The sequence below is a fragment of the Lactuca sativa genome, chromosome 1, assembly GCF_002870075.4.
Source record: "Lactuca sativa cultivar Salinas chromosome 1, Lsat_Salinas_v11, whole genome shotgun sequence".
Classification (NCBI taxonomy): Eukaryota; Viridiplantae; Streptophyta; class Magnoliopsida; order Asterales; family Asteraceae; genus Lactuca; species Lactuca sativa.
The window spans coordinates 214,262,164-214,334,252 of NC_056623.2; positions in this window are offsets into that span (position 1 = coordinate 214,262,164).

Below are 72,089 nucleotides of genomic sequence, written 5' to 3' on the forward strand. Positions count from 1 at the left end.
CGCATGAGTTTACGGCCGTAAAATCATGGGGGATATGATCTTGAAACCGTAAACACCCCCTAAGGCCACCACTTGAAGAGTAAACTCCATGATGAGGCCATACACTCCTTAGATACAACCCGTATCACCCCTAACACTTGAAATAAAGTGTTTTCACGCATTAGAGTGTATTTACTTACTTAATTAGTGATTAAATAACTAATTAGATACAATTATGTATCGCTTCATGTTACATAGGATCCTCACGTGTGTTCAAGTCCTCAATTGACACCTAGCATCCTACCCGGCACGTCCATCCATTCCACTCACAACAGGTGAGTTCATACCCCTACACTTTTCCGAGTTTTTCATGTTTTCAGGGGGGAATACAAGCAAAATCATAAAGGATTTCGTAATTTAAAAAATGATGTACTTATAACGATTTTCTATCAAATTTTTAGATACCTTTATCCCTTTTGTAATATGCGGAGCATAAGGGACGCTTTCTAAATATAATTACATAGTTTTCAACATAACGTGGGAACTTATCAAACCATTCAAATTATTATGGGAATAATTTGAGATTTTTCATTACTTGTTTTACGGATTCGAATTTCATGCAAAGTCAATATATAAACTATATCTGATTTAGTTTATCCATTACTAATTTAGAGTATCATGCTAAATAATTACCTTGTGTTTAATTATTTATACTCTACTTTATTCCAAACGATTTCGAAACTCGATAACAGCTAAATATTTTGTGAATTAGTTAATACTAGCTTATGAGACTTATCTTCGTTATGCCCTTCGGGGTACCAATAAATCCTCTCCGGTAGTATAACCAGAGTCTCCTGGAGGGAGAGCGTGAAATTTGTGGATAGATCTTTTCGGGACTGACAATCCCACACCTAAACTTCTAGCTACAGTTCGGCGGGCACGCCTGGGGTGACAAATTTTGGAAATCGTACGACGCCTGAAGAATGTCAAGGAGGTCACGGGTCAAATTAGTATGGTTATACGACTCACAATATGTATAAACTAACTTTATTCACAGATTACTTTCTTTCTTCTATAGTTTTATTTAAGTAATAAAACTACCTACCTACTTACTGGATGGTATTCCAGGGACACAACTTATGGTATTATCTTAAGTAGTAAAACTACTATACTTACTGGTGGTAACCAGGGTTTTCTTATCATATGGAAATCGACAAACATGTAAGAAAATATGGGATTTTATTGGAAAACATGCATATGTATTTCATAACTCAGTAATAATGGTTTTCGATATTTACTACATTCTTTATCAATGGAACTGAAATATTTTCACAAGATTTAGTAACCAGTTTTTCCTTACAAAACATGATTATGAACTCACCAACTTTATGCTGATATTTCTAAAAATGCTTATATTCTCAGGTCAACGTTAGACAGGTACTTCGATCACTTTTGGAGAAGACGGAGCATAGAAGTCTCGTCTTTACTTTTGTTTATACTGATGTACTTAATATATGTATAATCTTCTCTTTCAAAAAAATGTAAATATTCTTATGTAATGTAATGGTTGTGTTTACTTTGCTTACTATGTACAATGGTTGTGATACTATATATGACGTCCTCCGCCCCGGAACGTTTCCTCCGTCAGCTTTGGGGTATGACAGATTGGTATCTGAGCAATTGTTTATTGTGAACTAAGTATACCGAACCTTACATGGTATACAACTATAAAAACTAAGGGGCCGAAGTGCTCTGAACTAAAAGTATACTTTAAAAATATAAGTATTTTTACTCCAAGTATACAAGTATACCTACATATCAAAAATCAATATCACGAGTAGAACAAAACAAAAGAAATTGGGTGTTGGGTATTGCGGTTAAACCTGAACAGTTATGTAGTCGTATCTAGGGTCAATATAGCCTGATCAACTATATTCGTTCGAGACACGACCAACATGTGTTTGGGAGTGACTGTGGTGTACAACAGGCCTAAAACTTACCAAATATCCATACAAAAAGTCATCGTCACAACAAAACATAAAATACTATAGGAGTATTTTCTAGAATCAAATTCGTTATAAAGATTCTCATCTAGGTGTTGCTACTCATTCCCTTTAGCGATAATTCTCTTGCATTGGTAGTTTTCCTATCTAGTATCGCATAGTAGAACACCTCATCTATCATAATGAGATATCTCTTGTTTCATATCTCTTGATTCATCCAGAGGACTTACCATCCTCTCTTTCCTGGTCATTTTAGATCAAGATGCCTCCAAAGAAAAGACCCAGCTCAGAGAACGACAATCCTCCACCACCACCTCCTTCTCAATTCGATCCTGTCATGTTCCAAGTAGCTGTTACTGCTGCTGTGGTTGCCGCGATGTCACAGATGAACCCTGGCGGATCTGGTGGACAGGGTGATGGTATGCATCCCCAGAATCAAGAAGGTGGCCAGGGACACCAGAAGGAGTGTTCCTATAAAGACTTCATGAATGCGATACCCACATCTTTCAATGGCACTGGAGGTGTTATTGCCCTGACTCGATGGTTCGAAAAGATCGAGTCTATCTTCGAAATCTGTTCCTGTTCGGAAGTTAACAAGGTGAAATTCGCCGCCTGTACTTTCACCGACAAAGCATTGACTTGGTGGAATGGCTGAGTCAAATCCTTAACCCTAACAGTAGCAAATGCTATGGGTTGGGAGAGTTTGAAGGAACTCATGCTTGCGAAATACTGCCTGCGGGGCGAAATGCAGAAACTAGAGCACGAACTCTAGAACCTGAAAATGAAGGGTTCTGATATTGCTGCCTACACTTCTAGGTTTGAATACATAGCACTCCTTTGCCCGGGGATGGTCACCCCGGAAAGCAAGAAGATAGAAAGGTACATTTGGGGATTGACACCCCCAACTCAAGGGAATGTCTTGGCTACTAGGCCAAACACTTTTGATAGCGCCAAGTGCCTGGCACAGACCCTCATAGATCACGGGGCCGATCTGGATAAAGTAACAACCATTTCTAAACCAGGAAAGGACAGTGGGGAGAATAAAAAGAAATTCTGGAACAAGCGAAAGGGTCAGAGTTCGCAACGATCCTCCAAGAAGCAGCAAACTGTGGTGGTGCATGCTGCTACTACTCCTGTCGCCGCCCTTACAGCTCAAGCACCTACCAGTGGATATACTGGTACCCTCCCATGGTGCAACAAGTGCAGTTACCACCATCGTATCCCCGGACCATGTCGTGATATGCTCTGCAACAACTATGGCAAGAAGGGTCACCTTGCGCGAAACTGTAGAACGCCAGCCCAACCAACCAATCAAGCATCCGGAGCAGGTGTCAGTCAAGCCTGTTATGGTTGTGGTGAGGTTGGGCATTACAAGAAAAACTGCCACAAGGCAACGACGACTAACAACACCGGGAGAGTTCTAACAATGGGGTAATAGGAGGCAGTCGCCGATCCCATCGTTGTCACGAGTACGTTCCTTCTCGACAATTCTTATGCATGCATCCTTTTCGATTCTGGTGCTGAAAGAAGTTTTGTTAGTCATGCATTCAAGCATCTTCTTAAACATAATCCTCAACCACTAACCGAAACATATACCGTCGAGATGGATAACAGTGCGAAAGAGAGCACTATTGATATATACGTAGGTTGCACCCTTACCCTCAACGATCATTCTTTTCCCATCGACCTTATGCCGATCTCTATAAAAAGCTTCAATGTTATCATTGGCATGGATTGGTTAAGCCCCAATCATGCTGATATTCTTTGTTATGAAAAAGCTATCCGTCTCAATCTTCCCTCTGGCCAGACCCTCATGATCTACGATGATAAACTTAGCTCCAACTTTTGTATTATCTTGTGCATCAAAGCCCAAAAGTTTTTGTGAAAGGAGTGCCATGCATTCCTAGCCCATGTGACAAACGAGAAACAGGAAGTTAAAGACCTCGAGAGCATCCCCGAAGTCTGCAACTTTCCTGATGTCTTTCCCGAAGAGCTCCCGGGAATTCCTCCCGAGCGCCAAGTCGGGTTTCGTATCGACTTAATCCCTGGAGCTAATCTTGTAGCCAAGTCTCCATATCGCTTAGCGCCAGCATAAATGCAAGAGTTATCCAGCCAACTCAATGAGCTACTCAGCAAAGGATTTATCAGGACGAGCTCTTCACCCTGGGGAGCCCCGGTGTTATTCGTGAAAAAGAAGGATGGATCCTTTCGAATGTGTACAGATTACCGGGAATTGAACAAGCTGACCGTCAATAACCGTTATCCTCTTCCTCGAATAGACGACCTTTTTGACCAACTTCAGGGTGCCAGTTACTTCTCAAAAATAGACCTTAGATCAGGGTACCATCAGCTGCGAGTTCATGAGAGTGATGTTTCCAAGACATCATTCAGGAGTCGATATGGACACTACGAGTTTGTAGTGAAGCCCTTTGGTCTAACCAACGCACCGAAAGTGTTCATGGACCTGATGAACCGGGTGTGTCGTCCCTTTCTGGACAAGTTTGTTATCGTGTTCATTGACGACATACTTGTCTATTCCAAAAGCGAGGAAGATCACAAACAACACTTAAGATTAGTGCTGGAAACACTTAGATCGGAGAAACTGTATGCAAAATTCTCCAAGTGTGAATTCTGGATTCAGAAGGTAACTTTCCTAGGTCACGTGGTAAGCGAGGAGGGCATACATGTGGACCCTTCCAAAATCAAGGCGATAGAGAATTGGTCGGCACCGAAGACACCCACAGAAATCCGCCAGTTCTTGGGTCTTGCCGGCTATTATCGTAGATTCATCCAGAATTTTTCTAGAATTGCCAAACCCTAACTACTATGACACAGAAAGGTGTACCCTTTTTGTTGGAGTGAAAAGCAAGACGCTGCATTCCAAACGTTGCAGCGATCCTTGTGTAGCGCACCTATCCTGTCCCTGCTCGAAGGGATGGAGGACTTCGTTGTTTACTGCGATGCGTCCAATCAGGGCTTAGGCTGTGTGCTCATGCAGTGAGGAAAAGTTATTGCTTATGCCTCAAGACAGCTGAAGGCACACGAAGTCAACTATACAACTCACGACCTGGAGTTAGGAGCAGTGGTCTTCGTACTGAAGATTTGGAGACATTATCTCTACGGGACCAAGTGTACGATCTTCACTGACCATAAAAGCCTACAACACATCTTTAATCAGAAGGACTTAAATATGAGACAACGGTGATGGGTTGAACTGCTCAGTGACTATGAGTGCGAAATCCACTACTATCCCGGCAAGGCCAATGTGGTGGCAGATGCCCTTAGCCGAAAGGAAAGCTCAAGAAACAAGGCGAAGACACTGACAATGACCTTCCATTCCCACTTATCCGCACAAATACGAGAGGCTCAGTTGGAATCCCTAAAACCAGAGAACGTGTTGAATGAAGCCTTGAGGGGAATGGATAAGAATCTTAAGATCAGAGGTGATGGAGTCTATTGTTTTATGGATCGAATCTGGACCCCAAAGTTCGGAGGTTTTAGGGAGGTTGTCATGAACAAAGCTTACAAGACTAGATACTCTGTGCACCCAGGTTCGGATAAGATGTACCTGGATCTCAAGAAACTATACTAGTGGACAAATATGAAAGCCGAAATCGCTACCTTCATGGGCAAGTGTCTGACTTGCGCCAAGGTGAAGGTCGAATACCAGAAACCCTCAGGTCTGCTCTAGCAGCCCGAAATACCTGAGTGGAAATGGGAGATGATTACTATGGATTTCATTACCAAATTACCCAAATCTCCGAGTGGTTACGATACCATTTGCGTAATTGTCGATCGATTGAAAAAATCCGCTCACTTCCTACCGATCAAAGAAACGTTCAAAATGGAAAGACTCACGCGAATCTAGATTCAACAAGTGGTTCGACTGCATGGTGTGCCTGTGTCCATTATCTCTGATCAAGATAGCAGGTTTACCTCGAGATTTTGGTAGTCCATACAGAAGGCTCTTGGAACTAAGTTAGACATGAGCACAACTTATCATCCTCAGACAGACGGGCAGAGTGAGATAACTATGCAGACCTTGGAAGACATATTGAGATCATGTGTCATTGATTTTGGAAAGTCGTGGGACACTCATTTACCCTTGGTCGAGTTCTCATATAACAACAGTTACCACACCAGTATCAAGGCTACCCCATTCGAAGCCCTCTATGGTCGAAAGTGCAGATCCCCTCTGTGCTGGGCCGAGGTAGGGGACACGCAGCTAGCCAAGAGTCAAGTCCCCGACAGTGCTCAACTGGTCCTGAAATCATCCTTGAAACCAACGAAAAATCATCCAAATCTGAGACCGATTGAACGCCTCTAGAGACAGACAAAAGAGCTACGTTGATAAACAACGAAAACCTCTGGAATTCCAGGTTGGAGATCGTGTCCTGTTGAAGGTCTCGCCCTGGAAAGGCATGATACGCTTTGGGAAGCGTGGGAAATTAAACCCAAGGTACATCGGAACTTTTAAGATGCTCACTAGGATCGGTCCAGTAGCCTACAAACTCCGATTACCTCAAGAGCTTAGCAACATCCATCTTGTATTCCACGTCTCTAATCTTAAGAAGTGCCTATCCGATGAAACCCTTATGATCCCTCTTGATGAGATCGAAATCACCGAAGATCTGAACTTCGTGGAAGAACCAATCGAAATCATGGATCGAGAGATCAAACGAACAAAGGAAAACCGCATACCGATAGTGAAGGTTCAATGGAACGCCAAATAAGGAACCAAATTCACTTGAGAGCGCGAAGATTCTGTAACATCCAAAAATACGACCCAAAAAAAATTTTGTTTTATAATATTAAAATCATGATACTGAAAACCATACTAATAAACGTATGTCATAAATCTCAAAACATAATGAAATGTATCATATCAAACTGTATCAAACATGTGAAAATGCACAATCAAACTCCCAGGAAAAGAAACTGCCGTAGTTGTGGTGTGTGCGATGCTATCAATCCGAGCTCTTCCCTTTTCTTGCGGAAGTACCTGAAACCAAAACTGAAACTGTAAGCACGAAGCTTAGCGAGCTTCCTCAAACTATCACATACCATACATAAATCACATACTGGGCCTTGCCCACTGCATCACACCGAAGTCCGGAAACTGCATCGGACCAAAGTCCGGAACTAACTGGGACCTCGTCCCCTGGACCGAAGTCCGGAACTGGCTGCATTGGACCGAAGTCCGGAACTGACTGCATCAGACCAAAATTCGGAACTAACTGCATCGGACCGAAGTCCGGAACTGACTGAGCATAGCATAGCATAAACACATATAAACTAGCATATAAACATATCAACTAGCATAAATACATATACTGCATACTGCATCAGGCCGTAGCCCGGAACACATAACACATTAATCCTGTCTGAGCCACGAATGCATCAAACACACTAACTGCTACATCGTACTGAAGCCTGGAAACTACTGCTAACTAGTCAGGCCGACATTGTAGCCGTAGACCCGTTCCTACTGGAAGGAAACTCACCTCGTGCACTGGCTGCTAAATGAACTGCTCTGGAAACTGTCTGCTGCTGCTCCGGTACCTCCCCGGCTACAATTTTCATAAATACACTCAATCAATTACTGATAACTGTACTGAGGGTAAAATGACTATTTTACCCCTGACCAAAGTCAACTTCCTGGTCCAGGTCAACTTCCAGTTGACCGGACTCGCCGAGTTAGGGTGCAGACTCGCCAAGTCCTTCCTTTACTGACACTAACTTTAACTCACCGAGTCCCTTTTCCACTCACTGATTCATTCCGACTCTCGACTCAAGGAAAGACGGGGACTTGCGACTCGAATCATCGAGTCCGAAGAACGACTCGCCGAGTTTGAGGAACTACGCGTCGAGTATGAGGAACTAATCGCCGAGTTCCGCCATGCAGACTCCATACACTGCATTCGAATCTGCTCTATGGTTCCTAACTCGTAGATCTGAAATCTTGGAACCACTTGAACACGTAAAGTTGCTAACTTTAGATGTAACTATGAAGGAATGAAGCCATCCTTCTTTGACACACTTTACTCGGGAAAACTCATCCAACTCGCTGAGTTGCTCATACAACTCGTCGAGTTCTAAGGCAAACTTCATCGGACTCGCCGAGTTGTTCTTCCAACTCGTCGAGTCGACGGATAACTTCATATAACTCGCCAAGTCGCCCAGGGGACTCGCCGAGTTCTTTCAGTCCTTTTTCTACAGGTCCGAACTAAGCCATGCAGCTGTTTCAAATCGTGGATCTGAACTTCTAGGGCATGCTTTTCACGTAAAGTTGCTAACTTTACGTGCATGCATGGCTTTAAAGGCTTCATATGAACAAAATAAGCTCTTAATGAGGTTCTAGGCTCAATAGGGACTTCAATCACAACTACAACCAAAACTTTATACTTCTAGCATGCCATGAGTGTCCAAATCTGAAGTATAACCCGGCCATAAGGCCTAATCATAAAGGATTTGGGATTTTAGGGCTTAGAAACCACAAATTAGGGACAACATAGATCTATATGATCAATAGCCAAGGTAATGAATTTAATACCAGAAAAGATGACCAATAGAGTGTGTATTCTGGATCTACTTCCTCTTCCTTGAACTTTTCAACTTTCCCTTCTCCTTCTTACTCCAAAGATGCCTTCACAAGCAATAAACACACACACACACACACTCACTAAGAAAATGGCTAGGGTTTTGTTAGTAGGTGCTCTGGGGTGAAAGGGACGAGTTTGGGCGCATAAGAGGGTTTAAATAGGTGCAAAACCCTAAAATTAGGGTTTCCTCCAGACAGGCAAACTCGCCGAGTCCAGCGTATGGACTCGCCGAGTAGCCGGCTAAATACACGTGCTCATCCCATCTCTACTCGACGAGTCGGGCAACAGACTCATCGAGTTCTTCTCAAAAAATGGAATAAACTTATTTAAATACATACCGGGAATGGGGCGTTACAATTCAATGAAACAGAAATATCCACATCTCTTTCCAAATCCATGATTTGTATCTTAATTCTAAATTTCGGGACGAAATTTCCTCTAACGGAGGGATGATGTGAAAACCCCAAATTTATTCCGTCACTGTAACCCACTTCCATTAATAAAATTTATATTTATTATTAAAGTTTTCCATTAACTTTTTAAGTTAAGTAAATCAATTAGGGTTATTTTCGTAATTTCATACGTGTTGGAAAACAAAAAATCACGCGAAAAACCCCGTTTGCGGTTGGTGTTGGGTGGACCCCCACCCAAACCGTAAACTCAACCCTATATAAGGGTTGAGTGGTCTTTATTTCAACTTTTTTCACACCCTAGAACTTTCTCTCTCCGCGCCCTCCCTACAAAAGTTGGAATTTGATCAAGGAAACACTCTTTCAAGCCTCTCAAAAGTAAGTAAACCCTCCTAGCTTATTGTTTTGCTTAGTATACATGCAAATCTATGGTTTAAACTCTCAAAACCTCAAGAACTTGAGTTTACGGTTTGGGAGCATCCCAAAACCATAAACACCCTAAAACGGGGTTTTGATGCCCCAAAACCCTTCCAATGCTTGGCTAATGACCTAGAAACTTGCATGAATGATCTTAGAACCCCCAAACACGAAATCAGAGGATTAAGCATGAGTTTACGGTTGGGGAATATCCCAAAACCGTAAACACCTTCTAAGGGTGTTAAAATGCCCTTAACACCTTCTAAGGGTGTTAAAATGCCCTTCGGGAGTGTCAAGACTGGAGCCTCGCACAACCACCGACGGAGAGTCTCAAATGCCCTCTGCTGCTCAGGGCTCCACCGGAAATCCACCCCCTTCCTCGTCAGATAAGTGAGGGGTATTGCAATCTTGGAGAAATCTTGAATGAATCTTCAGTAGTAACCTACCAATCCCAGAAAACTCCTGATATCCGAAGGAGACCTCAGCACCTCCCACTACATGACTGCCTCGATTTTAGCCAGATCGACCAAAATCCCCTCCTGGTTGACGATATGTCCAAGAAATTGGACCTCTTGTAACAAAAACTCACAGTTCGAGAACTTGGCATGCAACCGTTCTCGTCTTAGAACTCCCAACAACTCCCTGAGGTGCTCTTCGTGCTGCTCTTGGGTGTTGGAGTATACCAAGCTATCATCTATGAACATGACGATCGAGCGATCAAGCATCGGCCTGCAGAACCGATTCATCAGGTCCATGAATATTGTTGGTGCTTTGGTAAGCCCAAACGACATCACCACAAACTCGTAATGTCCATCACGAGTCCGGAACACGGTCTTCTCCACGTCCTCCTCTCTGACCCGGACTTGATGATACCCCGACCTCAAATCAATCTTAGAGAACCAATATGCACCCTGCAACTGATCGAAGAGATCATCTATCCTTGGGAGTGGATAAAGATTCTTCACCGTCAACTTGTTCAACTCCCTATAATCAATGCACATCCGGTGCGAACCGTCCTTATTCCTGACGAAAAGGATCGGTGCACCCCATGGAGAACTGCTATGTCGAATGAACTGCTTGCCCAACAGTTCCTGTAGCTATGACGACAACTCCTACATCTCGGGTGCCGCCAACGGGTACGACGCCTTGGCGATAGGGGCCGCACCTGGCACCAGGTCGATCCGGAACTCGACCTGCCTCTTTGGAGGTACCCCTGGAAACTCCTCCGAGAACACATCAGCAAACTCTATAACCACCGGAACCTCTGCAACTGAAGTCTAATCCCTAACCCGCGTATCTACCATGTACGCTAGGTAACCTGTACACCCATGCTGAATATACTGCCGGGCCCTGGTGGCTAAGCAAAACCCTAATCCCATTCAGGTGCCCTCTCCATATACAATCAGTTCTCCCCACTTGGAGTTCGAAACTACCACCCGCTGGCCCCCACAATCTATCTTGGTACCAAATCTACTAAGCCAATCCATCCCTATAATCACGCACACTTCCCTCATGGGAATCAGAATCAAGTCTATCGGGAAGGATACTCGAAGATCTCCAAATCACATCCTCGGTAGACCCAATAAGCAGAAACCCTGTGTTCGTTGGCAATGGAGACTCGCAACAGACACTCTAACTCGCCCACTGGCACCCTCAACTCCCTAGTAAATGTTTGAGATACGAAAGACCGACTCGCCCCTGAGTCAAATAAAACCAATGTAGGCAAGGAGTTCACTAGAAACGTACCTAACCACAGGTACAACAAATAAGTATAAACCATATATAATAATTGAGATAAAGGATAGAAACATACTAGCAACCACATCCGGTGCTGCCCTGGCCTCCTCGGTTGTAAGCTGGAAGGCACGTCCCATAGCCTTAGGAGGCTCTACCCTAACTGGCATCCCATCTATAATACTCAATGTAGCCGGCGCTGGAGCCTACGCCGGCTTCGCCGCAAGCTGTGCATAGTTGGTCTTCACGTGACCAACCTGATAACAATGAGAAGATATCCTTATATCCAAGGCAGAGGCGGACTGATGACAGTCCCTAGCAAAATGCCCCTCATTGCCACACCTGTGGCACCCGGTACTAGCTCGAAAAACCCCAATATGACCCTTGCTGCACTTTCCACAAGGGCGGCTTTGCTGACTCCCGGTCCTAGAATCAGCGGTGTTAGACCGCTTAGGCGCCTGCTGCGACTGTGCTGGGGCCGGCCACTGCTCCCTCAACTGCAGCTCAATCTCCAGCTCACGCCGCCTAACGGCCTCCTGTAACTAGAGTATCACATCATTGTGTGGCAACAAACTGTCGAATGTCAGTCTTGAGCATGCTCAGATGACGTGTCATCTGGGCCTACTCAGAGGCAAACTCCGGGCAGAACATCGCCCTCTCGGTGAACATACGGGTGATCTCCGTCACCGACTCCCTATCCTGTCTCAAACTCAAAAACTCCTGTGCCAAACATTCCTGCTCGACCCGCGGAATGTAACAGGCGCGAAACATGTCCCCAAACCGCTCCAAAGTAACAGCAGCTCTCTGCTCATCAGAGTATGACCCTGTCGTCAGTCTCCACCAGTCCTTGGCCCGGAGCCTTAGCATGTTTAGGGCGCATCTGACCTTCTGGTCAGTATGACATGAACACGTGAAGAAACAGCCCTCCATGTCAGATAACCACCTCATGGCTCGAATAGGATCTTGGGTACCGTCAAATGTCGAGGGCTTCATGTTATCGAAGTCCTGGTAATGGAAGCCCTTACCGCCTCCTCCTCCTGCCGCAGATACCGCCGATGCAGCTGCACAGTCTTCTCCGTAAGGGCTGCATAGCGCTCATCAAAGTACTCGACCATGGCGGTCTTAATCGACCCAAACATCTCTGGCAGCTGTGCCTGGAACATAGCAGCAACCTCATCATGCAGGATCTCTCGAATCCTGGCATCCAACTCGTCTGTAACCGTCTACACCACAGTCCCGGGTGTTGTTGGCCCCTCCTGGCCTCCATCTTCTAATCGTGATCTTGACTCGGATCCAGTCACAAAGTGTCGAGTAACCTCCATTCTGAAAACATACCGAAACATTTCAGATAATCTGCATAAGAATAAGAAACCAATTCCCAACCCAACCCTAGGGGTTGTGACTTACTTGCTATGCGTATGGGTCCTATGCTTTCAGTAGTACGAGCCCATACTACCTTCCACACCTACCCATATTTGTCTCAAGTATCACCACAACACCCTAACAATATACATAAACATAGCGAGCACTTAATCCTCACTCCTAGAGGAATGCTAAACACCTCATAACTGGCCTCCCGACCTCTCGCAACCCACCCATGAAACTTCCACCAACGCTGCAGCACTCGTGTATTCTAGCCATACATAACACTGGACCCTATAGACTTTTGAATATCTGATCCTAGCCTGAGCCCCAGTCAAACAAGAACAGAACAAAAGTCCAAACCAAACATTCTCAGACTATAAGATCTTAATTATGTATAACCCTGATGTATACACTAAGAAACTATAGTAATGATGTAAATCTCATATAGGGAAAACCCTAGGCTAGCAGGCATCATATAATCAGTCAATTCTATCATGCAATTCCTGAAGATCCCTAGCTTATCTCTAGCATGCTGTTTTAACACATCATAATATCAAATAACAGTATGCTATTGTGGGGTCTACTTACTGGCTCCAGCTGATCGTACACTCTGCATCCTCCTTTACTTATGTTGAAAACCATTTAAAAATCATTTTAAAATCCTTTCCTTGATTTGAGACTGGATTCACACGAGTGTTCCTCCAATTCACTCAAACCAAGGCTCTGATACCAACTTGTAACAACCATAAATTCATGCCAATTTTAAAATTTTCCAAAACACTTAAAACCATTCAACATTACATAATTTGTTTTCAAAATAATAAATATAAGAGTATCCCAGTATCAATTCATCAAAATCATAACAGCAGGAGGAGTGGTGTGATCATGCCTTCGCCTTTCCACGATCACCAAAAGTGCCTAAAACATTACACTGAAACTGTAAGTCTGAAAGCTTAGTGAGCTACCCCCAAAATATCATCCTCATACAATCATAATCATATCATATCAACAATCACATAGCATCATGCATAATGAGCCTTTAGCCTGACTGGACCATCTCGCAGGCCTTCAGTCTATCTGGACCGCTCTCCGAGCCTTCGGCATGTCTGGACCGCCTCGTAAGGCCTTCAGCCTATCCGGACTGCTTTCCGGGCCTTCGGTCTGACTAACATCCCTACTGGGCCTGTAGTCTGTCCGGACCACCCTGGGTATGTTGGCCTTCAGCACAAAGCAGGACCGCCTCAACCCAACCCCCAACAAACAGTCATGTGCACATAAATATCATACACTAGCATACATAACAGTCAAACCGATCAACAAATCACATAGCATATCAACAATCCTATAACTAGGATATCGACCTAACAAGTCACTAGCATAGCATCATCCTATATACTAGGACACCGACCCAACCAGGTCACTAAAGCATAGTGTATCACCATCCTAACTACCAGGATGTAAATCAATAAGCATAACATGCAATAATTTGAATACAATCCATAAAGGGTTGGGCTTGGTGCGTTAGACCTTGTTGATATAGTAAGGATAACTCACCTTGCAACTGTCGACTCGAAAGATAAGTTCAAACTCTCTGATTGCTGCCACAAACTCCACCACCTATATTCGCCATACAACCATGTTCATAAATTCCCAAAATGCCCCCAAAAGTCCAAAAGTCAACCCATGGTCAAAGTCAAAGTCAACTACCAAGGTCAACAGTCCATGTTGACCTGAACTCGTCGAGTGCAACTAGTCACTCGCCGAGTTCCTTGCATAATCGTCCACTCGCCGAGTCACTAGAGTGACTCGTCGAGTTCCAAAGGCTTCCGGCCGAAACTCGTTGGTCACTCGTTGAGTTTTCCCCTTGCAAACTGTCAAGATCATATGCATCCAACGGTTGGGAAAAACCTAGCCGACTCGTCGAGTCTCTCTACTGACTCTCCGGGGCTACAACAATCTTCATCAGACTCGCTGAGTTGTTCACCCGACTTGTCGAGTTCAGGACCATCTTCATGTGACTCGCCGAGTTGACCATGCAACTCGCCGAGTCCCTTCAGTCCTTTATCCATACAGGTGCTTTTTAAGCCATGAAAAGTCTCCATATTGCAGATCTAAGCTCCTAGGGCATGTTTATCACGTAAAGTTGCAAACTTTACGTGCATGCAAGATGATAATGACCCAAAACAATCTAAAGGAGTGGATTAAGGTAATGGGAAGGTCATGGATTGACAAAAACTGATACCTTATCACAATGAAGGGCTAAAGGTGTTCAGATATGAGGTTGCAAACCTCACATCTTGACCCAAATTAGAATACCACCATAATTCCCTAAAGAAAAGGGTTCTAATCCCATAAATGAAGAGATCTAGCTAAAGGAGAGCCAAGGTAACAACTTATTACCTCTAAAACGATGCCAAGAAAGGGTAGAATCCGGATCTACAATATCCCCTTGCTCCAAACTTCTTGAACTTCAAGCTCTTTACTCCAAGATCCTTCTTCCAAGCTAAGAAGCACACCAATATGAAGAGTAAGCACAATTTAGGGTTTCTGAAATCAAGGGAGGCAGTAAGAGAGGCTAAGCGGATTAGTGATCCTTAAATAGGGTGCAAAACTATAACACCCCGAATTTAGAAGGCCTTGAAAGGAAAGAAAAACCCCAAGTCAAGAGGTCTACTCGTTGAGTCCAGGGAGGAACTCAACGACCAGGAGTGGATTCATATGTCTTGGGTTAAGTGATCTACTCAACGAGTTGGTGGACTGACTCGGAGAGTTGTTCTGGGTTGGGGTAACCCTAAATTCGGGACTTGGTACCCTATTTAAGCTACTTATGCTCCTCCTCTTGGTTCCATTCCTAGCCTCTACTGTCCAGAGCCTATCCCACAAAACCCTAGTGTTCTCTTTGAGTGTGTGAGCCATTATTGAAGGATTTAGAGTGTTCTTTAAGTCTAGAAGAAGAAGAAGAAGGAGGTTGAAGGTTCAAGGAGAAGGTTGTAGATCCAGGAAGTTTGTTTCATCTTCATCATTTTCTGGTAATCAAGTTCCTTTCTTGCCTTGTGGTTTCATAAATCTCTTTATGGTCAGTGTTATGAGGTTTTGGTCCAAGATTGTTAGCTTTTGGGATTTAGATATTCAAAGCCAAGAGCCTTTCGGATCTGATGTCCATGAGGGTGAAGAAGGCATAAAGTTGCAACCTTTATGCCATTGAAGTCCCATGCAAGCCCTAAGAATGTTATGATGGTCCTTTTTGGCCCAGGAGCCCATGCATGAAAGGAAATGTCACACCCCGGCCGTCGGCGGAAACACCGGGCGGTGTAACGTCATTTCTCGTATCATAGTTATCAACATCCTGAAAACACATGCATTTTAAAATACGTCAACATAAAGTTGGTGAGGGCATAGGATTTAACTCCATATAAAAATAACACTTTTTCTCAAGTTTCAAAAGTATAGTTTTGAAAGTATCATTTTGACTCTCCAACGTTTAGCATATATATCCTAGGTATAAAAGTTTACTTACCAAATAAGTAGTTTACCTATAAGTCTCATATACTATGAATATAAGTGTTTGTAATTCCATAAAAAGAAAGTTGCTACGTATAAATCTTATTTCAATTCTATACGAGTAAAACCGCTACGTATAAATCTATTTCAATTCTATACGAGTATGTGTGTTAGGTATAATTATCTACTTAATATACAAGTAGTATACCTAATAGTTTCTTGTACCTAGAGTATAAGTGTTTGGGAAACTTATACTTAACACTAATACTTGTATAAAGACAAAGTATAATGCTTCTAACAATTTTCTACCATGAGTCTGTAACCGTGGCTATATGACTAGTTTCAAACCTCTGCTTGATGCTAAAAGTTTCGCATCTTGAGATAGGTTCCACATGCTTCATCAACGTCGGAACAATAAACAAACAAAAGGACAGTTCGTCACTCGCACACGGTTTTGTTGTAGCTAGCAACCACGAGTGGGGTTGTCAACCCGTATCTTATTCATACACGACTTCCTCGCTCACACGGGATTAACAGTTACGGGTCAGTGGATTTTCCCTAAGATTTCCAATCTTAGTTGATTAATACAATAGCACATGTAGACTTGTCGAGTTCCGTTAGTCCTAGTAGTAAAATCATATTCGTGTCTAAAACCCTAAGTTATTAGACTATGCTTTTAACATTACTCCGAATATTTATAATACTTAGGTAGTACAGCAACTATAATTAGAATTAAAACCAGGTTTTATCTTGACATAAAACCAATAATAACAACATACTTATCAATTAACATATAGAACTTCCGAGTATAACTCTGGAACTATATCGCACACAACATATATATAGAATCCTAAGTATAACTCAAGATCTACATTAGTATACTACTATAACAATAACATGCTAACAACTTTACGATAGTTGTATGTTTTCAGATACGAAATAACTATATCCCGGTTATTATAACTATCTACATTGATACTAATATACTATCATTTAGACATAATAATAATGTGTATACAATATTTAGCATGTGTTTCCCCCCGAAAATATTAGAAAGTGGGGCCATAAAACTCACCTTAGCAGCCTGATTTTATGTAATCTAAGCAGAAACGGTCAGCGTACGAGGTCGTCAGGGCTGAGGATGCTAGAGGGCTTCAGCAAAGGAAAGAGGAGAAAGGGAAATGGTGTAAGGAAGTGTCATCGTCGGAACTACTATTTATAGGAAGGATTTTGGACCCTCACGACGTGAGAATCTCATTGTTCATGTCGTGAGTTTTGAGCTTATCTCTTCGTAGACTTGCCATCCGTCATCTAGCTTCGGAACGTGGCAAAATGAGCCCTCACGATGTGACAAATGTCTTTTTCACGTCGTGAGTTTGGATCTTATCCCCTCGCAACCTCGTCACACCTTCTAGATCCGAAATATGGCAGTCTGACTCCTCACGTTGTGAGTTTTTATGCTCACGTCGTGAGTTCAGTCAAATTAGGGTTTCTCACAACTACATCTTCGGAAGGCCATAACTTTTGCATACGAACTCCGTTTTTGATGTTCTTTATATGTACGCGTAGGTATTTACGAGTACTACAACTCTCTTTTAGACTCCAATAGCTAATTCTAAGTCTATTTTAAATTCATATTGTTATAGAGATTTATAGTGTTCGATTTATCAAAACTTCTTCATGCGAAGTCAGATTTAGATGTTATCTATATTTTTGGAATCGTATGGACGTATACTTTGATTTATACTATAAAGCATGTATGAAAGTTCATATTTGTATTAGAATTATCATGAAATACGTAGTAAGTTTACTACGTTACTAGTTTAACAAAATCACATTACATGATTGGTATAATCACATGGGATTGTTATTGACCTATTTTGACTAGTGTTAGAGGTAAGGTTGAAGCTTTTCATGTTTGCTGGGTGTTTAGGGTCAGGATTTTGGTTTCCCCATATTGGTTTAGAGTAATAAGGGCTATTGGATCTAAGAGTTATGTCTTAATAAGCTAGGGTTTTTTCTAAACCTATTAAGAAGGACTAGAGGTGGGTAAAGTTGGAAAATTTACTCTCATGAGGTCATTCCAGAGTACCTTTAAAGTTTTGGATTTAAATCTGAAGTATTGGGGGGTAAATCTATTTTGTAGCTCTTGTTTGAGTCCAACCGTTGTAGGGTAGGATCTCTCATTCGAAGAATTAGCTAGTCTGAGTAATATGTGATAGTATTCGCGAGCTAGTTAGTGGAAGAAAGTAGGGACTTCTTATGCAACTGATGGTGGAGAGTGGGTTGGTGATTTCCCTAGGGCGAGCCTAGGATGAGAGTAGCAGAGAGCAGTAGCAGTAGAAGGGACTTGGTGGAGTCAAGGCAGTTCTTGAGGAAAGTACGGATTGATGTGGAAGGTAGTATGGGCCCGTAGTACTAAAAGCAGACGATCCGTACTCGAATCAAGAAAGACTGAGATAAGACCAGAGAACTTGTAGTGTGTAAGATCCCTCGAGTTTTGATGAGTATTGTGATGTTAGTGATGGTGTATTATCGAGTATAGTGACGCTACGTGGTAGACCAGATGGTAGTTCTAGTGTCGACGAGGGATCAGGCTCGGACTCTGTAGCCGGGTAGCTCGATGATCAGATGAGGGAGTTCATTCCATATGAGATTACACGCAATATCATTGACCAGACTCTTGTGATCCTTAGTATGATCAAGGAGGGCATTATAGAGATTTGTGATGAGAGGCCTAGTGTAATCTACACTAAGATAGCAGTTACGATAAGGACCCGTACATTGATGTTCGGGAATTTAGAGTTTGTGAGGCTTCAGACTGTCATGGGGGTTGGGGACCCCATTCTTAGCAGTAGATCATTGGCAGATGTCACCAACACTTTTTGTACCAGACGTTGTCTCAAAGGAAACAAGATCTGACTTACTTCCTGTCTCCTGAGGGACAGAGCACGAGATTGATAGGAAGAGGTTGGTAGAAGGTTGAGTGATGATGCGATTGTTGCTATTTCGTGGAATTACTTTTAGACCAGATTCTGGGTAGAGTGTGCCCATGCGATTGAGGTACAACAGTTGGCGCATGAGTTGTTAGATCTCCACCAGACGACTAAGACTTTGGTAGAGATCACTACCAAGTCTCGGGAAAGAGATTATATGGTACCACATTATGCAGCAGATGGGGAAATGAAGAAGGTAAGCTATCAGAACATATTTTAGAATGATAGTAAGGAGATCGTGAGTATCTCGGGGTGCAAGACCCTAAATGATATGACTTCTAGAGCTTGAGAACGGGATATGGACTTGGAGCACATTGGTTAGAGGGAACCATATCAGTTGTTTATATTGAAGGGTCTCAGGAGGAGACTGTAACGTCCCAAAATTCAAGACTAAAAATCTCTTTTAATAAAACGTTACTTTAAGCAAATTCATCATTTCAAAACATAAACAAAGTATCAGTTTCCAAAATACATGTTCGTTATCAGAGTAAACATTCCCAGGCTGTCTAAACTATGGTGTGTGCCATGCGATCACCCCGCCTGGCTTCGAACCCCGCTCGGATACAGATCTGTTTCACTTAGGCCTCGCCTGTCACACGGCCTCACCCACTAATATATAATAGCACATAAACACATCACATCACATCACATAAGCTAGACACAGTCTAACAGATCTTGTCCTAAGGCCTCGCCTATCTCTGGGCCCCGCCCTTGTCCTGCTACTGATGAGTCATGGAACCCTGTCCATACTCCTGCTGATAGTGAGGTACGGGCCCATCCCACCCTCACTCCTTCCCTAACTTGGGCCTCACCCCTGCTCTGCTGCTACTGAGATGTGGAACACCATCCACACTCTGCTATTGGTGAGATACGGGACCTCGCCCACACTCACCTCCTTACCAGGCACATACAAGTATCACACAGACAACAAGTATAAACTATCACATAAACCATTCATTGGGCTCCTGCCCTCTACCATTGGAGCTCGTCCTGAATATCATACTAGCATACTGTGCCTAGGGCTAACCCCCGGGTCTTTTACTTATAACTACATGGGCCGGCATTGTGGCCTTAGACCCATTCACACAAAGGGAAACTCACCTGCACTGGCTGAACTTGCTGATGATCCCACTAGCCATTGCCCGACAACTCTCTGAACTCCGGCTCCACCCGCTCCCCGAGCTCCAAAATCTCAGAAATGTCTTCCCAATCCCAGATCTACAGCCCCATTTTCGCACTCTCAAGATTCTTCTTCTTTCTCCAATCTTAATGCACTCTTCAAGGCAATAATTGGCTCAATCAATGGATATGACGGCTAGGGTTTCGTATCCAGGGCTAAAGAGGCAGTAAGGAACCCTAGGAAGAAGATTAAGATGTTTATATAGGCTCCAAGTCCCGAATTTAGGGTTTTCCATGCACAGACCAGACTCGCCGAGTCACCTTGGCCGACTCGCCGAGTCGGTTACTTACTCCTCGACCCGGATCCCGCTCGGACTCGCCGAGTCCCTCCTTGGAATCGCCGAGTCGACCCCTAAACTTAGCGTTTTCTTTCCTTTCTTGGACTTCAAAACTTTGGGTATTACAGAGAACCTAGATTTAGGATGAGCTTTCGAGAGACCAGCAAGACCAGATTCGGTGCAACACTTGTGGGAAACTGCACAAGGGAGCCTTTCGTTCCAAGGGTTTGAGTAAGTGTGACTCTAGGTTATCCTCTATTTGTGTTTGAATTATACTTCCAAGAAATGGCATATACCAATTGCATACCGAGAATTATTAGCAGATAACAAATGATCACTTCCCAAGTTGCGGGATTGGGAGAGTACAACGTCATCTTGGTTTATTCCAAGACTGAGGAGCAGCACGAGAAACACCTGAGGGAGGTGCTAGAGACTTTGAGGAGGGAGAGACCTTTTACAAGATAATCCAAATGTGAGTTTGGTTACACGAGGTGCAATTTCTTGGGTACCTTGTCAATCATAAGGGTATTCTAGTCGATCTGACCAAGATAGAGGTCATGATGCAGTGGGAGATTCCGAGGCCTCCAATTGAGATTCAGAGCTTCCTGGGTCTAGCGGGTTATTACCGGAGATTTATTCAGGTTATTGGAAGTGGTGTGATCTTTTGGACTGACTATTATTGAAACACTAGCAATGGTAATCGTGGTTTTCAGCGGATTGGGCATAGAATGGTAAGAAGGATCGAGAATCCTTCCAGTATTGTGTGTCGTAAGACGTTAGTTGAATCAAAGTGAGGGAAAATCATCCAAGGATTCAGAAGCAGGAGTAGTTTTGAAGCTGTGATAAGTTTTGCATCCTTGTCTGGAAGGAAGATAAGCCAAGCGGCTGTATGGTTTGAGGATAGTGTGAGATGGAAGTTCGGAAAAACTTGCCAATAAGGAGATCGCGTTCCCGTAATGTTTGCTAGCAAGCCTTAGGGAATCAGGTAGGGCATTCCAGTTAGGACATGAGTTCAGTTGAGTGCGGGTTAAGCACGTGTTCGATCCAGTATGGAAAGTGTTGTAAGTCTGCGGGTGTAGCCGTAACATTCACTAGCAGCTAGATAGTGTTAGAGTGTTATAAGTCTGCGGGTGTAGCCGTAGCATTCACTAGCAGCCAGATAGTGTTAGAGTGTTGTAAGTATGTGGGTGTAGCTGTAATATTCACTAGCAGCCAGATAGTATTAGAGTGTTGTAAGTCTGCGGGTGTAGCCGTAGCATCCACTAGTAGCCAGATAGTGTTAGAGTGTTATAAGTCTGCGAGTGTAGCCATAGCATTCACTAGCAGCTAGATAGTGTTAGAGTGTTGTGATTCTGCGGGTGTAGCTGTAGAATTCACTAGCAGCCAAATAGTGTTAGAGTGTTGTAATTCTGTGGGTGTAGCCATAGCATTCATTAGCAGCCAGATAGTGTTAGACTGTTGTGAGTCTGCGGGTGTAGCCATAGCATTCACTAGCAGCCAGATAGTGTTAGACTGTTGTAAGTTTATGGGAGTAGTCGTAGCATTCACTAGCAGCTAGGTAGTGATAGAGTGTTGTAAGTCTGCATGTGTATCCGTAAAATTCACTGGGTTGGTTGACAGCGTGCGTGAGTTGATAGGACGCGGAAAGAACAGTAGTACCCACTAGTTCTGTCACATCCCAAAAATCATGACCAACAATTTCTTTTAAAAAAACATTACTAATCATAGTATGAAATCATTTCAAACTCATTAAAAAGGATTATATAAAAAATCAAGTATCTTTTCAAAACACTTATTCATTTTATCAGAGTAAACCTCCCAGGCTAAACTTCTTGGTGTGTGTCATGCGATCATTCCGAGCTCTTCATTCCACTATTGAATTACCTTAAACCAAAACTGAAAAATGTAAGCACGAAGCTTAGTGAGTTCCCCAACCTACCACATACCATACAATAACATATAAAGCAACTATTGGGCCTTGCCTGCTACATCGGACCGGGGTCCAGAATAACTTTGGCTCCACCCACTGCATCAGACCGAAGTCCGGGCTAACTAGGGCCTTGCCCACTGCATCGGACCAAAGTCCGGACTAACTAGGGCCTTGCCCTCTGCATCGGAGCGGAGTACAGACTAACTAGGGCCTTGCCCACTACATCGGACCCGAGTCCGCACTAACTAGGGCCTTGCCCTCTGCATTGGAAAAGAGTCTGGACTAACTAGGGCCTTGCCCTCTGCATCAGAACGAAGTCCAGACTAACTAGGGCCTTGCCCTCTGCATCGGAGCGAAGTCCGGAATAACTGAAAATAACATAACATGATCATAACATATAACATAACACATATACTGTATCGGCCTTGCCCGACATCAGACCGCAATCCGAAACATATAACACACAGACATGTATGAATCACAAAGACATCAGGCATACTGAACTACTACTCGGAACCAGCCCGACATCGGACCATAGTCTGGAACTACTATACTCTAAACGGGCCGACACTATGGCCGTAGACCCGTTCCTAATGGAAGGAAACTCACCTCGCACTGCTGAAGACTTGTTGAACACTTCTGACTGCTAACCGACACTTCTGAATCGCTGATCCTTCGGCTCCCCGAACTATCAATACCCAAACAACATTTAGACCACAATAATCCAAAAGTTAACCTTGGTCAAACTTGGTCGAAGTCAATGGTCAAAATCAACCTCCAGTTTACCTGACTCGCTGAGTTGTTCTACCAACTCGTTGAGTCACTATTCCTCCAATCCATTACAACCTCTGTCTTAACTCGTCGAGTATAGCAAGAACTCGACGAGTTCGCCTTCAAACATACAATCGAGACCATCTTCAACCGACTCGCCAAGTTCATCCTTGAACTCTTCGAGCTCATCATCATCTCATGAATGTCTAGACCATGACTCGTCGAGTTGTATGAACAACACGTCGAGTCCACCTTCATAAACTAAGGAGATTTCATTGGACTCGCTGAGTTCCTCCTTGAACTCGTCGAGTACGATGAACTTCTTGACCATTATGGGCTCAGACTGGCTGAGTCCCTTACTAAACTCAACTCATACCCTTAGCAGAAGGGTTTTGGGGAAATAACTGGCCTGACTCGCCGAGTCCCACAAGTGACTCGCCGAGTCTCTCTAACTCCAACTCTATTCAGACGATTTCAGACAAGCTCAAGGCATCCATGACCCAGATCTAGCCTTCGAGGGTTGGGATATCACACCAAGTAATTACCTTTCCACCCATGCATGACCCTTTTTGCTTAAGAGGACAAAACAACTCCTTAAACATTGCATGGGGAGTTATATGGCATAAATCTTCCATCTTTATGCTTTTACTACTCAAGACACTGCTTGATCTCGAAGGATCTATCTTGGGGCGTCCAAATCCCACAAGAAATCTCCCTTGGTCCATAAACTTCATAAAGAGGGACATGAAGAGATCTAACAAATTAAAAGTCAAGGAAGGAACTTGATTAACAAAATGAGCAGCAAAAGGAATGAATCTTTTGGATCTACAACCTTCTCCTTGAACCTTCAAATTCATTCTTCTTCTTCTATACTTCAAGAACACTCAAAATCCTTCAATAATGGCTCACACACTCAAAGAGAGCACTAGAGTTTCATGGAATAGATTCTGGATAATGGAGGATACAAATGAGGCTGATAGAAGGAGAATGAGATGCTTAAATAGGGTACCAAGTCAGACTTTAGGGTTTTCCCAAAACCTAGCCAACTTGCCGAGTCAGTCTTCTGACTTGTCGAGTAGGTCACTAAACCCGCGACCAAATTGCATCCCAACTCGTCAAGTCACCTATCTACTCGACGAGTCACCTCCTCATTGGGATTCTTTCCCCTTTATAAGCCTTCTGAATTCAGGGTCCTACAAGTTCGGGTGTAGTAGTGAGGATATGGAAATCCACATATTAGATTTCAGAATTACCCAGGGGAATTAGATCTGGTTGAGTCAGTGATAAAACTGTAGGAACGCCACTACAGTTGCGAGATCAGGTAAGCAAAGGACTACTTAAGGTCGTGTGATATAAGGGTACCCTTGGACAGGTAGCCAACACTCCTAGCCTTGGATTTGGTGACGGCAAGACTTGACGTATGAACCCAACCAGTTAGATCAAATGGCCGTTTGGGCCACAGTGGTAAGATAATTAGTGGCAACTACTAGTGAGGTGAGCATTTGGTACAAATGTCGCGTTGGGTAATTGTGAGATTTCCATTAGCTTAGCAATCAGACATGACATCAACATTCTAGATAAGCTGGACCGAGGGAGGTCCCGGTAGCCCTTGGGTAAGCAACCATGTGACAACGTGCTATTTAGGCAGTTCAACGTTTCGGGCAGTTTAGTGTTTCAGGAAGTTTAGTGTTTCAGGCAGTTCAACATTTTAGGCTGTTCAATGTTTTAGAGAGTTCAGTGTTTCAGGCAGTTCAGCGTTTCAGGTAGTTTAGTGTTTTAGGCAGTTCAACGTTTCAGGTAGTTCAATGTTTTAGGCAGTTCAATGTTTCAGGTAGTTCAATGTTTCAGAAAGTTTAATGTTTTAGGCAGTTCAACGTTTCAGGCAGTTCAGTGTTTCAGACAGTTCAATGTCTCGGACAGTGTTAGTGTTTCAGATTTGCAGGCACAGACGGAGTAACTGATAGATTTGGAAGTGACCACTCACTCGCGGTGGAATTAAATAATCCCATAGTAGTTAATTTGAACCTGTTGTGCATCTCTCGTATGAGTCTAACCATTGCAGGAATGAATATTTTACTCGAAGGATTATCTGATTCACACGCTGGGTGGGCTTTTGGCTTTGGAGCATAGTAAGTGGAACTATGCAGTGAATATTGCTGTGATGGCTGACGTTGGGGAGTGGCCAGAATTGCAGTTTCAGCAGAATATATATATTCTTGCCGAAGATAGGAAAACGTTTTTGTTATGAAAAGTTGTGTTGGGAAGGCCAGTGACATCGTAGGGTAAAGGGGTGAACCCCTTGGGATGTCAAGTATAAGTGCTCGGAAGTACCGGAAGGATTGCCAGTTGTGTAAGAGTGTTGTACTCAAAGGTTATAATGAGTGGATTGTTCTCAGAATGATATTTTCGAGGATTGGACCGAGCAGGAAAGGTGTGCGACATTTAGAAATGCCGTGAAAGGTTGCAAGGTTGTGAGTTGAAGCGGACTTCGAGGATGAAGTCTAGTTTAAGTGGGGGAGAGTTGTAACACCCCGAATTCAGAAGACCTTGAAAAGAAAGAAAAACCCAAAGTCAAGAGGTCTACTCGTCGAGTCTAGGGAGGAACTCGACGAGTAGGACCGGATTCATATGTTGCGGGTTAAGTGACCTACTCGACGAGTTGGTGGACTGACTCGGCGAGTTGGTTTGGGTTGGGGAAACCCTAAATTTGGGACTCGGTACCCTATTTAAGCTACTTATTCTCTTCCTCTTGGTTCTATTCCCAGCCACCACTATCTAGAGCCTATGCCACGAAACCCTAGTGTTCTATTTGAGTGTGTGAGCCATTATTGAAGGATTTAGAGTGTTCTTGAAGTCTAGAATAAGAAGAAGGAGGTTGAAGGTTTAAGGAGAAGGTTATAGATCCAGTAAGTTTGTTTCATCTTCATCATTTTCTGGTAATCAAGTTCCTTTCTTGCCTTGTGGTTTCATAAATCTCTTGATTGGTCATTGTTATGAGGCTTTGGTCCAAAATTGTTAGCTTTTAGGATTTAGACATTCAAAGCCAGGATCCTTTCAGATCTGATGTCCTTGAGGGTGAAGAAGGCATAAAGTTGCAACCTTTATGCCATTGAAGTCCCATGCAAGCCCCAAGAATTTTATGATGGTCCTTTTTAGCCCAAGAGCCCATGCATGAAAGGAAAGGTTGAAGCGTTGCATGTTTACTGGGTGTTTAGGGTCTGGATTTTGGTTTCCCTGTATTGGTTTGGAGTAATAAGGGTTGTTGGACCTAAGAGATATGTCTTAATAAGCTAGGGTTTTGTCTAAACCCATTATGAAGGACTACAGGTGGGTAATGTTGAAAAATTTACCCTCATGAGGTCATTCCAGAGTACCTTTAAAGTTTTGGATTTAGATCTGAAGTATAGAGGCTTAATCCATTAAGATAGCCCAGCTGATCAAGGAACTCGGCGAGTCCAGGGAAGGGCTCAACGAGTTGAAGCGGGATGTACTGAGTTGATTCGCGTTATAACTCGACGAGTCAGAGGAATGACTCGGCGAGTTGACTCCGTTTATCATGTGTCAAAACAACTAGGGAACTCGACGATTCAGGGGCTGACTCGACGAGCTGGTTTACAATTGAAATATTCTGAGCTTTAGAACTTGACGAGTTGATGGAGCAACTCGGCGAGTCCAGTCAATTTGGAAGTGTTGTCTTTGACAATGGACCGTTGACTTTGACCTTGTCCAGCATTGACTTAGTTTGACTTTTGAAGCGTATTCTAGTCTAAGTGTTATGATGGTATTGGTAGCTCGGGGAGCTAAGGAAGCAGCATTTCAAGGAATTGTCAGATAGCAACCAAAAGTGTTTCAACAGGAGCTTTAGCAGTGCGAGGTAAGTTTTCCTCCAGTAGGAACGGGTCTAAGGCACTAATGCCAACCCGTTTAAGTAGTAGAGTATGTCGGGGTTTGCCCGATGCATTTTATATTTTTTTGGACTTCAGTCCGATGCCGAGGCGGTCCCGAGAAGTATTTAAGTATGCTTGATGTCTTTGTGATTCATGCATGTATATGTGTTATGTGTTCCAGACTTCGGTCCGATGCAGGGCAAGCCCGATGCAGTATATGTGATTATGTTATATGTTATGTGTTTTAGGGTAAGCCCGATGCCGGGGCAAGCCCAATGTATGTTAGTCATTATGTCATGCATTATGTTTTTGGGGCAAGCTCGATGTATGCTAGTTGATGTGTTATAAGTTACTTGTTCCGATCTTCGGTCCGATGCTGGGGAAAGCCCGATGCAGATTATGTGATTATGTTATGTATGTGTCGGGGTAAGCCCAATGCCAGGGTGAGCCGAATGCTCGGTGTTTCCGGATACCGGGGTGAGCCTGATGCCGGACAGGAGTCTGATGCCGGGTAATCCGATGCCGGGATTCGTCCCAATGTAGTGGGAGTAGTCCCAGAGTTATGTTATTTGTTATATGTGCTTTGTATGGTATGTGACAGTTTGGGGGAGCTCACTAAGCTTTGTGCTTACAATTTCAATTTTGGTTTCAGGTACTTCAGCTAGCAAAGCGAAGGGCTCGGGATGATCGCATGACACACACCACAATTTTACTAGCCTGGGAGCTTACTCTGATATTTTTATACGAGACAATTAAATGTTGATAGATTTTATGAGATGATAAGTTACATGTTTGATGATCTTATCTTATGGTGATGAATATTATGTTTGTTAAATGGTTTTAAAAATGAAATTTTTGGGATGTTACAAAAACCCTGGTAATTTGGGTTTCATCCTCCAGCTCCTACTCGTCGAGTCCCTACTTGGACTCGGCAAGTAGGTCAGTTAAACACGCGGACCAACCCGCTGCTACTCGACGAGTCAGGGCAACCAACTCGTCGATTAGGCCTTAAAATCCAGAAAATTCTTATATAACTCAATACCTACGCATCGGGGCATTACATTTCTTCACATTTTCCTTACCAAGTAAGAATCTTTCCATTCTGAACTTCCAGTGATCATACTCTTCAACAACTAGCAATGGGGCACGAGTAGGGGAGCCCACGCTATTTGCTTTTTGCATTGAATACATTTGTTGTAATTGATTAGGAGCATCCATTGAAGTTAAGATATTCGAGCAGAAGTGGTATATAGAAGAGCTTTTATCCTAAACACATAAATGATTGAGATGCCAAGTTAATCTCAAATCAACTATAATCTATTCTTATGGATTAAAATGACAACCACTCAAGCTCCGCCACCAATTATGAAGGAAAAGTATCTATACGCGAACAAGGTTTGAAAATTAAAACCTGGAATTAACACTTAAGATCATTATTTGCTCTTAATATACAGTTCCAGTCGAATCTGGTAAACCAATTAGGACTTGAAGATAAATGATGAACAAAGTATTCAACTAATGAAGTAAAATTAGAGTATAATCAATGCAAGGAAACTTAAGAACAATAAGAATGTAATAAAAGAACTTTAACTTGAAGGAAAGTGATAGAGAAGTGAAGAGAAGAGTTGCTATTCTTGGATTAATACTTCGATCATTCATATGTATTGAAATGGTGAAACATTCACTCCTTATATAGTAGAGGAGGAACACAGTACAAATCGGAAAACATTCTTAGGACTGAACAATAATCAATTTTTGATAAACTGATATCTAAAAGATACGCGAAAACGAGTCCTATGAACTGTTACATCAAAGATAAGACAAAATGCATTAACTGCATGAACAGACTTTGGATCTTGGAACATCTTGATCTCGGATTTGATCTTCAATCTCGAAACTTCACCATGTCTTGGATTCGGCTTTCATCGGAACTTGATTGCTTGTGATTGCTAGAGGTTCACTTTTCATATTTCAACAATGGGGGTCAGAGATAAGGATTTACAGATGACGACCTTTAGGACTCGTTACTGTCATTACGAGTTCATAGTGATGCCTTTTGGAATCAGCAACGCACCGACAACATTCATGGATCTCATGAACAGGGTGTGTTGATCGAAGTTGGATCTGTTTATGATTGTGTTCATTGATGATATTCCGGTCTACTCTAAGACCAAGGAGCAGTACAAGGAACACTTGCGGGAGGTTTTGGAGACCCTAGGGAGGGAGAGACATCATTCCATGTTCTCCTAATGCGAGTTCGGGTTACGTGAGATGTTAATTCTGGGGCACATCGTTAACCAGGAAGGTTTATGGGTCGATCCGAAAAAGATTGAGGCAGTGATGTCTTGGGAGGCCCCAAAGACGCCCTTTGAGATCCAAAGTTATCTTGGTCTAGCAGGGTACTATCGGAGATCTATTTAGGTATTCTTCAAAATCGTTGTACCATTGAACCGATTGACGAAGAAGAATGTCACTTTTTGATGCGGGCCTGATCAAAAGGCAACTTTCAAGGCTCTCAGGTAGAGGCTTTGTGAGGCTTTGAACCCACTCTTCCTGAGGGCATGGATGATTTTGTGGTTTATTATATTGCCTCGAGTTTGTCTTTGTGTGGAGTGATCATGTAGAAAGGTCTTTCTTATGCTTCAGGGAAATTGAAGCCTCATGATGTGAATTACCCGATGCATGATTTGGAGAGGGGCTATAGTTTTTTTTTCCTCAAAATCTTGAGGCATTACATGTATGGGGTTAGATATACTATTTATACTGATCAAAAGAGCTTAAAATACCTAATAGATTAGCCGAAGAGGGAGATAACATGGTTTGTGAAGTAGTGCTTGACTTGCCAGAAGGTGAATGATTAACATCAGAGACCCCATGGAAAGATACAACCGTTGCCCATCCCCATGTGGAAAAGATCAGTAAATTGCGGAAGACGACACGTGGGGTCGATTCTATCTAGTTCATTGTTGATAGATCTGTTGGATTAGTGTTTAAGTCCATAACTATTTTGGTATGTACTCGACCCAATTATGAGCATGGTCCTTATGGGTTGTCTTCACCATAGCAATATGTAGGATGAATTAAGGAGAGAAAGGTTTAATTATGATTTATTAATATATTATAGGAATAATATATTAAATTAGAAATCATAATGTTTAATTAATATTAGTCAAGAATTAATTAAGAATTAATTTTGTGGCTAAAAGAGATTAATTAAACTTAAGGGACTTATTGTGTAATTATAAGATAATTACATAGATGGGCTTATGGACTCCATAAAAGGTGGAGTGGACAAATTCTATGGGGGAAACCCATTAGAAGTCGTCCAAGGATTCTAAAGAAGGAGTCCATGGGCTGCTTAGGGCTTAAGCAGTCAAATTAGGATTTCCTTGTTAGATAACCCTAATTGCCTAAGTATATAAGGAGCCCTTAGGCACTAAAAATGTGGCTAACACTTGGATTAGGGTTTCCAGCCATTTTTGGTGCCTCCCCTCTCTTCTCTTCTTCATCTTGTTGCTTAGTGGTGTTTGTGACTCCATTAGAGGTGCAAAACTTGAGGCACTAAGCTTTCTGAAGCTAAGGATTGACTGTTATTGCTATATAACAATCAAAGGTCAGATCTAAACCCTATTTTATGTTAATATGATTAATTGTATGCTAGATCTAGGGTTTATAGCTTTGGATATTCAATTGCATGTTCATTAGACAAACTAGATCCAAAAGCTATTAGGGTTTGCATGTACACCATAAGATTAATGTATTGCTCAAAACCTATCAGTGGTATCAGAGCCTAGGGCTGCTTGTTAGTGAATTTGATACTTACTTGATCAAAAATTGGCTGAAAAACGAAAATTTTTACTTTTTGGGGCTAGACTCGCCGAGTCCATGACTGAACTCGTCGCGTCCATGACTGAACTCGCCGAGTCCACTGGGTACTCGACGAGTCCAGTGCCGACTCAACGAGTCAGCGAGTCTGACAACTATATTTCACGATGTTGTTGCTTTTTTTTTTTGCTGTGGGATAATTACCAAAACATTTTTGATTGATAAAAATCGGATTTTTATGATATTGGGTGATTATCCTTGCCAAAATAAAAGATATCTTCATATTAATTGAATAATTACTTATATGATTAAATTTAATTATTTGAATTAGTTGGTGAATTATCTTGCATGAAATTGGACTAGGTCAAAATTAGATAACCACCAATTAGTTGTTAATTGCCTTTTTTTTGATCTAGAATCTTCTTGATAAAGTTTGAAAAACTTTCAAATTACTCCCTTTAGGTTTTATAGTTTAAATTTAAACTTAAAAGTTTTGTTTTTGAAAATTTAAATCAGTTAAACCCTAATGTTTTGAAAAGTTTCAAAACTTGCCCTCAAGTTTTGGATTTTAAAATTAATTAAAAGTCTTAATTTGAAATTTTAAATTCTAAAACCCTAGTAATTTGAAAAGTTCAAATCACACCCTTATGGTTTTATTAATTAATTAAAGTGTATAATTAAAAGAGATTTAATAAACCGGTAAAGTTTTGGTTTACATTTAATTAAATTAAAAGTATAATTTACTAAATTAAACCACCTAGTATTTTAAAAGTGTAAAATACACCCTATACTATATATAACATTAAAAGTCTAATATTATATATATGTATGAGTAAACAGTCAGTCTTACCGTTAGTAGGCCTCATTCACGAAGCTGGTCTATAAGGAGTGTTTAAGGAAATTGCCTATAAAATGGAGATTGAATGGGTATCCACTCTTACCCACCGCACTCTTGACTAGTGGAGGGTTGTTAGCCGAACAGGTAGGATAGGACAGAAACCTTCCATTATAAGTATAATGAAGTACAAAGTAACTAAATGCTTTTACAAATTCCCAAATCATAGTTACTTTAGGCAAAATGTGAAATTGTATGCTAATCCATGGAATTACACTTCGTACCCTTATCAAACGTTAGTGGAGCGTGTGTGGTTAACCGACACACTAATTTGGGGATGACATTGGTAGCGAAGGGTGACTCGATGTTTTTCATAGATCAATGGAGCGTGTGTGGCTAACCGGCACATTGATTAGGTGATAGTAGCATTGAGTGCACCACGTAGATTTGTATGGTTATTCACACCTTGTTGTGATCCTCGGCATCCCGGTCACAAACTTAAAGGGCATAATCGAGATTAAACATGCCATTGAAAAGTTCAATGACATTCAAAAGATCTAGGAGTTTCAATTCATTTAAAACTTAAAGTTCATTTCGTTTTTCATGGTGGAAATTGGTAAATCGTCATTTACCTACCTTCAAATATTCTGTAACTAGATTACGACATCCCTCTTCTAGGTTGTAGAGTATTGTGTTGGATCCTAGCCTCGATATTTCATTTGGGTGTTACATCATGGAGTCTAATCAACTTAACTTGAATTTTCTACCGTTTTATAGATGTCTGAATCTTACAATCGTCTTCCCAAATCCTTTGGAACAAGCTTTCCAAATAAAGATGACGATCCGAGATACGATCAAGGAAATGAGAGTCATGCTTCACTTCCTCCACCTCCTCTAATTGTTCTCCCTGACCCACAAGTTCAAAGGCTTGAAAAGTTTAAGCTCACTCAAGCCCTTTTGGAAAGTAAACACGAAGATGGGAAACCTGTATGTGCACACGTCTTAGAGATGAAGTCACACGTTGATAGGTTAAGGATGTTGGGTGTCGATATATCAAAGATATTGGCTGTTGACTGGGTTCTTTAGTCACTTCCTGAATCATATAGTAGGTTCGTAAGAGAGTACTATACGATGGAACACGATGTGACCCTAATTGTTCTCACTTATTTGCTTATAACTGCTGAATCAGCAATGATTTGGCATGTTGGTCAAGCAAATTTGTCTGGTGAATCAAACTCTCAAACTTCAATGGATGTTGGCAACATTGGAAGTCCAGAAAGGACTAAGCATGATATTGTCCCATGTGTTGTGCCAAAGGAGTCCGTTTTCTTTTATTGCCAAGAGAAAGGGCATTGCAGACGAAGCTGCCCTATTTACCTGAGAGATCTAAGAGATGGGAGAGTCAAGACGTATGGCTCTAATTCAGGTAAAAAATCCATTAAATAACTCTTTTAAGTTCTGATTCTAGATTCTTAATACATGATGTGATAAGATTACATTTTGATGTTTTGTAGGATCAAAGAAAAGAGAGGAAGCTTAAGGGAAGAAGTGAGCTGAATCTAATCGTGAAGAAATGGATTTCGATCGCATTGCTTGAAGATTAGATTCTTGAGCTACTACTTGGAGTTAGAATAGATTGCTAATAAATATGTAATAACATAGTTTTTCAATTGAATTGCATTGTAAGGACAAATTTTTCCGCAATAAAATAAATTTTGATTTTATCTTATTTATTTATCCTTGCAATGGCGTGTATGAAAAATTGATGTTTTAAGATTTCTATTATTAGCAATAATGGATTTGATTCTTAATTATGTTATTTGTGGAAATGTCGAAAATTTACCAAATAAGGAGAGTTTCTCATCGCCCAAGTTTCAATTGGACAGAAACTTGGAATCATACAACTTGGTTGTGTGCTGAATGAGAAACTTTATAATTGGAAATTCAAGACTAATTCATTGACAAAGAGTCAAGCGAAGGACTAGGAGATTGAGTTCGCAATGTTGTGCATCAATCAAGTTCACCACAAGAGTGATAAAGATATTCGTCATGATTTACTAATGTTTAGTAAATATGATTATACTTATAAGATTAAGTGTAACTCTTAGTTGATTGTAAGAGTTTCAATGAATAGCATAATGAATAAAGAAGGATCAAGTAGGCAGAAAAATAAAAATTTCTCTATTCTAAGAAGAACGGAGAGTACCTTTTATTGTGTTTTATGATAAAGTCTTAATGGTTAAGAACCATATCTCAATTGGTCCTCGAAGTGAGTCTTTGTACATTTGTATATCTAAGAATTGTGGAAATGGTTAAATCAAGATGTCAATCATACTTCGTTCCAATATCGAATCTTAGAGTCATGCTCTAAGATTGCGAATTGAGTAACACGTCTCTAGTAGGTTTATAACACTCAATAAATGTGGAATTTGGAAAAGTTTTCTTATTCCTGCACATTTGAAATTGGTATGTTGTGATGTCTTGGATAAGACAAAGACCAACAAGGACCAATTGTGTGAAGTGTTAGTCTTGATAGGATTTCGCACTAACTCTTGAATATTTGTTTTGTCTAGGAAAGTTTCCTGACACGAGAATCATATATGTCAAGAGGTCAGTAGGAGTTTTAATGATCTTGAAAAAGGTTTCAAGAACAAATCAAGAATAAACCTTATCGATTATCACTAGCACAGGACTTGAGGTTTACAACCTATCATGTTGACATTATTCTGTTTCTGTGCCATTCCAATTGAGTTAATTATGTATGCGAGTTCCATGAGTTCTCATTTGAATGCATAAAGACAAAGCACCTTGATCGATGGAATGTACATTGATATGTAAGGATAAGCTGCTAAAACTACTTGGAAGACATGGTGGGCACTCGTGTTACCATAAGGCAAGAAATCAAGATTAAGAAAGTTCAGTCCATATGAGATTTGATTTGTCGCAAACTTTGGTTTTGGCAAATTCACATGGATAGGAACTCATACACCATAAAATCTAAGTGTCATAAGATTCCCTCCTTCATGAAAATGACTGTGAGGAAATGCTTTCACTAAGAGAGATTTTAAGAAGATAGCAATTGTGAAAATTGTATTCTCAAATTCGATTATGGTGACGACATCCCTTTCCATAGTTCGAATTGTGAGATTTGGAAATTAGTCTAACATTTAGGACTTATTGATATAAGTTCTGAATTGTTTAAACACACATATGAGATATCTAAGACAAGGGTGTATAAGTGTAAGAAGCTTAGATAAAGGCTTATCGAAACATCTGCTATTAGAAATATGAATTTCAGAAATTCAATAGGCATTGTTTTCTAGAAGTTCAACTGTTTTCTGAATACATGTCAAAGCTAGTGGGATCCTAAATGTTATGCTTATATGATAATAATCATCATGATAGTGGGAGCATAAGTGTTATGCTTGTATGATTAGTATGGCAAGTATTGCAAGTTAGCAATATTAATTATAGAAAAACAAAGATTCAATTTGCAAGGTTGCATGTGTAACGCCCTAATCCTCAAGTATTAATATTAATATTTTGGTTTGTCTTTTAGAACGTACTCGGCGAGTTGGCCTCCCTACTCGTCGAGTAGTAGCGGGTTTGCCCGTGAACTTTAATGATCTACTTGCCGAGTTCGCTATGGGACTTGACGAGTAGATGCTGGAAAATGAAACCCTAAACTTCGGGGCCTTGCACCCTATTTAAAGGGTCATAAGCCTCCTTTAGCCTTCCCTTTACAGTTCCTTTCCTCCCCAAAACCCTGATTCGAGTGTGAGTGTGTTTCTTGGTGGTTTAAGCTTGAAGAAGAGATTTGGTGAAGGAAGCACTTGAGGAAACAAGTTAGAAGAAGCAAAGGACTCGTGGGGATTCAAGATTTACCACTGTGGAGCACAGTCTGAAGGTATTAAGCAGTTCCTTGACTCATTCCTTCCAAAACCCTTTTATGCATGGGTTCTAGGAAAGGGCTTTTGTGTTTAAAACATGATCTGAAGTTGTAACTTCAGATCTGGATTCCTTTTGACCTTGAGATACATAAAGTTATCCTTTTAGCCTAGCATGAGCATCCCCTCAAGTGTATGACTCAATTCCAAGCTTAGATTTTCTATTTTGGGGCCTTAAATCCTTGCATGCACGTAAAGATTGCAACTTTACGTGAAAAGTATGCCCTAGGAGCCTAGATCTGTAATTTGGAAGCATTGCATGGCTCCAAGGGGTCTGTATGGCTCGAGAACTGATAGGACTCGGCGAGTCATAGGGGGAGACTCAGCAAGTCATATGAAGACAAGCATGGACTCGGCGAGTTGAATGAACAACTCGGCGAGCCCGATGAATATTGCTATGAACTCGACGAGTTGGATGAACAACTCGGCGAGCCGGATGAAGTTTGCCTAGAACTCGACGAGTTGAAGGAACAACTTGGCGAGTCAAGTGAGTTTCCCCAATGGATTCGATGGTCATAAAAGTGTCAAGTGGCAAGTAAGGAAACTCGACGAATGGACCTTAGATTATCAGTCAAGACCGTATGAACTCGGGGAGTCACCTCGATGACTCGGCGAGTAGATGTTATCCCGGGAAACTCGGCGAGTCACTAGTTGCACTCGACGAGTTAAGGTCAACATAGACTGTTGACTTGATCCTAACTGAAGTGGACTAGGGCGGACTTTAAGGTTAATGACTGGGTATTATATGTCACTTTTAGGTAGTGAGTTGGAGCCGCTGGTGGGGGCATATCTAGTCAAAAAAGTATTAGTTCAGCATTCGTATCAGGTGAGTCTTCTCACCATACCTATGGGTCTAAGGCGCCAAGGCCGAACCATTACATGATTATGGTAGATGTGCTAGATACTCTGTGTTTGCTTTGCTATGTGATTGCATGTTGTATGAAGACCCCGGGGGGAGCCCGTGGCATTGGATGTAAGACCATGTGGGGTAGCCTATGGCAGTCCTAGGTGAAGAACATGTGGGGTAGCCCATGTACTGGATGTAAGACCATGTGGGGTAGCCCATGGCAGTCTTAGGTAAAGACCATGTGGGGTAGCCCATGGCACTATTACAGATTTTATGTATGCATGTTTTATGTGTTATGTGTGTAGCTCTATGGCTATCAGGATATGTGATTGTGTGTGGTATTCTCTGGGAAACTCACTATGCATTTCACTTATAGGTTTTTGATTGTTGCAGGTACTTCGGAGCCTAAGGGCAAAGGCAAAGCGTGATGACGTGGCGTGTACTCTACCTCTCTTTTGGAAGTTTTGGGGACTTTCTGATGATTTCATAAAAAACACAACGTTGATGTAATGAATGTGAATTAGAAACAAATGTTTTGAAAACTTATGGAATATGTAATCGTTTGATTAATTAAAACGAAAAATTTTCTTGGTAAAAATTTGGGTTGTTACAAATTGGTATCAGAGCGTTGGTTTGAGAGATTCGGACACATCCTCGGATGTGTCAGGACTCAAACTGAGGAAGTGGTAAACGTTTTCAAAAGTAACTTAAAAAGGATTTTTAGCCCAAAAGAAGAGAGTACAATGTGCGTGATCAGCCGAGCCAAGTAAGTAGTTTCCCAATGCGAATAGCCATGTTATACTGAAAATGAGCTCTGTTGATTATGTGGAATTGCTAAGTGTATGTTAAAAAAAAATTATATACGGTTAGGAGTTGCAGCCTCAGAATGAGTGATTTAGCCTTATTCCCTTTCCTTGTTTGGATGTGGTTTTAGGGTAGAATCTCTTATTCAAAATTCTATTTAATCCTTTCTGTGTATAATTTTCATGCCTAGTAGCCACTTGCAGTGATTGGTATGATTATTGTGAGTAGGGCAATCATAGGGTATTTAGGGATTGATTCATGCGAGGGCTGTGAGTCATAGTTTTCGGTTATGATAGATTTGGAGGTACTAGGTAAAGCAAGGGAAAGGTACGGGTAGATGTGGAAGGTAGTACTGGGCCCATACTATTGGAAGCACATGACCCGTACCCGAACCCATGTTCTATCTCGGAATTCCAAAGAAGTTTGGTATGGATACAATCTCGATATGGGAATCTTGATCTTTATGCTTGTGTTATGATAGTTCAGCATGGTGGTTACGCGATTTGGAACAAGGGGATCAGGATCGGGATCGGGATTGGGATCCAGGCTGGGTCAGGCGGCCCTACCGATGGTATCGACGAGAGGCTACACGAGCTGATCGCGGCCGAGGTTACGAGGGGTATCCTTGATGCTACTCCAGTCATCTTTGGGATGGTCAAGGAGGGCATGATGGAGATCATGGAGGAGAGAGTTAGAGCATTCAGGGCCGATATTTGTGCGAGCCAGGGTGGAGCTCGCACTTCCTCGTTTAGGGAGTTCAAGGCGTGTGGAGCTCCGGAGTATTCAGGGGTCTGGGATCCCATTGTGAGTAGATCCTAGGTGGCAGGCATTGAAAATGCTCAGCGTACGAGTTCTTTCCCGGAGGAGGCCAAGGTCGGATTTGCTTCCTGTTGTTGGATAAGGTGTCTAAGTCCATAACTATTTCTAGTCAGTACTTGACCCGACCCGACATGGTCCATTTGGGTTGCATGGCACCATGCAATTGGATAGACTAAATGAGAGAAATAACACTTGGAGATTATTAATATATTATAAGTTCTAATATATTAATAATATTATTTAATTAGTTTGATCAAAGAATTAATTTAGAATTAATTAAGTGATCAAAAGATAACTAATTAAATATATGGGTTGATTTTGTAAATCATTCATATCTTGTATAGTGGGCTAAGAGGCTCCATGGATTATCAAGTTGGGTTCCACCCATAGGATGCTCCATGGATACTCCATGGGAGTGACAAACCCATGGGTCATGGAAATGAAGAGTCATGACACATTAGGGTTTACATGGTGTAACCCTAGATGTGTCAACACTATATAAGAATCCCATTCTCCACAAAATCGGCTACACATATGAAACAAAAGGGCTAGGCCGATTTCAAGAAGTGTGTGTTCTCTCAAAAGTCTTTCCAAGAGCATTTGGTGTTGTGTGAAGCATTTGAGGCATCACACTTGGGGTGCTAGGCTCACAAGGTTTCAAGGAACACAAGCAACAATAAGGTAAGTTATTCTATATTTCATTCAAGTTAGTAATTGTTCCCCATTTATGCTAGATAGGAATATAACCTTGGAATTCAACTTTGCATGATAATTAGACAAACATAGATCCAAGGTTATTAGGGTTGCATGTACACTTAGGAAGTGTTAGAATGCTCAAAACCCATCACCTGTATACTGAGGGACAGGGCCCGAGATTGGTGGGGCGAGGTTACTAGTCAGATGGGGACAGCCGGTGTGGCTAGCATGACGTGGGCTGAGTTTGTTTGACGTTTTGATCAGGAGTTTGCACCGCCTATTGAGGTGCAATGGATGGTGAGGGAGTTTCATGATCTACAGCAGACTACTAAGACTATGGCGGAAATCACCGCCAAGTTTCGAGAGCGAGCTTTGCTGATTCCTTAGTATTCGACCAATGAGGACATGAGGAGGATCCGATATCACTCTATGCTGAGGGAGGACATTCGGGAGTTTGTGAGTTTCATAGGGTGCAAAACCCTGAATGAGATGGTTGAGAATGCCCATGAAAGGGAGATGGAGTTGGAGTCTCGCACAAAGCGGAAGACTGAGCAGGTACAGGTAGCGGGGACTCAGGCTAAAAAGCCTAAGACCTCCGATTCTTCAAGTAAGGGCCAACAGGGTCGGGGCCGGTGAGCCAAGTGTGGGAGATTTCATAGTGGGGCTTGTCGTACAGGCGGGATGTCAGGATGCTACTCCTATGGCCAACAGGGCCACTTGAGTAAGGATTGCCCCAAGAAACGCTTGATATGTTTTCACTGCAACCAGACATGTGATAAAAAGGCCTAATGTTCGAGGTTGCAGGGTGGGGAAGGAGGATTTGTGGCGGCGCCTGCACCTGCCACTATGAGGATTACTGATGGCCGCCCTAAGGCGGAAGCTCCAGCGGTGAAGAGCCGCGCATTCCAGCTGACTACCGAGGAGGCTCAGGCCGCGCCAGATGTTGTAGCCGGTATGTTTTCATTATCCTCTATTCTTTTAGTGTTAAATGTTCTCATGTATGCTTATTATGCTTTGTATAGGGACCTTCCTGGTCAATGGTATGAGGGCCCATGTCTTATTCGATTCGGGGGCTACCCGATATTTTTTGTCTCTTGCACTTAGCAAGAAATTCTGGGACGCACCGGGGACTTTGGATGCCCTGCTCGAGGTGGATATTGCAAACGATCGCACCATGAGTGCTACAAGGGTATATCAGGACTGTGTCCTAAATGTGCACGGCGAAAGTGATTATTGGGATGGATTGGCTGGGGGCCAATGGGGCCATGATCGATTTATTGGGTTTTATACAAACAATCATATGTGTACATGCAACCCTAGCATTGGATCTATGTTTTCACTATTAGATACACAACATTATGAACACATAATTAAACCCTAATCATGTTTGCTATTTTCGAAATTAACCAGGAAGGTTAGATTACATACCTCTTGTTCTTATATTGTAATAACAACTTAAATCTTCAAACCCAAAGTCTTGAAAGCAAGCACCACAAGTGTAGTGCCTCTAATGGCTCACAAACACCACAAGCAATTGGAGAAGATATAGAGAGAGAAGAGAGAGGTAGAAATTCGTCCTTAGATGCTCTAGGGATCAAGTGTACGAAATCCTAAGGCCTTAGGGGTCTTTATATAGGGTTGGGATTAGGGTTTCAGTCCTTATCCTTATCCAGTTACTTGCCCACCAAGCAACCACAAGATAAGCCTTGAAAACCCTTATCTCTTGGACCTTGGACGATTTCAAGGATATCCTTATCCTTGAATTCGTCCATCCTTTAACAAGGATAACCATTGCCCTATTTTGCAACTATCACATAATTACAATTCAGCCCCTCTAGTTTAATTAATTACATTTGATCACAAAATTAATTCTTAATTAATTATTGACCAATATTAATTAAACAAATATGATTTCTCCTTTAATATATTATTCTTATAACATATTAATAAATCATAATAACCTCTCTCTATTTATTTCTCCAATCAAGTTGCTTTGGTGAAGGCAACCCAAAAGGACCATGCACCATCGGGTCAAGTACATACCAAAAATAGTTATGGACTTAGACACTAATCCAACAGTCTCCCACTTGGATAAGTCTAACAACTATTCTGCGTATGACTTCAGATCCTGATCTGCAATTGTAGCTTTCCAAAACCGCCGTCAACTCTGATCCTATCAGATACGCGTGTCCTTAGATAAGGGATCATATATTCCTCCATTCTAGATATCATATGAGATATGATTTCAAATCATCTCTTTGTACTATATCTCGATTCTCGATTTATGACGACTGACTAATTGAAAAATCAAATTAGCCCTAGCCCGGCCGAGCATTTACGTTTGTCATCACTAAATCATCGAGGGGCCCACAGATATCGCTTTTATCCTACTTTGGATAAAAGGAACGGATAAACTTTGATACAATGCTTGCTTGCACTCACTCACCGAATCAACACAATAATATGTTTTATAACACCAAGTTACTAGTGCATTCACATATTATCAATGTGCAACCGATTCGCAAGATACAACTCACACATCTCGGTTTAAAGAATATAAGATGTTATCGTCTCACCAATCACTCGTGATACAATCCATGGAGTGATCCAAGTGAGCGTGGGTTTAATCCAATGCTCAAATCATATTCATAAGCACTCATGAACGTTGCAGCAAACATTTGCTTATGTCTACTACTCTTTCAGACAATCCACACACCAATTCACGACAGTCTTCATTCATATCTACTTCCAACATATGAACGACTGTGGCCCGTTCGAATAATTCGATTATTCTTAATAAATTCAATTATTCTGGAAGTCAAAACATGCAAATGTGAAACACAAGAATAATACTAATCCCATATGGCCTCAAACCTTTGAGTATAAACAAAACACCTTTTATTTATCACCATATCGATTACTCATTACTTGTTGTTTCGGTTAATCAACTTCTTACTTAAATTATTACACTTGTGCCATGTTCTTAGCATGCACACAATGTTTACATATAGTTCTTACTTTTGTGAAATAGATCAAATTGAACACATTTCCAATCATTCTCATTTCACAACTCCAAATCCTTTTTGATAAGTGAAAGAATATCAAATTCTTGCTACTTATAGAATATGCTAGATTCTAGCATTCTATGCAACGATCCTTTCGTAATGTCACTACACCAAAGTCACAAAGACTATTGCCAATGATATTACAAAGTCCTCTATCGGACATTGTTACAAGACAATTCCTTAGATGTGATGTCTCTCACTCAAAGTACATTCCTTTGAACATCCTTTTGCATAAAAGTTTCTAATCTAGACATAAATTCTCAATATTCAATTCCCAATATGGACACGCTTCCGTAATTTCCATATGACAACTCATTCTTAATAGAATCTTATCTATTCGTAATGATGTCGATATGGTCCATCCAATACCATGCTTCCAACTACTCACAAGCGACCAATCCTCGTCAAACTTTGGATTTTCCTTTGATAGTTGTTTAATTATTTTAGTCAAAACCAATTCTAGTCCCTTTTCCCTCTAAATGCGCTCGACATTTGGAAAATTTTAAAATGGTCAAACATTAAAGCATTTGCAATCGATCCTATACCCGAAGCGTATGGGACACGGCGCATAATGTTTTATTTGCTATGTTCTCAAAAATCAAATTGTGAAGAGGAATGCCGTAATCATAATTGAAATTTTAAGAACACACTATGTACCCTTTACTAAATTTATTAACATTTCTCAACCTAAGCCTTTAGATTTGAAATGAAGCATAATATTATCTCCCTTAATTATAGCAAAACAACTTTACAACCCTTACGACTTTGCAAGGTATAACTCTTGTTTTCTATAATTAATATTGCGAACTTGCAATACGTGCCTTAATAATCATATAATCATAACATTTATGCTCCCACTATCATGATGATTATTATAAAACATAACACTTATGCTCCCACTAGCTTCGACATGTATTCATAAACATCTTAACTTTCAGAAAAACAATGCTTATTAAATTTCTTAAGTTCATGTTTCTCATACTTAGTGCTTTGATAATCTTTTATCAAGGCTTCTTGAACTTATACACATTTGCCTTCGATAGTTCATATGTGTGTATAAACACTTAAGACTAATTGCCAAACCTCACAATTCAAATTATGGAAAGGGATACCGTAACCATAATCGAATTCGAGAATGCAATTTTACAATCACTATCTTCTTAAATCTTTCTTAGTGAAAGCATTTCCTCACAAGCATTTTCATGAAGGAGGAAATCTTATGACACTTAGATTTAAACGGTGTATTTGTTCCTATCCATGTGAATTTGTTAAAACCAAAGTTTACGACAAATTCAAACTCATATGGATCGAACTTTCTTGATCTCGATTTCTTGCCTTTATCGTAGCACAGCTGCCCACCATGTCTTCTAAGTAGTTAAGTAGCTCACCTTTTCTTATCAATGTACTTTCCATTTATCAAGGTCCTTGCCTTTTATGCATTCAAATGAGAACTCATAGGACTCACATGCATAATTAACTCTATTGGAACGGCACAGAAACAAAATAATGTCAACACGATAGGTTGTAAACCTCAACTCGTGTGCTAGTGATGATTGATAAGGTTTATTTGATTTGTTCTTGAAACCTTTCAAGACCATTAAGACTCCCACTGACTCCTTGACATATAAGATTCTCTTGTCAAAACATTTCTTGACAAACAAATATTCAAGAGTTAGTGTAGCTTTTATCAAAACTCTTCATAAATTGGTCCTAGTTGGTCTTTGTCTTATCCAAGACATCACAACTTTCCACATTTGATGAATGTTACAAACCTTTTTAATACTTTTCACTCAATGTCACAATCTTAACTTTAAGACTTGTTATTGGAACGAAGTATGATTGACTTCTTGATTTAACCATTTCTTCAATTCTTGATTCCTCTTCTTAAACATACAATTGTACTAAGACTTACTTAGAGGATCAATTGAGATATGGTTCTTAATCATTAAGACCTATCATAAAGCATAAAAGCTACTCTCCCTTCTTCTTAGAATGGAGAAACTTTTATCTTTCTGCCTACTTGATTCTTCTTATTTGTTTTTCCATTGATTTAAACCCTTTTAATCAATTCATAATTACACTTAATCTTATAAGTATAATCATATTTACTAAACCTTTAGTAAATCATGACGAATATCTTTGTTATTCTTATGGTGGACTTGATCAACACGCAACTTTGTGTATTCGATCTCCTAGTCCTTCACTTGACACTTTATCAATGGATTAGTCTAATTTCCAAATATGAAATTCCTCATTCATCATGCAACCAAGTTTCATGATTCCGAGTTTCTGTCCAATTGAAACTTGGGCGATGAGAAACTCTCCCTATTTGGTAAACTCTCGACTTTCCATAAATAACATAATAAGAACCAAATCCATTATTGCTAATAATAGAAACATTCAAACATCAATTTTTTCATATACGCCATTGCAAGGATATAAAATCAAAATTTATTTTATTGCGGAAAAATTTGTCCTTACAACGCAATTCATTGAAAAACTATGCTAATACATCTTTCTTAGCAATCTAATTCTAACTCCAAGTAGTAGCTCAATAATCTAATTTTCAAGTAATGCGATCGAAATCCATTTCTTCACGGTTAGATTTTGCTCACTTCTTCCCTTAAGCTTCCTTTCTTTTCTTCGATCCTATAAAACATCAATTGTAATCTTATCACATTGTGTATTAAGAATCTAGAATAGAAGCTTAAAAGATTTAGTTAATGGATTTTCCCTTTATTAGAGCCATACGTTTCGACCCTCCCATCTCTTAGATCTCTTAGGTAAATGAGGCAGCTTCGTCTCCAATGCCCTTTCTCTTGGCAATAGAAGCAAATTGACTCCTTTGGAACTTGACATGGAACTACTTCAGACATTGCCTTTCTCTTATGATCAAACTTTTCGATCATAGCATATCTTTCGTTGCCATTGTCTATATCCATAGAGGTCTTGAAGGCAGATTCACTAATCAACTTTGCTTTTCCATTGCGCCAAAACATTTCTGATTCAGCAGCAATAAGCATATAGGTGAGATCTATAAGGGTCACGTCGCGGTTCATCATATAGTACTCTCTTACGAACTCACTATATGAGTTAGGAAGTGACTGAAGAACCCAATCAACAGCCATTTCCTCACAGACAACGGATCCCAACATTCTTAACTTATCAATGTGTGACTTCATCCCTAGGACGTGTGCACACACCGACTTTCCTTCTTTATGTTTACTTGCCAAAAGGGCTTGAGTGATCTTGAAATTTTCAAGCCTTCGAACTTGTGGGTTAGGGAGAATAATTGGAGGAGGTGGAGCATGATTTCTTGTTCCTCGATCGAATCGTGGAATATCATCTTCATGTGGAATGCTTGTTCCACAGGATTTGAGAAGACCATAGTTGTCAAACTTTGACATCTACAAAACGGGAGAAAACGAATTCAAGTTAGTTGATTGATTGAGTCCTTAGTAAATCACCCAAATGAGATACTAAGGCTTGGACCCAACACAATATTCTACAACTCGGGAGAGGGATGCCGTAACCCTAATTGCAGAATATTTGAAGGTAAGTGAATGACGATTCACTAATTTCCACCACGAAAAACGAAAAAGAATTTAAGTTTTAAATCTATGAAAACTCCTAGATCCTTTGAGATTCATTGAACTTTCAATGGCATGTTTAAATCTTGATATGCCCCTCTTGTTTGTGACTGGGATGCCGAGGATCACAAAGCGGGTGTGAATAACCATGCAAACTTACATGGTGCCCTCACATGTTACAGTCACCTATTCAATGTGTCGGTAAACCACACACGCTCCACCGAACTATTACAAACATTGAGTCACCCTTTGCTACCTTCGCTTAGAACCATTTAGTGTGCCGGTAAACCACACACGCTCCACTAACGTCTTCGCAAGGGTATAAAGTGTAATTTCATGGAATTGCATCAATTCACTTTTGCCTAAGTAACTAAGATTGGGAATTTGTAAAACATTTAGTTACTTTTGTACTTCATTATACTTATAATGGAAGGTTTTTGTCCTATCCTACCCGTTCGGCTAACGACCCTCCACTAGTCAAGAGTGCGGTGGGTAAGAGTGGATACCCATTCAATTGCCATTTTATAGGCAATTTCCTTAAACACCCTTTATAGACCAGCTTCGTGAATGAGGCCTACTAACGGTAAGACTGACTTTTACTTATACATATATATATATAATGTTAGACTTCTTTTAATTGTAACCAAAACTTTTATGAATTTATTAAACTTCTTTTAATTATACACCTTAATTAATTAATAAAACCATAAGGGTGTGATTTGAACTTTTCAAAACAATACTAGAGTTTTAGAATTTAACATTCCTAAATTAAACTTTTAATCAACTTTTAAATTCCAAAACTTGAGGGCAAGTTTTGAAACTTTTCAAAACAATTTAGCTTTAATTTCTCTTAAAATTTTCGAATTTATGACATATAAATTAAAATTTTAAATATTAAAAACCTTGATTTAATAATTATCTTGAATTAGACTATTAATTTAATTATTAAATCATAAGGGATTATCTAAATCATGAGGATAATTACCATTTATACATTTAAGATATCCTAATCCCTTAATTATCTCCCTTGATCTCGAAAATAAGGATAGAATAATGCAAAATCTATAATTACCATATATAACAATTAGAGGATAATTACAAGATATGGGATAATCCAAATCCCTAAAATTTAGGATCTTATCTTGGGGAGGAGGCTAATTTCGAAAATCAAGGGATTAAAACAAACCCTATATTTCGAAATTTAAGTGTTTAAGGAAAGGATTTGAAGATCTTATTCAAACTCTTGCAAATTAGGGTTTGCAAACCCTAATCTCGAAAAGCCCTAGCCTCCTAGGGTTTATTGGCAATAAACCCTAATATGTCAAGTTCATACAATTGAATAAACTAATTGAAAACAAGTTAACCAAAGGCTCTGATACCACTACTGGGTTTTATACAAACAATCATATGTGTACATGCAACCCTAGCATTGGATCTATGTTTTCACTATTAGACACACAACATTATGAACACATAATTAAACCCTAATCATGTTTGCTATTTTCGAAATTAACCAGGAAGGTTAGATTACATACCTCTTGTTCTTATATTGTAATAACAACTTAAATCTTCAAACCCAAAGTCTTGAAAGCAAGCACCACAAGTGTAGTGCCTCTAATGGCTCACAAACACCACAAGCAATTGGAGAAGATATAGAGAGAGAAGAGAGAAGTAGAAATTCGTCCTTAGATGCTCTAGGGATCAAGTGTACGAAATCCTAAGGCCTTAGGGGTCTTTATATAGGGTTGGGATTAGGGTTTCAGTCCTTATCCTTATCCAGTTACTTGCCCACCAAGCAACCACAAGATAAGCCTTGAAAACCCTTATCTCTTGGACCTTGGACGATTTCAAGGATATCCTTATCCTTGAATTCGTCCATCCTTTAACAAGGATAACCATTGCCCTATTTTGCAACTATCACATAATTACAATTCAGCCCCTCTAGTTTAATTAATTACATTTGATCACAAAATTAATTCTTAATTAATTATTGACCAATATTAATTAAACAAATATGATTTCTCCTTTAATATATTATTCTTATAACATATTAATAAATCATAATAACCTCTCTCTATTTATTTCTCCAATCAAGTTGCTTTAGTGAAGGCAACCCAAAAGGACCATGCACCATCGGGTCAAGTACATACCAAAAATAGTTATGGACTTAGACACTAATCCAACACGATTGTGAGCGGCAGTTGATCCGGGTTCGTACGCCAAGGGGAGGAGAACTTGTTATTCACGGCGAGAGGACCATACAGAGCTCGACCCTTTGTTCAGCTGCGAGGGCAAGGAGGTTTCTGCAGCAGGGCAGCATGGGACTTTTGGCCTATGTTTCAGATACGCGAGTGAAGGCAGTGGCGGATATCGATAGTGTACCAGTGGTGCAGGATTTTTAGGACGTTTTTCCCGAAGAATTACCCGGAGTGCCTCTGGAGAGGCAGGTGGAGTTTCGTATTGACCTAGCGCCAGGCGCCGCCCCGATAGCAAAGGCACCATATCGGTTGGTGCCACCCGAGATACAGGAATTATCTGTCCAGCTCTAAGAGCTACTAGATCGAGGGTTCATCCGTCCAAGTAGTTCTCCATGGGGAGCTCCGATCCTTTTCGTGAAAAAGAAGGACGGGTCGCATAGGATGTGCATCGATTATAGGGAGCTGAATAAGCTGACGGTGAAGAACCGCTACCCCTTGCCTAGAATCGATGATTTATTTGACCAGCTCCAGGGAGCATCGTGGTTTTCCAAGATTGATCTTTGGTCAGGGTATCATGAGATGAGGATCCGGGATGAGGACATAGCGAAGATAGCTTTCAGGACTCGTTATGGGCATTACGAGTTCGTAGTGATGCCATTTGGGCTCACTAATGCTTCGACCACGTTCATGGACATCATGAACCGGGCGTGCAGGCCGATGCTGGATCGGTCAGTGATTGTTTTTATTGACGACATCCTGGTCTATTCTAAGACCAGGGAACAACACGAGCAGCATTTGAGAGAGGTACTGGAGACCTTGACGATGGATAAGCTGTATGCGAAGTTCTCTAAATGCGAATTCTGGTTAAGGGAAGTGAAGTTTCTGGGTCATGCCATCAATCAGGAGGGTATTTCGGTTGACCCAGCAAAGGTGGAGGCGGTGATGCGATGGGAAGTACCGAGGAATGCCTCTGAGATTCGTATCTTTTTGGGTTTAGCGGGTTATTATCGAAGATTTATCCAGGATTTCTCCAAGACTGCCGTGCCATTGACCCACTTAACCAGGAAGAATGTGACTTTCTAATGGGGTGAAGACCAACAGAGGGCTTTTGAGACCCTGAGGCAGATATTATGTGAGGCTCCGATTCTAGTTCTGCCTAAGGGATTGGATGACTTAGTAGTGTATTGTGATGCATCTATTTCAGGATTGGGTGCAGTACTGATGCAGATAGGGCACGTGATCGCTTATGCCTTGAGACAGTTGAAGCCTCACGATGCTAATTACCCCACTCATGACCTGGAATTGGGGGCAGTGGTGTTTGCCTTCAAAATTTGGAGGCATTACTTGTATGGGGTGAAATTCATTGTGTATACCGATCACAAAAGTTTAAAGTATTTGATGGACCAGCAGAACCTAAATATGCGACAGAGGAGATGGTTAGACGTGCTAAAGGACTACGACTGCGAGATACTATATCATCCAGGGAAGGCCAATGTGGTGGCCGATGCATTGAATCGCAAGGCGAAGGTTAGCCAATCAGGAACATTTGTATGAGGGTGACGGTAAGTTCGCCCTTGATCATAGACATGATTCGAGGGGCTCAGGTCGAAGGGGTGAAGAAAGAGAACTGGAAGATGGAAAGGATTTGGGGGCAATATCCTTTGTTTATTAAGGATGGTCGCGGCTTATTGACTCAGTGTGACCGAGTGTGGGTACCGATGTTAGGAGGAGTGAGGCAGAGACTGTTGGAGGAGGCGCATAAGTCCAGGTTATCTATACACCCAGGTGCAACAAAAAATTATAGGGATTTGAGGCGGGGCTATTGGTGGCCCAGCATGAAGCGAGAAATCGCCAGGTATGTGGAGTGGTGTTTGACCTGTAGGAAGGTCAAGGCCGAACACCAGCGATCTCATGGCAAGGTTCTGCCATTACCCATTCCCATGTGGAAGTGGGAAGAGATTACTATGGATTTAGTCACGAAGCTACCACAGACAGTGAGGGGAGTAGATGCCATATAGGTGATCGTGGATAGACTGACAAAGAGTGCCCACTTCATCCTGATCTCCGAAAGTATATCTGCAGAAAAGCTGGCGGACATTTATGTTCGAGAGGTGGTGGCTAGGCACAGAGTGCCGGTATCAGTGGTTTTAAATAGGGATGTTCGGTTTACATCCAGGTTTTGGAAGAAGTTCCACGAGGAACTGGGTACCCAGCTGCATTTTAATACGACGTATCACCCCCAGACCGAACGCCAGAGTAAAGAGGACGATCCAGAAACTGGAAGACATGCTGCGGGCATGCGTGCTAGATTTCGGAGGAAGTTGGGTTGCATATCTTCCACTGGAAGAGTTCTCGTATAATAACAACTATCATGCCAGTATTGACCGAGCACCATTTATACTTTCTATTTTGGGGCCTTAAAGCCTTGCATGCACGTAAAGTTTGCAACTTTACGTGAAAAGCATGCCCCAGGAGCCTGGATCTATAATTTGGAAGCATTGCATGGCTCCAAGGGGTCTGTATGGCTCGAGAACTGATAGGACTCGGCGAGTCTCAGGGGGAGACTCGGCGAGTCATATGAAGACAGGCATGGACTCGGCGAGTTGAATGAACAACTCGGCGAGCCCGATGAATATTGCTATCAACTCGACGAGTTGGATGAACAACTCGGCGAGCCGGATGAAGTTTGCCTAGAACTTGACGAGTTGAAGGAATAACTTGGCGAGTCAAGTGAGTTTCCCAAATGGATTTGATGGTCATAAACGTGTCGAGTGGCAAGCAAGGAAACTTGACGAGTGGACCTTAGATTATCAGTCAAAACCGTATGAACTCGGGGAGTCACCTTGATGACTCGGCGAGTAGATGTTATCCCGGGAAACTCGGCGAGTCACTAGTTGCACTCGACGAGTTAAGGTCAACATGGACTGTTGACTTGATCCTAACTGAAGTGGACCAGGGCGGACTTTAAGGTTAATGACTGGGTATTATATGTCACTTTTAGGTAGTGAGTTGGAGCAGCTCGTGGGGCATATCCAGTAAAAAAAGTATTAGTTCAACATTCGTATCAGGTGAGTCTTCTCACCATACCTATGGGTCTAAGGCGCCAAGGCCGACCCATTACATGATTATGGTAGATGTGCTAGATACTCTGTGTTTGCTTTGCTATGTGATTGCATGTTGTATGAAGACCTCGGGGGGAGCCCGTGGCATTGGATGTAAGACCATGTGGGGTAGCCCATGGCAGTCCTAGGTGAAGACCATGTGGGGTAGCCCATGGCACTGGGTGTAAGACCATGTGGGGTAGCCTATGGCAGTCCTAGGTAAAGACCATGTGGGGTAGCCCATGGCACTATTACAGATTTTATGTATGCATGGTTTATGTGTTATGTGTGTAGCTCTATGGCTATCAATATATGTGATTGTGTGTGGTATGCTCTGGGAAACTCATTAAGCATTTCGCTTATAGGTTGTTGATTGTTGCAAGTACTTCGGAGCCTAAGGGCAAAGGCAAGGTGTGATGACGTGGCGTGTACTCTACCTCTCTTTTGGAAGTTTTGGGGACTTTCTGACGATTTCATAAAAACACAACGTTGATGTACTGAATGTGAATTAGAAACAAATGTTTTGAAAACTTATGGAATATGTAATCGTTTGATTAATTAAAACGAAAATTTTTCTTGGTAAAAATTTGGGTTGTTACAGCATGGGTTGAAAAGTTATTTTGCTATAATTAAGGGAGAGAATATTATACTGCGTTTCAGAATCTAAAACATAGATTGAGATGTTTTAATAAGTTTAGTCAAAGGATATATAGTGTGTTCTTAAATTTCGATTATGATTACGACATCCCTCTTCATAGTTCGAATTGTTAGAGCGTGACACATAAAATCTTATGACAGAAGATTGATAAAGTATCATATCTTTATGTAAGACATTATGCATCGTTACCATACGCTTCGGGTATAGGATCGATTGCAAATGCTACAATATTTGACCATTCTGAATTTTCCAAATATCTAGCGCATTAAGAGGGAAAAAGGACTAGAATCGGTTTTGACTAAAATAATTAAGCAACTATCAAAGGACGGTCCAAAGTTCGCTGAGGATTGGTCGCTTTTGAGTAGTTGGAAGTATGGTATTGGATGGACCATATCGACATTATTATGAATATATAAAATTCTATTAAGAATGAGTTGTTATATGGAAAATATGGAAACGTTTCCATAATGGGAGTTGGATGTTGAGAGTCTATGTCTAGATTAGAAACTTTTATGCTAGAAGGATGTTCAAATGAATGTACTTTGAATATGAGACTTCGCGTCTATGGAATTGTCTGTAACATTTTCTGATAGAGTACTTTGTAATTTCATTGGACAAGTCTTGGTGACTTTTGTGCTATGACTTTGCGAAAGGATCGTTGCATGAAAAGTTAGAATCTAGCATATTCTAGTAGTGGCAAGAACCTTGTGTTCTAACACTAATGATAAGGATTGGGAATTGTGAAATGAGCATCATTGGAACAGTTTTTCAATTGATCTATTTCACAAAGTAAGGACCATAGGAAACATAGTGTGCATGCTTTTTGCATGGGACAACTATTGTTGTAATTTGAGTAATAAGTTGATTTTCTGAAACAATAAACAATGAATAATAAGTAATCAATATGGTGTTTAAACAAAAGTGTTTTATTTACTCCCAGAAGTTTCAAGCCATATAGGATTAAGTATTATTGTTGCGTTTCAGTTTGCATGTTTTGACTTCCATAATAACTGGGTTATTTAAATCTCCACAGTCGGTCATATGTTGGAAGTAGGTATGAAGGAAAACTGTCATGAAGAGTCTATAGATTGTATGAAGAGTTTAGACATAGCACAAGTTTGCTGCAGGGTTCATGAGTGCTTTGATAAGATTAGAGTAATGGATTAAACCCACGTTCACAAGAATCACTTCATGGATTTTATCACGAGTGATTGTGAGTCAATAATATTGTATGTTTTTGAAACCAAGATGTGTGAGTTGTTATTTGCTCGTCAGTTGCACATTGATGATAAGTAAACGCACCAGTAACTTGGTGTAATAAAACTTACTGTTGTGTGTGATTCGATGAGTGAATGCAAGCGAGCATATGAGTCGAAGTTCATCCATTCCTTTTGTAACGACCGAAAAATACAACCAATTTTAAATTTTTCAAAAACAACTCGATTCCATTAAATCATTACAAAAAGGTTTTCAATACAAAACATTTAGCGTATTCCCAGAATCACATTACTACAAAATCATGAGGAGCGGTACGATCACGCCTTCGCCTTGCCACGGTCTCCTGAAGAACCTGAAAAACATAAAACCAAAACTGTAAGCCCGAAAGCTTAGTGAGATATCCCCAAAATACCAACCACTTATACCATACACGCATAACATGCCACAACATATCTGATCACAGAACAGCCATGCACTTCGGGTCTACCGTGTGAGTGGTCTGCCGCACCAGCCTACAGTCCACTTGGTCCACCCTCTGAGTCTACAGTATGACTGGTCCGCCCGCACCCGGCCTTCAGTCGGCCTGGTCCACTCTCCAAGCCTTGGCACGTCTGGTCCGCCCTCTTGGGGCCTACAGCCTATCCGGACTGCTCGCTGGGCCTTCGGAACAACCGGTCCGCCCTGGGTATCTTGGCCTACAGCGCAAAGCAGGACCCGCCTCAACCCAACTCCAGTCCAAACAACCATGTACACATATACATACAATCATATAGCAATTCACAGCCAACAAGCAGATCAAACAGATCACATAACATATCATCATCCTAACCAGGATACCGACCTAACAGGTCACTAGCATAACATCTCCCTATCTCTCAAAATACCGATCTCAATCTGGTCTCTAACATATACCATCCTAGCTCTCAGGATGCAAACATATCAAAGCAGTAACATAACAACAACTACCCGAATCTCAATCCGATAAGGGCCGGCCTTGGTGCCTTAGACCCTGTTGATATAGTGAGGATAACTCACATCGAAACTGCTGGCTGAAAGGATAAGATCCCGCTACTCCAAACTTCGACATGAACTCCTCCACTGAACAACAACATAGCACTGAACCCAAAACAATAACCAACAATTACCAAAATGCCCCTAGAAACCACTGGTCAACCCTTGGTCAAAGACAAGGTCAAAGTCAACCCTTGACTGACTCCACTCGCCGAGTACCCAAGCTCAGAACTTCCCTCAATCTGCGACCTAACTCGTCGAGTCACCCCGAGACTCGCCGAGTCCAACAACTCTGAGCCCACTCGCCTACAACTCACCGAGTCATCCCTTGACTCGCCGATTCTCGACTCAACCAGAAAATATTGGGACTCTTCGACGAGACTCGCCGAGTCCAAGAACAGACTCGCCGAGTCTAAGGCTATCTTCAACCTACTCGCCGAGTTGTTCATACAACTCGTCGAGTTCCAGGCCATCTTCAAGCAACTCGTCGAGTCCACCCATGTGACTCGCCGAGTACCACCGGTCTGAATCCATACAGAAGCACTCCAGGCCATGCAATTGATCCAAAACATAGATCTAGCCTCCTACAACCCATCCATCACGTAAAGTGGCAAACTTTACGTGATACCAAAGAGATCTATGCATTTTGCACATGAGGGCTAGGGTTTGGGACATGATAGCTTCACCCAACACTCAACACAGGGAGTTTATGCACATTTGGACCATCACCACTCCAGATCTGAGGTAGCAACCTCAGATCTAACTTCCAAACTCCACAACATACCAAGATAAGCTCCCCACAAACCCCAAAATGATGAATCCATAAGAGTAACAACCCAAGGACGAGATATTACCTCAAAAGAACGCCCCAACTACAATAGAACTCGAATCCAAGCAAAGCCCCTTGCTCCAAGCCTCCTACCCTTCAATATTTCCTCAACAATTGCTTCTCCAAGCTCCCAAATGCAACTTGATCCACTCACATACGAAGTTTAGGGTTTCTGGACTTGAGGATGAGTAAAGAGGCTGGGGGAATGGATGTTATGTTCTTTATATAAGGCTCAACCCCGAGAATTAGGGTTTTCTCCACTCAGCGCCTACTCGCCGAGTCCATCTTACTGACTCGCCGAGTCGGCTACTTAACACGCGACCAAGTCGCGACTCTACTCGCCGAGTCCACCCATGGACTCGCCGAGTCGCTCTTTCCCAATTTACTCTTTTAGCCCTTCAACTCTACTCTTGATATTTCGGGATGTTACACCTTTTACCCAAAGTGGGATAAAAGCGATATCTATGGGCCCCTTGATGAATTAGTGATGACACCTAAGTGCTTGGCCAAGCCGAGACTAAGTTGATGTGTTCAATTATAGTCTGTTGTCAATCGTCATAAATTGGAAGTCGGGAAACAGTATAGAGATAATGATCGAAAATCATGTCTTGTGTCTATACGATAACTTGAGAATGGAGGAATATATGATCCCTTATCTAATGGACACGTGTATCTGATAAGATCAGAGTTGACAACGGCTTTTGAAAGCTACGATTGCTGATTAGGTTCTGAAGTCATGCAAAATAGATATTAGACTTATCCAAGTGGGAGACTGTTGGATTAGTGTCTAAGTCCATAAGTATTTTGGTATATACTTGACCCAATTATGCGCAAGGTCCTTTTGGGTTGCCTTCACCATAGCAATATGTAGGATGAATTAAGGAGAGAAAAGTTTAATTATGATTTATTAATATATTATAAGAATAATATATTAAAGGAGAAATCATAATGTTTAATTAATATTAGTCAAGAATTAATTAAGAATTAATTTTGTGGCTAAAAGAGATTAATTAAACTTAAGGGACTTATTGTGTAATTAGAAGATAATTACATAGATGGGCTTATAGACTCCATAGAATGTGGAGTGGACGAATTCTATGGGGGAAACCTATTAGAAGTCGTCCAAGGCTTCTAAAGAAGGAGTCCATGGGCTGCTTAGGGCTTAAGCAGTCAAATTAGGGTTTCCTTGTTAGACAACCCTAATTGCCTAAGTATATAAGGAGCCCTTAGGCACCAAAAACATGGTTAACACTTGTATGTGGTTTCCAACCGTTTTTGGTGCCTCCCCTCTCTTCTCTTCTTCATCTTGTTGCTTAGTGGTGTTTGTGACTCCATTAGCGGTGCAACACCTGAGGCACTAAGCTTTCTGAAGCTGAGGATTGATTGTTATTGCTATATAACAATCAAAGGTCAGATCTAAACCCTATTTTATGTTAATATGATTAATTGTATGCTAGATCTAGGGTTTATAGCTTTGGATATTCAATTGCATGTTCATTAAACAAACTAGATCCAAAAGCTATCAGGGTTTGCATGTACACCATAGGATTGATGTATTGCTCGAAACCCATCAAGATCGACCAATAGTGCTCATTCCATACTATTTCTGAGAGAATCTCCACCGATAAATTGATGGTCATCAACATTAGACTGGTCGTGGTTCGGAATGGAGTGGCAGTTTTTATGGTTTTTAATAGAGACGTTTACTTCATCTTTACATGTTAGAGGAAGTTTCATGAGAAGTTGGGTACTTATCTACTTTTTCGCACTTCATACCACCCCCACACTGATGGTAAGAGAGAGACAGACTATTTAGAAACACAAGGATATGCTCAGGGCATATATGTTAGATTTCGGTGGGAGTTGGGAAACTTACCTACCTTCGGTTGAGTTCTCCTACAACAACTAAGATGTCAATATTGATCGACCACCTTTCGAGATGCTATATGGAAGGAAGTGTAGGACACCGGTTTGTTGGGGAGAGGTTAAACATTAGGTCATGGGGAGTATTGAGGTAGTACTCAAGATCACTGAGTTGGTATAGCAAGTGCACGATCGATTACGAATCGAGCAAAGTCGACAAAAAAAACTATACTGACCGACAACATTTTGACCTCGAGTTTAAGGTCAGGGATCTAGTGCTACTGAAGGTGTCACCTTGGAAACGTATCATCTGATTTCAAAAGAGGGGAAATTTAGGCCCTAGGTATATTGGTCCCTTCAAGATTATCGATTGGGTGGACAAGGTTGCATATCGGCTGGATTGGCCTGATGAGTTTAGTCAGATCCACAACATTTTCCATGTCTCTCCATTATGGAAGTATTTAGCCGACGACTCTTCTATGATTCTTTTGATGAAATCTAGGTTGATGAACCTCGTGAAAATGAAATAGTAGCATTAAAATGATTCTAAGTAGACATGGGAGGCCGAGGAAAAGATGAGAAAGCATTACTTAGAGTTATTTGCGGTGACAGACTTTGAGGATGAAGTCTGATTCAACTGGGGGAGAGTTATAATGTTCGGATCTTGAGGTACTTTATGTTTTTTTTGGCGTTTTACGGTTGCCATGACGTGGTGGAGGGACCACCATGACGTCGTAAGGAAAGCTTGGAATGCATGTTTCATTTAAGCTGCCATGACATAGCAATATATAGCCACGACGTGGCAGCTGTCTGAAGCCTCCATCAGCCTCCTAATGCTCTGAAGAAACCGTAATCTCTTTCCTCCATTGTTGAAGCTTCTTTTACTGTTCTTGGAAGTTCTTAAAGGAAGAAGAAGGAAGCTAAGATTCAGCAAGAAAGTCTCCATTATTCTCCCCATCACTCTTCTGGACCTTTGTGAGTGTCCAAGACTCAATCTTTATCATATTAGGTTGCTAGATCTTGAGTTTTGTCCCTTAATCTTAATGTTAGAGTGGTGAGATCTCATAAATCTTGAAACTTTATGACTCTCTGGGACATTTGGTGTGATTGATTGTTTGGACCTGAAGTATAGTTGGTTTTTGAGCAATACATAAGATTTTTTTTATCAAAAACCCTTATTTTGACTCATTATGGCTTCAATACATGCATTAGAAATGCATGTCTATAAAGCATCAATTTTTATGTTAGTTTTGGTAATACAAACCCTTATTTAGTTAATGGGCTAAGGATTTTTTTCGGAATAAGTGCTTAATGGATGAATCCATGTCTTTTCTAGCCCTTTTTGGAACCTAGGGTTTGAGATTTTGACCTTTTGGGTGCTCTTAATGGATAAAGTTGGAAACTTTATCATTCTAGACCATGTTTTGGATTAGACCTGAGCTTTGAAGCTATTAGGGTTGAAGGAAACAACTTAATCCATTAATTTTTTTGGAACCTATTTCCCACGATGTGGAATCGGGTCACCATGTCATGGCCACTATGGATGGATTGACCATTTTTTCCTGATTCGGTGCCACGACGTGACCAAGGAAGGCCAAGGCATGGTGGTTCACTGAAGTGAGAAGTTTGATGGTTGACCTTCACCTTTAACCATTGACTTTTAACTTGAGCTGAATTTTGTTCAAGCTCCTAGTTTTAGAAGAAGATCTAAGGGCTTACCTTGTATAACTGTATAGGTGGTGAGTAGTATTGGTATTTCTGATAGTGAGAGCAGTAGTAGCTAAATATTGACTGAAAGGTGAGTCATCTCACTATACTTGTAGGTTGAAGGAACCAATATTGGCCCACTAGATTGCATTATGATGGATTTTATTTGTCTTTGTGAATTTTACATTGTTATGTTTGGGTTGAAATACACGCAGGGATGGGGCCATTATTGAATGTTTGGGTTGAGATAGACCCTAGGGGTGGGACCATTATTACATGTTGTGTTGAAATATAACCCAGGGCTGGGTCCATTGATGTGTATTGAGTTGAAACATACTCTAGGGCTAGGCCCATTGATTTGTATTGTATGTAGAATGTTGTGGAACTCACTAAGCTTTAGGCTTATGATTTTATGTGTATGGTTTTGGGCACTTTCAGCACAAAAGAGAAGGGCCTAATGTGATCGCAAAACATCCCCCTCATATTTCCGCATTAATTTCTATTTTACTCTATTGATTGTGATACATAATTTAGTGATGGATTTGGGGACACCGATTGTATGGAATGATGACTTTTAAATTGAAAGATTTTACCTCTGTTTTGGGATGTTACAATAACAATCTTTGAAAGTCCAAGAAATAATCTTCAAAAGTTGCAAATATTTTTGTTTTTGGGTAAAATTTACTATTTTTCTAAACATCCGAGGACTAAATGTGTAACTCTGGTTGCTTGTTTCCCAGAACTTCCTAGTTGCAAAGACACATCAACGATAATAGCGAAGTTGTTGAGTTGAAAATAGTCGTGAGTAGTCGAAAGTAATGTCTTTATGTTTTGAGTCTGGAAATAGCAAAAATTTAAGGACTTTCGTTATCGTATATATTTTCAAGGCATTATCAAGTTTCCTATTGTATATACTATTCCTTGTATTTTTTTTGGTCAATGATATACCCTATAAATTGATGGGTTTTATATGTTACAAAAAAATTATTTTGGTGGAAAAACATAAACCCTAAGTTGACATGAACCCTAAAGGATCTATATTCTTATCGTGATTTTCAAACAACTATTGAATATCAAGAACCCTAAAGTACATTGCTATTCTCAAAATTAAGAAAGGGTTATAAGAAAATTCATACCTTTAGTTTATTATTGCAAATAAACTAATATTCCTTCTTTGTTGGTCTTCAGAAAGCAAGCACCAGAAGTCTCGTGCCTCTAATTACTTACATCGAAACCCTATCAAGTTGGAAGCTTTAGAAGAGAGAGAAGGAGGAAGGAAAATTTTGAATTCCCTCTTTGGAATAAATAGCCCAAGGGGGTTTATATAGGTGATAGGGAGGCTAAGGATTAGGTATGTTCCTTTTAGATAACCCTAATTCTTTCGCTTTTCCCCCTAAGGCATCCAAGTTTCTTATAGCGCAAGAAAAGCTCTAGAAACAATCTAGAACTTCTCTAGAACTGTCCCTCCTATGGGAGGTTCTATAATTTGTCAATTTTCAACTTTTGAACATTGTCACCTTTAGTCCTTCCACTTTTAATTAATCAAATTAATCGCAAAATTAATTCCAGTTAATTTCTAATTAAACAATACTATTTCTAATTAATATATTATTCTCATAATATATTAATAAATTATTTATTTTAATTTCTAATTAATTTATTTACCATATAATATATTAATAAATCAGTCTCCCTCAAAAAAGCATTCTAGTCAATTACTAGGTTTGAGGGCAACCTATAAGGACTTTGTCAATAATTCAAGATTATACTAATTTAGTTATTGGCTCAGACACCTAATCCAATAGTCTTACACTTGGATTAGTCTAACACTATATTACAAGTATAACTTCTAAATTAAACAAAAAAGGGTGTTATCCAAAGCAACTGCCGAACTTTGATCTGATCATATATTTGTTCTTTAGATAAGTGATCAAATATTCCTTCATTATTCAAGATACCATATGGATATGAGACATGGATTAAAATCAATATCCTTGTCCAAAATTTTGTTTCCCAATTTCCTGATTTGTGATGACGTCACACTACTACAAAAACACCCTTTAATGACACACATTGCGTGTCGTAAAAGCCGCAAATGACACGTAAATGTGTGTCAAGGAAGGCCCTATCATAAAGGAAGACATCATGCTTTTGCGTGTCTCAAACATACGACATGAATTTACGACACACATTGAGTGTCAAGGAAGGCACTGTCATAAAGGAAGACGAAACGCATTTGCATGTCGTAACCTAACGACACACATTTTTGCTTATCATAATTGTTAATGTTTAACAAAATATTATATATATATATATATATATATATATATATATATATATATATATATATATATATATATATATATACTAAATTTCAAATTAAATTGTCATTTAATGTCTCATAATACAAAGTAAAATATCATATATAAAAATATAATTTATTTCACAAAATTTAATATCGTACGAATAATAGTTCCAATCGTAGATAAATGTAATACATCAAGTCTAAAGGAGATGAAAGTCATCAACATATTAATAGTAGTAGAACCACAAGAACTTTGGTGACCACCTTCACAACATCCGAGCTATTTTGCTTGACACGACACACATCAACAAGACCTGCAAATTTGAATCATCCAGCCATTAGATTCATATATTGATAAATCAAAGTATAATATGTTACCCGTTTAAGTATAAAGATGCTTTGTGTATTGACAAGGACGTGAAATGTTGTAATAAGAAATGAAAGTACGATATTGTAACGTACAATATATGAAAGTACACTGTTATGTTTTACATTTAACATTATTTTGTGTAATAAGATGAAATGAAAGTACAATGCTATAATAAAAAATCATATATAACATAGCAGATTGAGAGACGAATATATTTCCATCTGTTGCATATTTTTGTGATATATGTTATGAAACTGAATCGCATTTATTACAAGAAAGAATTATGAAAAGTGAGAACAAGTCTATTTATGTGTGGTTTGACTTAAGTGCATAAGGAGGTTTTTGAGTAAATATTTGTAACTCCCACAGATTCGGGCTAGTCAATTTACAGATAATAAACATTAAAAATGATTTTTTTTGATAAAAGACTATTTAAGATAAATAATCTTAACCAAAGTTATAGTATATTCCACAAGGATTCTGTACATATTAAGAACGCTAAAATCCGACTTATAACGAAGTAGTTGTGACTCGTCGATGTTTTGCAATTAAACTAGCACGACTCCGCGTATCGTAAAAAGTGAATTTTTGATAAATTAATTTTCAGCCTTAGTACTCTAAACTAAAGTAATAATATTCATTAAACCGAGAGTGTGCATATAAAGAACATCCGAATCTAATTTCATAAGAGGAAGTTATGATTTTTCGAAGTTTCAGCGTAGCAGTATACAACACAGAAATCAAATTTTAGATCGGTCAATTTTTATCTAAAATGATCTTAATAAGCATTGAAAATCTCATTAATAGGAGTTCAACGATAAAAAGACAGTCGAAAACGGAGTTCGTATGTAGAAGTTATGAATTTTACATGGTCGTTAACAATGTAATCTTCTCATACTATTAAATTTAAATCGGTCAAAAATTAGCTAAAAGGGTCAAAAGGAAAGTTCTAGAACTTGGGAATATCTATGCGTGGATATAAAGAACATCAAAAGCAGAGCTCATATGCGAAAGTTATGAGTTTTTCAAAATTGGTTGTTTTACCTGCGTTCTGCGCCACATGCCAGCACGAAGCGAAGCCTTGGTGCCTACGCAAGACTCATGACGTGAGAGGCGTGTCTCATGATGTGAGAACTCTCACGTCGTGAGTCGCCCCTGTACAACCTATAAATAGAGCCAACATTCACTCATTTCATCACACCTTTCAACTCCATTCTCTCCGAAACCCCACAAGGTCCTAAGACCTTTTCTCTAGCACCACCTAGGTGTTAGTAGCGAGTCCCAAAGCGCCAGAGGCCGTGAGAAGACTAGCTTTCGGCTTAGAAGTTCTGTCAGTGCAGAGCCCGATTCCTTGCTAAACCCCCATTTAAGTGAGTTATGCTTACCATAGTTTATGTATAACTTATATTTAAGTTCATTATCATTATTATGAACCTATAAACAAGATTTATTAGTGATTCCAATCCATTATACTGATTGATCTAGTTATGGGGATGATGTCTAGGCTGTGACTTAGTGAGGTGTTTAAAGTAGGATTTCCAAACAGCATACTTCGTATAACAAATGGACCATACCTCCAATATGATCCTACCTGGTTGTTCCTTACTTTATAGATCTTGAAATAGACTTTGAGTTAACGATGAATCTAGACTAATAACTAGTCACAATAATTAATAAACTAAGACTTAGTGATAATGATACTAGGTTTAATCAAAAGAAAATACAATTGTTAGAAGCGAAGCGCTGTATGAATTTTGAGTCATCACTTTAACAAGTGAGTTGTTGGGTATTTAAGTGTTTTGTCAATATTGTTTCGTATTGTAAACAATTCATCTTTGTAATGGAATGGGCCTGTCTACCTGGTTATTATTGTGCTAGGTTTTAGCTATATATAGCATGCATGCACCATAATTAGAAGTGATACATTTGTAACCCTATACGTGCTTTTAAAGTAGCAGTTCTATATCGAGCTCTTCTAAAGCATAGATAATAATCATTTAGCACCACTTTGATCTTCATTGCTATGTTTGATTCTTATTCGTATTATTGAATCTTTCGATCAACTCTCAGTTTTATTTTAAAAATTGGTATCAGAGCAGGAGACTGTGTAACTCATACGCATCTCTTCTGTTAAAGAGATATTACGGTTTTCGCTTTGATATGATCTGGTGTTTGCTGTCTTCTTCATTTTCATAGATTATAGATGCTGAATCTTGATATTTATTTTGCCTTAAACTCGATCGTAAGTTACACATCTGGTCTTAAAGGTTTTATAGAATTAACAAACATGCAGGCTGGTGATTCTCACGTTAACTCCATCAATCTCTCAAGCAACATTGGATCTACAACAAGAATCCCTATACTCTTTCCGAATGATTATGAAGTGTGGACACTGCACTTTGAAGATTATGTCCTTGGTCTTCAAGATAATGGCTCTTTCATATTGGAAGCCATGACTGTGCAGACGTTTTCTCATACTGGAACAAGGAGGGAAATAAAAACTCAAGCTAATTATAATATATTTCTTCTTCAAGTCAAAGACGTTCCACAGAATGAGAAAGACAAGCTACTCAGTAACATCAAGGCGATGAGGATTATTAGGTTTGCTTTGCCTCCAGACATGTTTCGTCTGGTGAGTTCTTGTGATACATCTAAAGCGATTCGGGACAGGCTCAAAGAACTGTAACATCCCGAAATTCAGGTACATCTATTTAACCCTTCTTCCTTACCAAGTTGTCAAGTTTAGCCCTTGAGTGGAAATGTTGCAAATGAGTACGCTGGGCGTATTGAAGAGTATGCTGTGCGTACTCATGCGCTTATTATGGACGCAGACTCAATGAGGTACGCTGGGCATACCAAAGTTACGTTGGGCATAACTGGCTCAGATGCAAAAACCTAAATGAGACTTGAGGACTATAAAAGGAATGATATGGCCCTTACCCCAGCCACCATATTATAGTGAGTGAAAACCTAAGAGAGCAAAAACCTGTTATAAGCTTGTGTGTGTGTTCTTAAGCTTAAAAGTGCCATTTTGTGGTGGTGAAGAAGAAGAGGAGGCCATTGTGGGAGCTATAAGTTGGAGGACAAGATTAGATCCGAGTTCTACAGAGGTTGGAGCTTCACTTGGAGGTAAAAAGTTCAAAGCTTTCCTTTTCATTTATGAGTTGTGTTTTATGAACAAATTTTTAGGGTTTTTCGTCTGAAGGAGGAGACTTTATGAGAAAATAGTCTCTATAAGCTTAGATCTGCCCTAGTTATGTGTAATATGTGTTGTAAGTTCATAAAAATCCAATCTTGGACGTTGATATTAAGTCATGCATGAGATTAGGGCTTAATGGGAAAAGAGGATATATGTTTGAAGTGATTGGTGACATTTACAACCATGCTAGGGCTTAAAGGTTTCGAATTTATGACTTAAGGGGCAGTAGGGAGCTTAGATCTGAGTTATGAGCCTAGGTCTTAATCGATTTAGACCAAAAATGAAGGAAGTAGGAAACTGGGACTTACGCTGGGCATAATCCCAGTACGCGCCGCGTAGGGGGTCGCGTTGCTCGATTCTGGATGTCATGGAGTATGCCCCGCGTACAAATCTGGTATGTGCAACGTACCTCTCCACATTTGACTTTTGTTGACTGTTAGGGTTTGGTCAGCACTTGGACTTTTGGACCATTAGAAGGGTAAAGTGGTCTTTTACCCTTATGAGAGAACATAGGAAGGGACTAGTCTAGCCTTGAGAGTCGTTATTGATTTGCGATGATTACTTATTATGTTTAGTCGGGGCTAGGTCATTGTTGCGAGGTTCAGGGATACTGAGGACCTGAGTTACTAGACAACATATGAGGTGAGTCTTCTCATTATACGTTACCTAGAGTGGTAATTATGTGTGACTGGAAGGTCTTATGTGCTATGAAGAGTATGTGATATATGTTGATATGTGATATGTATGTGTTATGTTATGTTATGAGTAGTATGGAATGAACCGGAAGGTCAACAGTGTATGGACCGAAAGGTCATCACGGGTAGGACCGGAAGGTTTACCAGGGTTGGGACAAAAGTCCTGTGAGACAGATGGACTGGAAGGTCCCATAGAGCTATAACCTTGAGTGGCGTATGTGTTGTATGTGGTATTTTGGGGAACTCACTAAGCATTTATGCTTACCGTTTTATGTGAAATGTGTTTCAGGTACCAGTGAGGATAGGCGCCGGCATGATCAGTACACACCGAAGGAGTTTTATGTATTTGAGATTCTGGGATGTATTTACCGAGATGTTATATGAAACTTTGAGTTTGAGTTTGTATTACGACTTATTTTATAATTAAAAGAAATGAAAATTGTTTTGAAAATTTATGTTGCTACAAGTTCGTATCAGAGCCTTGGTTTGAGGGATTCGGATGCACCTTCGGGCGTACGATCAGCCAGCGCCCAAATGGTGATTTCCCAAAATACCCTTACATTATGTGTTTTGAGTTATTATGTGATATGTTATGCCTGCTAGAGTAGGCTAGGTATTCATATTAGGACTAGAGTGGCCTGACTTGTGATGCCTTAGCCTAGGAGATTACTGCTACTATGAGATACTTCGAGAGTGAGTAGGTAGCGGTCAGGAGCTTACGAGAGGTCTAGTGGAAAGTAGCCTATGTGTGATAAGAAGTAGAGTACTTGTGATTTGGGATCCAAGTAGGAGGACTTGAGGTGAATACTGATGCGGTGTGGATGGTAGTATAGGGCCCGTACTACTAAAAACACAGGGCCCATGAGCAGTCCAAGTAAGAATCCTTTGGATACCAAGGAACAAGTAGGGTTGAGTTATCGAGTGTGAGTACGCTCGAGTGAGTCTATGATATCTTTTATGTTGTATTTCAAATACATCATGGTTGGGCCAGACCACACACCTGAGAGTAGCGGCGTTAGCAACGAGGGGGTCTGTCATATGATTCATGATGAGGTGGATGAAGCGATCTGGGAGGCCATCCCGGAGATGTTTGGGTCTATTAAGACCACGTTGATTGAGACGTTCAATGAGCGATACGCTGCGGTTACGGAGGCTGCTATTACTGCAGCCACCGCAGCTGTCGCAGCTGCTAGACCACAGGGGGGTGACTCGTTGCTGTATCAAGAGTTCAGCAACAAGAAGCCTCCAGAGTTTGATGGTACATAGGATCCGATAGCCACGATGAGGTGGATTTATGATATCGAAAGATGCTTCTACACCTGTTCTTGTCCGAAGTATCTCAGGGTACGGTTCGCACCGAACCAGCTTCGCTTGGGAGCGAAGGACTAGTGGAAGTTTGTGACGGCAGACTTCACTCCTTCAGAGATTACAACGGTGACCTGGGAGAGGCTCACCACCATATTTAGAGATGAGTATGTTCCCACGGTAGAGAGGGAACAGTTGGCACAAGAGTTCTTGTCCCTCAAGTAGGGGACGGAGTCTACGACGGTGATTACACGGATGTTTCACGAGAGGGCGATGTTTTTCCCTGAGCACGTGTCGACTGAGCAGGCACATATGAGCCAATATATTAGCATACTGAGGCAGGACATTCATGAGTTCGTGGCAAACTCGACATACTGGATATTTGCTGAGCTCCAGGAAAATGTCCGAAAGAGGGAGATCGAGCTGGAGACTCAGGCCAGGGAGGAGGCCGAGTCTCAGAGTAGGGATAAGCGGCCGACACAGTCTTAGATGGCAGCCAAGTGGGCTAAGCCCGCCGATACGAGATCCAGAGGCCAGAAGGGCCACACTTGTGGGAAGTGCGGCAAGGGACATGATGGAGTTTTTTGGGCGGGTGCTCGCTACAAATGTGGCAAGGAGGGGTATATAGCCAATGACTGCTCCAAGGGATTTATGGTTTGCTTTCACTGCAACCAGACGGGTCACCGGAGGGCCGAGTGACCATAGCTGTTATAGGGATCAACGCAAGGATTTACCCCTCCTGCTGCACGAGCTATTGAGGGTCGGCCAACAAAGGCCGAGTCACCGAAGGCTCGCGAAAGAGCCTTCCAGTTGACAGCGGAGGAGGTCCGCGCAACGCCTGATGTTGTGGCTGGTATGTATTCTTGTATTTACTTATACTGATTTGAGATATTGTGTTTATATTATGGTATGCATAGGTACTTTCTTCTGAGTTCTGTACCTGCTTTGGTGTTATTTTACTCGGGTGCAAGTCGATCTTTCGTGTCATTAGCGTTTAGCCAGCACATCAGTATCCGATGAGAGGCGTCGAGTTGACCTCTACGAGTTTCTATAGCTGACGAGCGAGCGGTTTTAGCCAATTTGGAGCTGTTATAGACTGTGAGCACCAGTTGGTGACGATATGAGACCCTAGTAGGGGAATACGTACATTGTATGGCGAGGGTACCCAATCTGGGTCAGCATTTTGTTCTGCTGCCACAGCGAAATAGAGTTTACAGTAGGGCTGTAAAGGATTTGTAGCCTATGTGATGGATACACGAGTGGCCGCAGAGAGGTTGAGCTCAGTCGATGATGTGCCGATAGTGCGTGAGTTCCCATATGTTTTCGCCGAGGAGTTGTCGGGAGTACCTCCCGAGAGGCAGGTGGAGTTCCGAATTGATTTGCTTCCGGGGGCAATGCGTATCACCAAGGCGCCCTATTGCCTTGCGCCACCAGAGATGCAGGAGTTATCCTCATAGCTTCAGGAGCTGTTGGGGAAAGGATTTATCAAGCCGAGAAGCTCACCATGGGGAGCGCCAATCCTTTTTGTTAAGAAAAAGGATGGTTCACACTAGATGTGCATTGATTACCGAGAGTTGAACAAGTTGACGGTCAAGAACCATTATCCATTACCGAGGATCGATGATCTGTTCGATCATTTGCAGGGAGCATCTTGGTTCTCCAAGATAAACTTGAGGTCTGGATATCATCAGATGAGAGTGCGTGGTGAGGATATCTAGAAGACGGCATTTAGGACTCGTTACAGGCATTACGAGTTCGTGGTGATGCCTTTCGGGCTCACCAATGCACCAGCAACGTTTATAGACCTCATGAACAGAGTATGTAGGCCGATGTTGGATAGATAGTTGATCGTGTTGATCGACGATATGCTGGTGTATTCTAGATCTAGAGAGCAGCATGAGGAGCATCTGAGAGAGATTCTCAGAGTATTTAGATCGAAGAGGCTTTACGCCAAATTCTCCAAGTGTGATTTTTTGTTACGAGAGGTCCAATTCTTGGGACACCTCGTTAACCAGAATGGGATATTGGTCGATCCGGCCAAGATTGAGGTGGTTATGAGCTGGGAGGTGTCTAGATCCCCCACTGAGATTAAGAGTTTTCTGGGATTGACGAGCTACTACCGGAGATTGATCAGGGATTTCTTTAAGATTTCCGTTCCTCTCACCTGGTTGACCCGGAAGGGCGCTGCTTTTACATGGGGTCCAGAGCAGCAGACCTCGTTTGAGACTCTTCACCAAAGATTGTGCTAAGCCCCGGTGTTAGCCCTTCCGAAGGGAATGGAGGATTTTGTGGTGTACTGTGATGCATTGATATTGGGGTTGGGTGTGGTGCTTATGTAGAGAGGGCATGTGATATCATATGCGTCGAGGCAGCTGAAGCCTCATGAGACGAGGTATCCCACCCACGATTTGGAGTTGGGGGCAGTGGTGTTCGCCCTCAAGATATGGCACCATTATTTGTATGGGATTCAGAGTACCATATACACGAACCACAAGTGCTTAAAGTATCTGATGGATCAGCCCAACCTGAACATGCGCCAGAGGAGATGGTTGGATGTGGTAAAGGATTATGATTGCGGGATCCTGTACCACCCGGGCAAGGCTAACATGGTCGCCGATGCTTTGATTCACAGGGCGGAGAATGCCCCTATACGAGATGTATGTATGAGGATGACGGTGATGACTCCAGTACTGGATACCATCCGAGAGGCCTTGGCAGAGGCTATGAGACCGGAGAACTGCAAGAGGGAGCGGGTGATCGGGCAGGTATCCGAGTTTTTTTACTGATAGCTGGGGGATGATGACCTTTCCTGGTCAGATTTTGGGTGCCATCTATGGGCGGGGCACGTAGTATATTTATGGAGGAGGTGCTTAGATCGAGATTCTTGATCCATCCCGAGGCCACTAAGATGTATTTGGACCTAAAGAGAGACTACTGGTGGCCCTGTATGAAGAGGGATGTCGCATGGGTAGTTGAGAGGTGCTTGACCTGTCGCCGGGTTAAGGCCGAGCACCAGCGGCCGCATGGCATGTTGCAGCCACTAGACGTTCCCCAGTGGAATTGGGCACAAATTTCTATGGATTTCATCACCAAATTGTCGAGGACTGCGAGGGGCATCGATGCAATTTGGATGATTGTGGACCAGCTAGCAAAGAGGGCTCACTTCCTTGCTATCAGTGAGAGCTCTTCTGCAGAGAGGCTGGTAGAGATATATGTGAGAGAGGTGGTGTCGCGACATGGAGTGCCAATCTCGATTGTGTCAGATCGAGATATACGTTTCACTTCCAGGTTCTGGAAGAAGTTCCATAAGGAGTTGGGTACAAGATAGCATTTGAGTACTGCCTACCATCCACATATAGATGGGCAGAATGAACGGACAATATAGACGCTTGAGGACATGCTTCGAGCATATGTTATGGACTTCGATGGAAGTTGGGATTCGTACCTACCCTTGGCTGAGTTTTCCTACAACGACATCCACCGCTCGAGCATTAATATGCCTCTCTTTGAGCAATTGTATGGGAGGAGATGTAGGACCCAATCTATTGGGGCGCGGCGGGGAAACGAGTGATGGGTAGCACTGAGATAGTACTTAAGACGACAGAGCTGATACAACAGGTTAGACAGAGGTTATTGACAGCCAAAAGTCACCAGAAGAGTTACGTGGATAGGCGACGATCCAAGCTGGAGTTCTAGGTTTGAGACACCATACTTCTGAAGGTATATCCTTGGAAAGGAGTGATCTGATTCAGGAAGAGGGGCAAGCTGGGGCACCGGTACATTGGTACGTTCAGGGTGACCGCGATGGTGGGTAAGGTAGCATATCATTTAGAGCTAGCCGTGGAGTTGAGCCAGATACATGATACCTTCCACGTGTCTCAGTTGAGGAGGTGTATAGCCGATGAGAGGGCAGTAGTGCCGCTGGAGGATATTCAGATAGATGCGAACCTGAATTACGTTGAGAGGCCAGTCGCAATTACGGATCGGAGGATCAAGGTTCTGAGGAACAAGGAGGTGCCCCTGGTTCAGGTCCGGTGGCAACATCGGAGGGGGTCCGAGCTGACTTGGGAGTTGGAGTTGGAGATGCAGGAGCAGCATCCAGAGTTGTTTACGGCATGAGACTTCGAGAGCGAAGTCTGGTTCTAGTGGGGGAGAATTGTGAGATCCCGAAATTCAGGTATATCTATTTAACCCTTCTTCCTTACCAAGTTGTCAAATTTAGCCCTTGAGTGGAAATTTTGTAGATGAGTACGCTGGGCGTACTGAAGAGTACGTTGCACATACTCATGCACTTATTATGGACGTGGACTCAATGCGGTACTCTCGACATACCAAAGTTACGCTGGACGTAACTGGCTCAGATGCAAAACCCTAAATGAGATGGAGGACTATAAAAGGAATGATATGGCCCTTACCCCAGCCACCATATTAAAGTGAGTGAAACCCTAAGAGAGAAAAAACCCGTTATAAGCTCAAAGCTTTCTTTGTCATTCACGAGTTGTGCTTTATGCACCAATTTTTATAGTTTTAAGTCCCAAGGAGGAGACTTTATGAGCAAATGGTCTCCATAAGCTTAGATATGCCCTAGTTACATGTAATATGTGTTGTAAGTACATAAAAATCCAATCTTGGACGTTGATATTAAGTCATGCATGAGATTATGGCTTAACGGGAAAAGAGGATATATGTTTGAAGTGATTGGTGACCTTTACAGCCATGCTAGGGCTTAAAGGTTTCGACTTTATGACTTAAGGGGCAGTAGGGAGCTTAGATTTGAGTTATGAGCCTGGGTCTTAATCAATTCAAACCAAAAATGAAGGAAGTAGGAAACTGGGACTTACGTTGGGCGTAATCCCCGATTCTAGATGTCATGGAGTACGCCCCGCGTACAAATCTGGTATACGCAGCTTACCTCTCCACAGTTGACTTTCGTTGACTTTTACGGTTTGGTCAACACTTGGACTTTTGGACCATTAGAAGGTTAAAATGGTATTTTAGCCTTTTGAGAGAACATAGGAAGGGACTAGTCTAGCCTTGAAGGTCTTATGTGCTATGAAGAGTATGTGAGTCTTCTCACTATATGTTACCTAGAGTGGTAATTATGCCTGACTGGAAGGTCTTATGTGCTATGAAGAGTATGTGATATACGTTGATATGTGATATGTATGTGTTGTGTTATGGTTTGAGTAGTATGGAATGGACCATAAGGTCATCATGATATGGACCGGAAGGTCAATAGTGTACGGAACAGAAGGTCAACAGGGTATGGACCGGAAGGTTAAGATGATACAGACTGGAAGGTCGATGAGGAGGACCGGAAGGTCATTACGCATAGGATCGGAAGGTCTACCAGGGTTGGGACAGAAGTCCCCTGAGATACATGGACTGGAAGGTCCCATAGAGCTATGGCCTTGAGTGGTGTATGTGTTGTATGTGGAATTTTGGGGAACTCACTAAGTGATGAGATTAAAACTTTAATCTATGAAGATCGATTAGATCTTAAACAGGTAATTAATTATAAAAACAGCAAGAACACGAAAATAAGAACAAGGCAAGAGTGAATCAATCGTGTCGAATGATTAAAACAAAATCCTCAGAAGAGCTCGATTAAGAACATCAACTGTAGAGGATTGGTAGGTTACAAGAACGATTAAAGAAATCTGTAAATTCTATCGTTATGCTCTGATCTATTGTTTCAATCATTAACCTAATATGCATGCAAGCATATACTTATATAATAAACAAAAAGGGCTCTCGGTTGGACAGGCCCAAACCGGAATATAAATAAAGTAAATAAATAACCGAGCCCAAATGACGCAATCTTCAACAAAACTTCAGCCCAACAATCTCCCCCTTTGCGTTAATTGGAGCGAGATCTTCACTTGTTACTTGGGCCAGCAGCGGAGGCAGGTACCTTCTTCTTCACGGTGTTAAACAGACATTTGGTGAGCGAGAGTATTGTCTGTCTAAACCTGATGTACCATTGGATCATGTCCTTGAAGTACTTTACATCATCCGCTGAATTCTCTTTACACCTTTTGATGATCGATAACACATGCTCCAGACAAGCAGTGGTGTAAAGGTGTTTGTCAGCTAAAGCAAAGAGACATTTATGTCCTTCCGCTCTAGTGAACATAACCGAGTTGCGCC